At 45.6% G+C, this 68,699-nt stretch overlaps 7 protein-coding genes, 1 long non-coding RNA gene and 1 pseudogene across 12 annotated transcripts in view; 4 read left to right on the plus strand and 5 right to left on the minus strand.

The window, feature by feature from the left end:
• LOC136474919 (universal stress protein PHOS34-like) overlaps positions 1–268 on the plus strand; it is a 2,290-nt gene extending 2,022 nt beyond the window's left edge. The window contains exon 4 of the mRNA XM_066472486.1: positions 1–268. This exon is cut by the window's left edge and continues 169 nt beyond it. The gene's annotated coding sequence lies outside the window, so the exon portion shown is untranslated.
• A 3,947-nt stretch (positions 269–4,215) lies between these two features.
• Positions 4,216–4,972, plus strand: LOC136470620 (uncharacterized mitochondrial protein AtMg00810-like). The gene is made up of 2 exons (XM_066468400.1): positions 4,216–4,353; positions 4,709–4,972. The coding sequence occupies exons 1-2, from the start codon at positions 4,216–4,218 to the stop codon at positions 4,970–4,972; spliced, it is 402 nt and encodes a 133-aa protein (XP_066324497.1).
• A 13,801-nt stretch (positions 4,973–18,773) lies between these two features.
• On the minus strand, positions 18,774–20,064 carry LOC136474920 (uncharacterized; annotated as a pseudogene).
• A 1,697-nt stretch (positions 20,065–21,761) lies between these two features.
• Positions 21,762–26,337, plus strand: LOC136478133 (peptidyl-prolyl cis-trans isomerase FKBP12-like). The gene is made up of 5 exons (XM_066476462.1): positions 21,762–21,957; positions 22,272–22,305; positions 22,433–22,494; positions 22,931–22,983; positions 26,051–26,337. The coding sequence occupies exons 1-5, from the start codon at positions 21,870–21,872 to the stop codon at positions 26,150–26,152; spliced, it is 339 nt and encodes a 112-aa protein (XP_066332559.1). The 5' UTR covers positions 21,762–21,869; the 3' UTR covers positions 26,153–26,337.
• Positions 23,049–26,041, minus strand: LOC136478134 (uncharacterized). 3 transcript variants are annotated; one of them, XR_010764183.1, is made up of 4 exons: positions 24,771–26,041; positions 24,306–24,690; positions 23,861–23,931; positions 23,049–23,589 (listed from the first exon to the last, which is right to left on the minus strand). It is a non-coding gene; the product is annotated as an uncharacterized lncRNA (long non-coding RNA). The 3 variants fall into 3 exon arrangements; XR_010764182.1 differs by having other exon boundaries at positions 24,243–24,690; positions 24,873–26,040; XR_010764181.1 differs by having other exon boundaries at positions 23,050–23,589; positions 24,873–26,039.
• A 766-nt stretch (positions 26,338–27,103) lies between the features above and the next one.
• On the minus strand, positions 27,104–44,158 carry LOC136478132 (uncharacterized). Its single transcript, XM_066476461.1, has 23 exons — positions 43,969–44,158; positions 43,722–43,791; positions 42,900–43,598; positions 41,567–41,742; positions 41,391–41,465; positions 41,170–41,304; positions 40,061–40,179; positions 38,537–38,833; positions 38,378–38,465; positions 38,103–38,208; positions 37,236–37,346; positions 36,441–36,604; positions 36,003–36,123; positions 35,529–35,753; positions 35,252–35,442; positions 34,867–35,034; positions 34,674–34,779; positions 34,450–34,587; positions 34,173–34,337; positions 33,896–34,099; positions 27,959–28,153; positions 27,813–27,884; positions 27,104–27,701 (listed from the first exon to the last, which is right to left on the minus strand). The coding sequence occupies exons 2-23, from the start codon at positions 43,767–43,769 to the stop codon at positions 27,549–27,551; spliced, it is 3,756 nt and encodes a 1,251-aa protein (XP_066332558.1). The 5' UTR covers positions 43,770–43,791; positions 43,969–44,158; the 3' UTR covers positions 27,104–27,548.
• A 1,853-nt stretch (positions 44,159–46,011) lies between these two features.
• Positions 46,012–49,285, minus strand: LOC136474921 (protein ALP1-like). Of its 2 annotated transcripts, XM_066472487.1 has the most exons (4): positions 49,153–49,285; positions 48,289–48,798; positions 47,975–48,200; positions 47,312–47,884 (listed from the first exon to the last, which is right to left on the minus strand). In XM_066472487.1, the coding sequence occupies exons 2-4, from the start codon at positions 48,796–48,798 to the stop codon at positions 47,445–47,447; spliced, it is 1,176 nt and encodes a 391-aa protein (XP_066328584.1). In that variant the 5' UTR covers positions 49,153–49,285; the 3' UTR covers positions 47,312–47,444. The 2 variants fall into 2 exon arrangements, with proteins under 2 accessions (XP_066328585.1, XP_066328584.1); XM_066472488.1 differs by lacking the exons at positions 47,312–47,884; positions 47,975–48,200; positions 48,289–48,798 and adding exons at positions 46,012–46,822; positions 46,927–47,260.
• A 3,128-nt stretch (positions 49,286–52,413) lies between these two features.
• On the plus strand, positions 52,414–54,950 carry LOC136474923 (uncharacterized). Its single transcript, XM_066472489.1, has 5 exons — positions 52,414–52,680; positions 52,880–52,957; positions 53,186–53,261; positions 54,464–54,537; positions 54,620–54,950. Exons 1-5 carry the CDS (start codon positions 52,588–52,590, stop codon positions 54,689–54,691), a joined length of 393 nt encoding a protein of 130 aa, XP_066328586.1. The 5' UTR covers positions 52,414–52,587; the 3' UTR covers positions 54,692–54,950.
• A 485-nt stretch (positions 54,951–55,435) lies between these two features.
• LOC136474924 (protein CURVATURE THYLAKOID 1D, chloroplastic-like) lies at positions 55,436–58,130 on the minus strand. Of its 2 annotated transcripts, none has more exons than XM_066472490.1 (5): positions 57,875–58,130; positions 57,562–57,791; positions 56,062–56,166; positions 55,873–55,974; positions 55,436–55,752 (listed from the first exon to the last, which is right to left on the minus strand). In XM_066472490.1, the coding sequence occupies exons 1-5, from the start codon at positions 57,999–58,001 to the stop codon at positions 55,696–55,698; spliced, it is 621 nt and encodes a 206-aa protein (XP_066328587.1). In that variant the 5' UTR covers positions 58,002–58,130; the 3' UTR covers positions 55,436–55,695. The 2 variants fall into 2 exon arrangements, with proteins under 2 accessions (XP_066328587.1, XP_066328588.1); XM_066472491.1 differs by having other exon boundaries at positions 55,903–55,974; positions 57,875–58,127.
• Between the last annotated feature and the right edge of the window lie 10,569 nt (positions 58,131–68,699).

The raw sequence follows: 68,699 nt of genomic DNA on the forward strand, positions 1-68,699 counted from the left end.
CACAATGTGCATTTGTTGGTGCTGCTGAGGAATGAGGGTTGCTATGTGGTCTCTTTCATTGTAAAGGAAGAAGTTTTGTTGGTCGTGTAATCGTGGAAATAAGTCGGCCTTGTGGCAGATTCTTCTGTATATTCTTGTAATTGTTGGAGACACATGGTTCTGTCTGAATTCTGAAGCCTGAAGTCTGAACAGCGCAAAATTACCAGAGTCTCGGTTTCTTTGTCGGAGTTTTTTTTTTAGCTAATATATGGCTGAACTTTGCCGATTACCATGCGTACTGCCTACTGCGTATGCAATCGCTTAGCTCATTACTCGTGTGCTGCTGCTGCTGCTGCTGTCCCGGAAAGATGGAACAGCTTATCTAGCAGGCCGAAGCACCGCCCGCCGCTGTTGGTTGCAGCTTGTTCAGTGTTCACAATCAACTCTGATCCTGACGGAGCATCTGCTCCAACCTTCGACGTTCGTGGGCCGTTGGGTCCCAGAGATGTCTGAAAGTAAGAGCTTCCTCCCCATCCCATGTTCTTGAATTCTCAGTAGCCATCGCAGGTGGCTGACTGCGTAGCACTCCTTCCTTCAGTGCAGCTGGTGATGACTGATGACCGATGATAGCTCAATTCTGGCATCACATATACATCGGCCTACGACAACATACCAATGAAGGGAGGGAGACGCAAACGGTAAACCGCAACTTTAGAAAACATGGGCGACCTAAAGCCCGACACAGAAGGACGCTCACTCATTGAAGAAACAAAAGCGATGTCAACTGCCTAGCCTCGTCCACAATCTGCCTGGACAGAGTTCATGGCGATGCGCTAGAGTCCGTGAACGTCCTGGCGTTCCTTTGCTTCCAGATCATCCAGCCGGCAAGAAAGCCGCACGGAACGGGCTTTGACACGTTCTTCCTCGAACGAACGTAGCCACCACAGCATGACATCCTTCTCCTAGTCTGATAAAAAAGCATCGAGTCATCGAGACCGAGACTACTCGGAAAAAAAAAATCCAGACTTCTCGGCTAAAGACACAAACCCAGCAGGAAGTGATCCATTGTCGTTGTCTCTGGCGCCTGCCTGCACAGGAGGACACAATCATCCGAGTTCTGCAGCCCATGGCGACCGACCAACTAGAAGAACTTAAACTTGTGGTGGGTAGGCCCTTTGGCACAATGTTATGTACTGTATGTTCTTGTGATTGTTGGAGAATGGTGGCATTGGTGCTGTCAGAAGTCTGAACATCACAAAATTACTCTAAATATCATTTTCTTTGCCTGTAAAATTTACTATGGTTCCTCTAATGGAGGGTTGTTGGCGGAGAAAGGGGTGTAAGACATAATCTGCTGCTCCCGTTTCTCCATTGTTGGAGAATGGTCGGCTCGGCCGACCACTCCCTGTTGGAAGTTGAAGACTGATCGGCTCTGCCGACCAGCTCCTGTAGCTGTAGCAGTAAGACAGTAGGCCATAGTAGTAGTGGTTTACTTCAGTCATGTAGAGTGAAAATAGTTGAGCTAAGCTTTGTACTTTAGTAGTAGCTAGTTGGTAGGAGTAGATAGTTGGTGTACCCTTGTACCTTAGGAGTATGTAGTTGGTGTACTCTTTTACTCCGGTAGTAAGTAGTTGGTATACTCACAAACAACTATGTACCTAGTAGAGGTACAGTTAGAGTTGTATATATTCTATTCAAAGGCAATATAGCAAATCAGTTCAGTTGCCACAAATAAAAGAGCAGGGCTTCAGCCAACGCTAGTGCTTGTGCTGTGTGTGCGCTGTTCTCAATCTCTTCTTCTACCTCTAGCCATAGTGAGTGAGTATATATGTTGGTAAGCTAGTTGCTTACCTGTGCAGGGCAGCCAGGGACCAACAAGTGGTATCGGAACCGTACAAGCGTCATCGTCGGAATAACCGCTGGCGATGACGGACGGTTCGGAGATGGACGACAGCAGTGGCGTTGCTGTGGCTGTCCAGCCACGACAGGAGGTCGTCATGCGCACGGTGCGGTAGGTCAGCGGCACCAGTTGGCCGACGCTGACTCGCACCAACTATGATGAGTGGGTGGTGACCATAAAGGTCAAGCTCAGAGCCCGACGGCTCTGGAATACAATTGACAAGGGCACCGACAACGAAGAAGACGACATGTCAGCGTTGGAATCCATCCTCGCTGTTGTGCCAGCGGAGTACAGGGAGCCATTGGGGGCGAAGAGCTCTGCTAAGGAGGCGTGGGAGTCCATTGCAGCGATGCGCGTCGGTTCCGACCGCGCAAAGAAGGCGATGGCCCAGCTGCTGAAGCAGGAGTACACCAACCTCAAGTTCAAGGATGGTGAGTCAGTGGAGGACTTCTCCCTTCGTCTACAAACGCTCATCAGCAAGCTAAGGAGCCACAGTGTCACCATCGACGAAGAAGAAGGCAGTCTTCAAGTACCTCCACTCCATACCAGCGAAGTACATCCAGATTGCTCTCTCCATAGAGACGATGCTGGACTTGTCCACCCTCACCATTGAGGATGTGACTAGACCATCTACGGGCGATGGATGAGCGTATGGAGCAGGCCACAGCAACGACGGACAGCAGCAAGCTGCTACTGACAGAGGAGGAGTGGGCTGCCTAGAGGAACTTCGGGGAAGCCTCCTCCAGTCGCGATGGCGATAACAAGCACCACGGCAAGGCTTCTTTGGAGAAGAAGAAGAAGAAGGTCGACCCCAACGCCTGTCGGCGCTGCGGGAAGTCGAGCCATTGGGCAAAGGAGTGCCCAAATCACAAGCAAGAGAAGAAGGCTGAGGCTCATCTGGCATAGGCTGATGATGATGAGGATCACTCTCCTGATAGCGACGTCGCACGTAGGCGAGCTATGTGACAGCTGCCTGACCAAGAAGCAGAGGAGGCTGTCGTTCCCAAAGGCGACCAAGTATCAAGCAGCGGACGCTCTTGAGCTCGTCCACGATGATCTTTACGCGGCAATCATGCCAGCCACAAAGGTGGTCGGTGGTACTTTCTCCTACTCGTAGATGATTGCAGTCGCTACATGTGGTTGTAACTCCTGACGAGCAAGGACGAGGCGATAGAGGTGATCAAGAAGTTCAAGGCACGCGTGGAGGCGCAGAGCGGCAAGAAGTTGTGCGTGTTGTGGACTGATCGTGGCGACAAATTCACTTCGGTGGACTTCGCTGCGTACTATGTGAATCAGGGTGTATTGCGACACCACACCGCACCATACTCGCTACAGTAGAATAGCGTGGTGGAGTGGTGGAACCATATGGTGGTCGGCATGGCTCGATCCATGATGAAGGCCAAGAGCATGCCGATAAGGTTCTGGGGTGAGGCGGTGACCATGGCGGTGTTCATCCTCAACCGCGCGCCCACCAAGGACCTAAAGGGCAAGATGTCGTTCGAAGCTTGGTATGGGCGCAAGCCCACTGTGTCCTTCCTCTGGACATTCGGCTGCATCGGCCACGTCAGGAAGATGAAGCCGGTCCTCACCAAGCTGGAGGACAGGAGCACACCGATGGTGCTCCTAGGCTATGCGGAAGGTACCAAGACGTACGAGATCTACGACCCATGTGGAGGCAAGGTGGTTGTCTCGCACGACGTCATGTTTGACGAGAAGGTGGCCTGGGACTGGGATAGTCCGGGCACAGGGGAAGCTGGCAGCTTCACCAACACCTTCTTCGTCGAACACTTGTCATCCATGGTGGTGGAGACACTGGAGAGGAGATGTCGACCACTCCATCAACAGAGTCGAGCACTCCTAGGGCGGTGCTGAGCACTCCAAGAGGAGTGACGAGCACTCCAGGAGTGGTGTTGACCACTCCAGGATGGGTGCCGAATGCTCGTGTAGCGGAGCCAAGAGGTCTTGCAGTGGTGCCAACCACTCCAAGACTGGTGCCGAGCACTCCTACAGTGGTGCCGACCACTCTAGGAGTGGTGACGAGTGATCCAGGAGTAGTGCCGAGCACTCTAGGTGCTGTGCCGACCACTCCGACAGAATAGGGAACTCCATCGACGCCGATCGAGTTCGCCTCACCTCCAAGCGATATCACTGAGTTTGTGGATGCCTTCCACGATGGTGAGGAGGTGCGGTTCCGCAGGCTGGACGACATCATCGGCGGCATAGGGTCCTCAGGCCTAGCGGGTCGGCTACTCAATGACCCAAAGCTGCTTCTCGTTAGTGCAGAGGAATCACCCATGTTCGCGCTGGCCGAGCGCAATGCAAATTGGTGACGGGTGATGCTGGAGGAGATGAAGGCGATCGAGAAAAACGAGACCTGGGAGCTCGTCGATCCACCACCAGGATGTCGTCCGATCGGCCTGAAGTGGGTGTACAAGGTCAAGCGGGACGAGCGCGGCACCATTGTTAAGCACAAGGTATGCCTCGTCGCCCGAGGCTTTGTCCAGCGCGAGGGCATCGACTTTGAGGAAGTCTTTGCGTCAATAGCACGTATGGAGTCTATTCGACTGTTACTAGATTTGGCAGCAGCGAAGGACTGGTGCGTCCATCACCTGGACGTAAAAATCATCCTTCCTCAATGATAAGCTAGCGGAGATGGTCTTTGTTAGACAACCTCCGAGTTTTGCCATCAAGGAAGCGGAGCACCGGGTGCTCCGATTGCGCAAGGCGCTCTATGGGCTACGGCAGGCCCCGCGAGCGTAGAACGCCACACTGGGTGAGCTTGGGTTCACACGGTACACAACCGAGCATGCTCTCTACACGTGGCGATAGGGGAAGGAGGAGCTCGTCGTCGGCGTGTATGTGGATGACTTGATCATCACCGGTGCGCATGCGAAGGACATCGACAGTTTCAAGCGTGAGATGGCAGCTCGTTTCAAGATGAGCGATCTCGGTGCGCTCTCCTACTACCTCGGCATCGAGGTGAGGCAGGGGAAGCAGAGCATCTCCCTAGGTCAGCGCGCCTACGTGGAGAACCTGCTGGAGCGCGGCGGCATGGCGGAGTACAAGCCGTGCGTGACTCCGATGGAGGTGTAACACCCTCGGTGTTACGCCCTAAACCAACTACTAAATCGTGTCACAAACATCATGTTTGTGTAATAATGCATGTGATAGAAGGTATTGATAAATTTCTTGTAGCCTAAAATAATCAATAAAAATGTTAAATCAATGTTGATGCAATAGCTCATGTATATCAAGTCGGGTTTAAAACCAATTTTTATTAAGCAAAAATACTATAGAACATGTGTGTGATACTTAAATAAAGTTGAAAGTGCAAACTTTGTAGATGACAATAAAATACTTGCTGTTGAAAATAATATTGCTTAGTAATATTTTCAATAGCTTAGAAATACAATTTGAAATAGAGTTCAACTCAAAAAAACTTAGAAATTTTTAAGCTTGTGTACAGCTAGGCATTGCCAAGTTTAGCAATTTATTTAGAGAGATTGGGTTAGAGGGTGATATGGTGTTTTAGCTCGGCTGAGCAGCCTCATGTATCAGTTTGATCGTGGTGAAGTCGGTTTCAGTTTAGAGGCAATGGTTTAGTGGTAGTCGCTGCTTTAAGATCCATGCATAGCACGTTCTCGGGCTAGCCCTCTAGGCTGGGCGCGGTCATCAGGACATGGGGGCGCGCCATCGTGGTGTTGACGTGCTCTGCATGCGCACATGCATTGCCGCGCTTGACCGCCGCTGCTGCTGCCATGCTACAGCGCTCTGTGCCGCTACCGCTATCGCCACTATAGCGCTGCTCGCTGCTCTCTCTCTCTCTTCGCACTTCACCGTAGCCTACGTTGTTCATTGCGTGGATCGTTGTGCTGCCGTGCCATGGCCTCGGGGCCATGCTGCTGCCTCCACGCCCGAGCCACGTCGACATCGCTGTCGCTATCGTCGCAATGCCATGCTGCGCCCCTGCCGCTACACCGCGCTGCGTCATTGGCCTGCTTTGATGCCGCACGCACGAGGCTATGTTGCCGTCGCCTTGCCATTTATGGCACTGCGGCACGCGGGTCATGTCGACAACGAGCGCGTGACTGCCGGCTGTGCGCTAGGCTAGGCTTGGTCGCCACTGCTCCACGTCGTGTGCACATACTACCAAGTCACGCATAGGACTGCACTCTGCCTTCTCTATCACCGTGCATCGCCCTATAGCGCACGTTTATAGCCGCTCACCTCACCTACCTTGCTCCAGCAAGTACCGCCCCCTACCACATTGCGACGTCGCGCTATCGCGTACACATGACCGCACGGGCACTCCTAAAGGCTCCACCCAAGCATTAAACACACAACCCCTGCCCTCGCTCATGAGGTTGTGTCCTCGTCCTGCCATGCCTTATCGTGTCTTGGCCAGTCCACGTTAAGTCGAGGCCACTGTCCACAACATAGCGACAGCAGCACACCATTCCTTCCTTTCAAATTCACCAGCTTGGGCTTCGCAGCGCAATTCCCCACACCAGTGGGTGGCATGGCTAGTCAGCTACGCGCCCTGTTCTCCTTAAGCCCAGCCGATCACTACCGATAGGCAATTTGGCATTTTGTTCGCCGCCGGCCATGGGCGCCGCCTGAATCAGTAGGTTGGGAGGTAAGGCATGTAGAAGTGGTAGCAGTTCGATTGCTCGTAACCCTGCACTCGCCTTGACTCCCTCTATTCGGTGCTCGCACTGTTTTGGCCAGGGAACTCGTCGATGATGTGGTGACACGCTGGTGTCCATCGCAGAGCGCCGCCGCCCCAATCGGTCGCACAGTGGCTAGACCGCCACAGCGCTTCCTAGCTTCAACCGTCAGTAGGGCGTACACCACGATGAGCTACGGATGCTTCTCCGCCATCTCTACCTTGTCGTGAGGACGTAGGCTCATCGGAACAGTTGCACCGCCACCGTGGATAGCCGCTCAGCCGCTGCAGCCTGTGACAGTGCGCCTCCGAGTCCATAACCGCCACCCATCCTTGCACGTTTAGCTGTAGATGGTGGTCGACCCCTTAATGCCGTCGTAGCAAGCCTAGGTTGCCCGACGTAACTACCGTTGCCATCGGTGTGCCGCGCTGCCACGCATGGGTACGCCGACGAGCGCCCCGTTGCAAAGGCAACACATCCCAGGGTCTTTAATGCAAAGCGTGAGTCTGTAGTAATAGTGTTCTGTTGCTTCGCGTGATTATCCAAAAGCCCGAGCCCTCTTTTGCAAAACACGAGCGCACGCGGGCGCCCCCGGCCTTGGGCCGTTGCTAGGCCGCCACGATGCGCGCGCAGCTGCGCCGCGCTCGGCTGCCGGGCCGTAATGGTCGCCACCAGCCCTTTTCCTTTTCTAAGCATTTTCTAATTTAGCTTCTAAGGTAAATTTATAAATTCAATATAAAATTATGTGGTTAACCAAAAATTATGAAACCAATTTTGTTAAGTTGCTAAAATCATGATCTATCTGCTGGTATATTTTGTTCACATAGTTTTATAATATTTTTAGAAGTGATCTAATTAAATTTAGATGCTTAATATTGTTAAAATATAAACTTATAAGAATTGTTGTGATAAATTGGTGATAGTGTTGGATCTGAAACTTTCATAGTAAATTTCTAACATTATTAGGTGCTCACTGTAATTTTTGTAGCTCTATAATAATTAGTTTTCTAGGTAGCTAAATGAGCCCTAGTTCGAAAATATAGGTTTAATCAATAGAATGTCGAAACACCTTGGGATTTTAAAACTAAAATATTTTTCGGAGACAAAGCCCTTACTTGACGACAGTGGATACATAGACTAGTACGTTAGTCATTAAAGCTAGCTCAGTTAGCTTGCAGAGCGTAATCATAATTGAGAGTTGTAGTTGTCGTTGATTAATTACATTTCTATGTTGCATCCACGTATATCATAATAGGAACAACGATGGATCATGGAGTCAACCGGGGTAGCGGAAAAGATGATGCCTTGATGATCGTGACACTATAATGGAATGCTAACTTTTAGTTATATCTTACCCAGGCAATCCCCGGTGCATAACCTCTATTATTCTACACTTTTCTCCTACCTCAACCCAATTTAGTGGCGTCCTACACTTCTGTCCATATAAAGCTTCAAATGGTGCCATACGGATACTCTCCTGATAGCTGTTATTATAAGAAAATTCGGCCAGCTTCAAACACTGATCCCACTTCTCAGGAAAAGAGATGGTACAAGCCCGCAGCATATCCTCGAGCACCTGGTTCACCCTTTCAGTTTGACCATCAGTCTGGGGATGGTATGCCGAGCTTCTGAGAAGACGAGTACCCAAACACTCCTGGAGTTTCTCCCAGAAACGAGAGACAAAAACTGACCCTCTATCAGAGATGATGGTGCGAGGAACTCCATGTAGGGTCACAATCCGATCAAAGTATAACTCCGCATACTTCTTGGCATTGTATCTAGTGTCCACCGGAAGGAAGTGGGCAGACTTGGTGAGACGGTCTACAATGACCCAAATAGAATCAAAGCCCGAGGAGGTGCGGGGTAAACCCACAATGAAATCCAGGGAAATATCCTCCCATTTCCAAACAGGAATGGGCAAGGGCTGCAGATATCCAGGAGTACGCATATGATCTGCCTTGACTCTACCACAAGTGTCACACTCCGCAACGAACTGGGTGATATCTTGCTTCATGTAAGGCCACCAGTACAGTTGGCGTAGATCATGGTACATCTTGTTGCTACCAGGGTGGATAGACAGCTTGGAATGATGGGCTTCTTTTAAAATCTTTCTTTTTAGCTCTTCATTGGATGGAACCACCAGCCTATCCTTGTACCTCACGACTCCCAGCTCATCAATGCTAAAATGAGGTCCACGTCCTTCAGCTAGCAACTTCTTGATGTGAGGAATCTCTTCGAGGTCTTCCTTTTGTTCCCGAATAATTTGCTCCAACAGCTCTGAGGTCAAAGCAATCTGAGCTAGCACCTCTGTGTGGTGAAGTGACAAGGGTATACCCTCAACCTGATGCGACTTACGACTTAAGGCATCAGCTACCACATTGGCTTTTCCTGGATGATAGTGGACTTCCAAATTATAATCCTTGATCAATTCTAACCATCTCCTTTGCCTCATGTTCAACTCAGACTGAGTGAAAATATACTTAAGGCTCTTGTGGTCAGTGAAGATATGCACTTTGTTGCCCAACAAATAATGCCTCCAAATCTTCAGAGAGTGAACTACAGCAGCTAGCTCTAAATCATGGGTAGGGTAGTTCACCTCGTGCTTCTTCAGTTGGCGTGAAGCATAAGCTATCACACGCCCCTCTTGCATAAGCACACACCCCAATCCCGTCTTCGAGGCATCACAGTAAACATCAAAGGGCCTCTCAATATTAGGTTGAGCCAATACAGGAGCAGTGGTCAGAAAAGTTTTCAGGGACTGAAAAGCTTCTTCACAAGCTGGACCCCAAACAAACTTAGCTTCTTTCTGGAGCAGCTTAGTCATGGGCTGGGCTATCTTGGAGAAATCGGGGATGAAACGTCGATAGTATCCAGCTAGCCCAAGGAACTGACGGATCTGGTGCACAGACCTAGGAGACTTCCAATCTAACACATCTTGCACCTTGCTGGGATCTACAGAAACGCCCTCAGGTGTCAACACATGTCCCAAAAACTGCACTCGATCTAGCCAAAACTCGCACTTGCTGAATTTAGCATACAGCTGGTGCTCTCTGAGTCGAGTCAGGACTATCCGGAGGTGACAGGTATGCTCTTCATCATTCTTGGAATAGATCAAAATGTCATCAATGAACACTACCACAAACTTATCCAACTCTGGCATGAAGACTGAGTTCATTAGGTACATGAAGAAAGCTGGGGCATTGGTGAGACCGAAAGACATCACTAGGTACTCATACAACCCATACCTAGTAGAGAAAGCTGTCCTTGGTATATCCTGTGGCCTGATCTTGATCTGATGGTAGCCTGATCGGAGATCTATCTTCGAGAACACCTTGGCACCAGCTAACTGATCAAACAAAGTATCTATGCGGGGCAAGGGATACTTGTTCTTAACTGTTACCCGCATTGAGGGGGCGGTAATCCACACACATCCGCAGAGTACCATCCTTCTTCTTCACGAAAATCGCTGGACAACCCCATGGTGAAGAACTTGGGCGGATGAAACCCTTGTCCATCAACTCCTCCAGTTGCTTCTTCATTTCTGCCAGTTCTCTCGGAGCCATGCGGTACGGACGCCTGGAGATAGGAGCAGTACCAGGCTCAAGCTCAATGGAGAATTCTACCTCACGGTCCGGTGGCAATCCAGGAAGATCTTTAGGGAAAACATCTGGAAACTCACATACTACTGGAATGGAGGTAAGATCAGGAACGGCTTCAGCATGGGCAGCAACAGGTAAGACCGGTTCTGAGGGTATGATGAGAGACATCCTATCCTCAGAAAATGGAAGCCGTAACTCTACACTTCTTCTCTTCATATCCAATACTACCCCATACAACCGCAACCAGTTCATTCCAAGAATAGCATCAATGCCTTGCTCAGGCATTATCATGAACTGTAGACGGTAAGTGTGGGTGGCTAATACCAAACTTACTGTATCCGTGCGGGTATTGATGAACATCTGAGAACCCGCAGTACGGATCTTATAGGCATACGGTATAGCCAATAGTGATAAGTTGTGCCGCTCTACAAACCCCATGCTCATAAAGGAATGCGATGCACCAGAATCGAACAACACCAAAGCTGGATGGGATTCGATGGTAAACATACCAGCCATAACTGTCTCCTGATGCACAACCTGCTGAGCATCCGTGAAGTGCACCTGACCAGATCTGCTGGGCACCTTCCTCTTGATGAAAGTCCTCTTAATCAGCCTGGAATTTGCAGATGGCTGAGACGGCTGAGCTGTCTGCTGCTGAGGACACTCCCTGGCATAGTGGCCATCCTTGCCACACTTGAAACAAGCACCAGGCTTATTCCCGAATCCCTGATGAGGTGGAACCAGCTGTCCCTGAGTCTGCTGGGGCTGCACCTGCTGCTGAGGTGCCTTGTACTGAGTAGCAGAAGTTTGTGATGTCTGCTGGGGTGACCGGTACAGAGGCCCGCCGGATGGTTGATAGGGCCCCCCGCCTAACAATCTGCACCTTCTGAGTATGGGGATGGCTGGAGGATCCAGCTGCCACCCGCTTCCGCTTCCAATCCGCCTGAGATGCCCGCTGGAAACCCTCAAGAGCAATGGCGGCGTTCATCAGAGCCCCAAAGGTCTGATAGTTCCCCAGGTACAGTTTCTCCTGAAGAGCAGGAGTGAGACCGCGAAAGAAGCGATCCCTCTTCTTGTCATCCGTGTCCACCTGACTACCAGCATACTGAGCCAAGTGGTTAAACTGGGTCACATACTCCATTACTGTCCTACTCCCCTGACGTAGCTCCATGAACTCGGTCACCTTCTGGTGGATAACACCAGCAGGTATGAAGAACTCGCGGAAAGCGGTGGAGAACTCCTGCCACGTCGCCGGGTGATCCGGCAGCTCCGCGGCCTGGAAAGTCTCCCACCAGGCACCTGCGGACCCCAAAAGCAGTTGGGATGCAAAGTGCATCTTCTGCTCGTTGGCCACTCCGAGCAGCCGAAACTTCTGCTCCAACGTGCGAAGCCAGTGCTCCGCCTCCAACGGATCATCCGACGGTGTGAATGTGGGTGGGTGGGTTTTGAGGAAGTCCTGGTAAGAGGACTGTCCCTCAGGACGACGAGCACCACCCCCATTCCCACCATTGCCTCCGGGGCCTCCACGGGCGAGACCCGCGAGGGCCTGTGCCATAATCTCCATGGCACGAGCTGTCTCCTGACGAGCAGCGGCTGACTCCTGGCGAGCAGCCAACAACTCCACCATGACCTCCGCGGCGGACAGCGGCGGAGGCGGTGGCGGAAAAGGCTGAGGAACCAAGGGTGGAACCTCCCGAGCTCCCTCGTTGCCACGCTCAAAGGCCTGAGCACTGTCACCATGGCCCTCGTTGGCCGCTCCCGAACTGGTGCTCCCACGTCCGGACCTCAGATTCATCTATAAGAGAGACGAACCATCCATTAGGACACCTTCTCGATCAGGATCCAGGGGTTAAAGAAATGGCAGCACATTTTTTTTAAGGCATTCATTAAGTTAGTCCTACCAATTTACTACTTTCATTATACGTGAAGGGGGATTCCTAGTTCAAGTAAGATGCTATTATATGATGCATGCTTCGACCTATACGTTCACTCAAGCCGGAATATAGCGGCGTTCGTAAAATTTTCGGCACATCGCACTCACTTTCCGTATACTAAGCGATTTCATACGCAACGTAAGTCAGTGTACCTGCAGAAAACTAATTAGATAAAACCAGTGCCGCTATCCTAGATAGACCATATTGCTAGGGCTTATACTTATTTACATAATATAATCGCATCCTACTTTTCGCAAAGCTTTTGTTGGTCAAATTTTTAAGTTTTGAAAAAGAGTGATGAAACTCGTAACCATTATTGGCTCTGGTACCAACTGTGGCAGAACCACCCGAAATAGCGTACTTACGAAGGCACTCGTCTTCCATCAGACACTAAGCACCCCGAAAGTAACTACAGCGAGCGGTGTCCGTCGGGCACACCCTAAGGGAGAACCCGAAAGATCCACATTTTTCCCAAGGATCCAATAATGAAAACGAGTTACAACACAAGTCTATCTCATACATTAGAGTTTCTTGAAAAGTACATTATTACAATACCAAATACAGAGTGCGAAATAATAAACAGCGGAATATTAAAAGATCACATCTAGCGATAAGATAACGAGGATTCCGTCTGAGCCCACCAGATGGATCCTCCACACAAGGAACTCCTCAAGCGTCACCTGCAACAGGGGTAAATAAACCCTGAGTACACAATGTACTCGCAAGACTTATCCGATAGTGGGAATACTTTCCCGACTCCAAGGAATATGCTAGGCTTTATGGTTTGCTGGTTCTCTTTTAGCAAAAAGCAATACTAATAGTGAGTCCTTATTGATACATTATTATCATCAGCCATATTAAGTTTTCATCTAGTCAATCTATATAAGCCTGTTCTACTTTCAAGCAAGAGTTGAGCAATCAGTTCCATTTCTTCTCCTTTCAACTTTCAGTTCTTACTACGGTGCTAAACCGCAGACAAGCCGTACCGGATAACCCGGCGATTCGCGAATCAATGTGCCCAGCTGGGTGCCCCGAAGACACACGCCCCGCTTGTACCCCAGGCACAAGCAGGACTAACCCACCACTCTCCTGTCCCGGGTGTCCAGGTCCCCGTCCAAACTTGAACTCCAAGCCCCCACATCCTGAGTCCCGGACTCAGTGCGGTGCAAGGACCTCCACCACCTCCTCTTCCCATCAGTCGGTCCGGAAAGAGCCGGATCCGCGACAAGAGAGCAGCAAGCCTTCCCTGCGCCCATACCCAAGTATGTGCTCGGGACAATAATCTGTGACTTGCCTAGAGTCATATGCAACGACCGGTCCTTAATCGACACAGACAGGGAAAAAGTGTAACCGGGCTATGCCCTGTTGGCCGCAGGACACAACCCCTCACACCCACCAGTACCAAATCCACATCCCTGTCCGGTCACCATTTTCCTTTCCATTATTTCATCATGATATCATAGTTTAATCACCTATTTGCGAGTAACGACAGGTTACTCACGCTACCGATATCCTGAGCATAGCAGCTACTCGACCTGTACTAGTAGGACTCATGGTGGATATATTTATGCATGTAGCTTCCATAAAATGCCTGTAACGTAAATGCATATCATATAAATATATTCAGTGATCATTTAAAAATAGGGGTTATGCACCGGGGCTTGCCTTGGGCAGGCGCGGTGTCAGCAAAGTCAGTGACGTGCGGCTCCGGAACGTCCTCCTGCACGAGGATCTCCTCGTACTCTTCGATGACTTCGTCGTACTCCTGCTCGCCGAATGTCACGATCTCCAGTGGCTCGTCCTCTATATGCATGCAGTGATGATGATGCAATAATTAATATATAGGCAACCGCAACTCTTAAAATAAGAATACATCTACCAAGCTACTAAGCTAACTCTAATGACTAATACGCAAAGTTACCTATTATACCCACTAAACAAGTATGAAACATTTCATGTATTATCTTAGCAACTAAAGGCATCCTTATTGTTAATATCAATTTACTATATATATAATAAAACAAGGTGCACTAGCTACCATGCATCATAAAAATTCATTCTCTAAATAACCATAATAAGCATTTCAAAATAATAAAGTAACCCTAAAGGTATCACTGAACTATACGAACTAATTACACTAACAGATAGATCATGAATTTAGGAATCTAACAAAATTTATTTCACAATCAATAAATAAATTCAAATGAGCTCTAGAGATGAAGAAAATGATATTATTGGAGGAGGCTAATCACGCAATTGAACTAGTTGACTTGCACATGACTGTGGGTCTAGAATTACTAGATGAGACCGCGAGTCAAGAAAATAATAAAGAAGAAGAATGAAGGAATTCTTACAGGCTAGCTACCTCAGAATTGAATGAAGTGCCACCTACGGTGATCGATGTGCGGAGGCAATGCAAGAGGAGAGACACCAGGGAGCTTAGCAAATGCTTGCCCTGCGTGGAGTGGAGCAGAGCCATATATAGCACTGATCGTGGGTGGTCATGAGTAGTCAGGGAGCATGAAACGAGTTGGCAGGGTTGTCCTCTGGCTCCGTGCCGTGTGCGGTGGTGAGGTCTTGGTCATGAGAGAATTAATTCAATGATGGACTTTGAGTGATCTTGGATTTACGAGCACATCAGGACTGGAGTGAGCTTTGGGCTGAACGTGCTCAGCGGTGGCTGGCAACTTTCAGAAGCAAAACAGCGGCAGCTTGTGTGCGAATTACTACATGATAGCAATTCCGAAGGACAGTGCTTACAAGTTCATTCGTGGATAAACAGTGAACCCACATCGAATCATTTTTATACTGTGCTCTCTAATAATTTATTTATATCCTAACAATACTCATAGATATTTATGTTTATCGTGTTCATCGTAATAAAGTTCATCTCCTTGGATCATCAAAGATTATCTGACATGCATACTAAAAAAAAAAAGACGACGTTCGTTGGGGGCATGCAGAGGCAACGAGCGGTCAAGAAATCGAGGAGACCACATGTCAAAAGCAGCTGCTGTGGCTGGTGTATTTTCTCGGATGAACAGTATTTTCTTCGGAGCTACAGTACCCGACGTGCATAGCTTAGCGACCGGTGTTTACTAACGTGAACAGTACTTTCGTTGCTGCTACAGTGCGCGTGTGGAAATGACGGAACAGCATGAACCGTGTTCCTGCTGTGAACAGTGTTCCGCCTTTGCAACAGTGTTCCGTGTAGAAAAAGGGTGGCCATTGATTTCTACGAGTGGACAGTAATTTCTGCGTGACCAGTTGAGGCCATGCAAGACTGAAGACCAGGGTCCAGGAGACGGCTGGAAGAGTTGAGTCCGCAACCCTGCCTGCCCGACTGAAAGACACCAGCAGCCAGCGAGTGGCGTGCTCAGCGGGTCGAGCTTGTGAGTGATTAAAGCGTAGCGTGTGTGATGCTGTTGCTACGGTCGGTCGTCGTTGTGCGCGTACTGCGTGGGCTAAGCAGAGCATGTGCCTTATGCATGCTACGGGGATTATGAATAAGATGAATAACGAGAGATGGAGTTGGATCAGGATGACAATAGTGAGTTGAGCTGGGCTGGAGAGTATTTGGACAAGGAATAAATTAGAGCTCAATTTGAGAATCAGTACAATAAAATTTAATTTCTCATTTACCACATGCAATAATACATAAACATGATGCTCATGACATGGTTTAGTATTTTGATTAAGGCGTAACACCGAGGGTGTTACAATCTTATGCTTGTGCATTAAGTTTTAAGGAGTTGAATGAAAACTACTTGCATATATATATCCTTATCCTATGAGTACTACTAGTATGTCAGGATCGTGTAGATTGATATGCTATAGGATCCGATAGAAGTCGAGTGATTACCTATCACTCATGAGAGATATGAAAGATATTATTGTTGTTATTATATTACTATCACATGGAATATATATGAATGATAATTGGAGACCGGACGGAATGGTACTTTGGATCTGGACTTGGTTGGCCATTCGAGCGAGGCTCGGATTGCACTTGTTCCGCCTATGTCGATTGAGGACCGTCCGTTGCTGTGGATGATAGTTAGGTCATAGACTTATTATCCTGAGCACATACTTGCTTATGGGAGCGGGAAGGCTCGTTCCTCTCTTGTCGTGGGTTCCGGCTCTTTCCGGACCGACTGATTAGAGGCGGAGATGGTGGAGGTCTAAGAACCACACTGAGTCCGGGACTCAGGAGTGGAGGCTTAGAGTCCAAGTATGGACGGGGACCTGGACCTCTTGACAGGAGAGTGGTGGGTTGGTCTTGCTTGTGCCTAAGGTACAAGCAGGGCGTGTGTTTCAGGGTATCTATCTGGGATACATTGGTTCACAAATCACCGTGTGATACGGTACAACTTGGCTATGATCTAGCATCGTAGTAAGAACTAAAATATGAAAGATGGTAAAATGGTTCTAATTGCTTACCACTGCTTGAAAGAAGCACATGTGCTTACATAGAATGGTTAGTTAATGAATTAATGATGACTGCTAATGAAATTGAATATAAGGACACACGTTTAGTAATGTCCCCGCAGATGCAATAACCCACAAGTCAGATAGCCTTGCATATCCTTGTTTATTTCCCCTGTTGCGGGTGATCGAAAGATACTTAGAGCTGACTCTTGTATGGGGAAACCTCCTGGTGAGCTCAGCGGGGATTCCTTTCGCGCTACGACCGTTGTGTTTATTTATAACCCTCACGAAAGGTTTTTCTAAGAAAAGATGTAAAATCTGTTAGCATCTCTTGTATATAAATGTCCGCTATGTTAATACTCCACCATGTCATTAAATTAATCATGCTTCCTCTATAACTCTGATAACATTGTTATATTCCGTTGTTATAATAAATTGAGGTAATATTCTGGTACTGTAATAAAGTAATATAAGAAATGACTTAAGAATGTTATAAGCTTTATTCTCTCATTTATGATCATAATGGAAAAATGTGGATTTTTGAGTTCTCCCTTGGGGTGTGCTCGACAGAACTACGTAGTTTAGTGTCCTCTCTTGAGTACTTAGTGTCTAATAGAAAACAAGTACTCCTATGAGGCATTGGATAGGCGGTTCTACCATAGGAGGAGCGGCTGAAGCTGAGCAAGCACAGCACTGCTGCGAAGGTGGACGTAACGCGCTACCGGAGCATCGTCGGTGGGCTGCGCTACCTCACTCATACCCGACCGGACATTGCGTTCGCGGTTGGGTACGTCAGCCATTTCATGGAGGACTCGCGCGAAGATCACTGGTCAGCAGTGAAAATATTGCTGCGCTACGTCAAGGGTACGCTCGATCAAGCGATCATCTTCCCCAAAAGTAGCGGCAAGGGTGGGTTGCGACTCACGGTCTTTAGTGAGGCACCCCCAAGGCAAAGGAAGGTGAGCCGGAGCTCACTGTCTTCAGCGATGCGGACATGGCGGGCGACATTGATGGGCGATGGAGCACCTCCGGCGTGCTCGTCTTCTTTGGAGCGGCCCCCATTGTTTGGCAGTCGCTGAAGCAAAAGATCGTGGCGCTGTCGACGTGTGAGGCGGAGTACGTCGCCGCGGCCACGGCGGCATGCCAGGCTGTCTGGCTACGCCGGCTGCTGGGCGAGCTAAACGGCAAGGAAGCTCACCTGCCAGCTCTGATGATGGACAACCATCCCGCCATCGCCCTCGCCAAGAACCCTATCCTCCACGACCGGAGCAAGCACATTGATATCAAGTTCTACTTCCTCCAGGATTGCATCGATGGAGGACAGATCGTCATCGAGTTCGTCAAGACCGGCAGACAGTTCGCTGACATCCTCACCAAGTCACTTGGGCGCCTATGGTTCATGGAGCTGAGAAAGATGATTGGCATGGATGAGGTCAAGGCATCGAGTTAGCAGCAGGATTTGGAAAAGAATTGTAAGACATAATCTATTGCTCCTGTTTCTCCATTGTTGGAGAATGGTCGGCTCGGTCGACCACTCCCTGTTGGGAGTTGGAGACTGATCGGTTCTGTCGACCAGCTACTGTAGCTGTAGCAGTAAGGCAGTAGGCCGTAGTAGTGGTGGTTTACTTCAGTCATGTAGAGCGGAAGTGGCTAAGCTAAGCTTTGTACGTTAGTAGTAGGTAGTTGGTAGGAGTATGTAGTTGGTGTACCCTTGTATCTTAGGAGTAGGTAGTTAATGTACTCTTATACTCCGTAGTAAGTAGTTGGTGTACTCACCAACAACTATGTACCTGGTAGAGGTACAGATAGAGTTGTATATATTATATCAAAGGCAATACAGCAAATCAGTTCAGTTGCCATAAACCAAAGGGCAGGGCTTCGGCCAACGCTGGTGCTTATGCTGTGTGTGCGCGGTTCTTAATCTCTTCTTTTATCTCTAGCCATGGTAAATGAGTGTGTGTGGTAGTTAGCTAGTAGGCACCCAGGGTCCATCAAGGGGCTCCAAGCATTCTCGGGCATTCTCCACAAACATGCCCAAAGTAAAGGATCCAGCAGCAAGAACACGAAGACAGCTTTGAACGTCACAGATCAGCACAGATACATCATACATGAGATGAGAAACTTATTACCCAGCGAAGTCACGCAAACAACTCAAAAGAGAAGAAAACCCAGCAAGAGCAAACCAGACGCTAAGAGGTACTACAAATCATAGCTGACTAGTCTGCAACTGATAAGAATATTCATGCTGGTTCACTGACTTTGTCAATGAGTACCGTGCATTCTCTGTGTATGCAGTCGGTTCAGCCCATAACTGATGTGTTGTTGCTGCTCTTGAGGGAAGCTGGAGCAGCTTTACTCCATAAAAGCGCCGCCGCAGGTTGCAGCCTTTTTCACATTCCATAGAAGATGCAGAATCAACTCTTCTGATCCCGATGGAGCATCTGCACAACATTTTACGTTTGTACGCCGTTGAAATCACTGTGATGTCTGAAAGTAACAAGAGCTTCCTCGCCATGTTCTTGAATTCACCATTGGTAGTCTCAGCCGGCTGACTGTAAAGCACCCCTTCCTTCAGGGCAGGAGGTGATAACAGCTCCGTTCTGGTGCCAGCATGGCTGTTGTCGTCGGCGGGGGCAATCTTCTTGACCCCAACAAAAGCCTCAGAGAACCGATGAATGTATATGACGCGGTAGTTCTGCGGCAAGCTGAACGCGCTCAGCGAGTCAATTGGGGCGGCAAGAATGCCTCCATGCTTGAGCGCCCGATCGGCGAAGGCAAACCTGTCAGCGTCTTCGCTGAAGTAGCCGAAATCCAGCAGAAAGTCCACTGACGAGTCCCCTATCATCAGCATCCGCCGCAGCGAGACGGGTCGAAGGACGCTGTCCTCATCCTGCTTCGGGGTGGGCGGATCGCAGTGGCCGTCGGCGCCGAGGACGACGGCGCGGGCGCCGTGGACGAGCAGGCCCTCCTGGCGAAGGTCGCGGAGCAGGAGCTCCGCCTGGGCCGCGGCTGCGCCGCACGTGTCGACGGCGCGGCCTCGGGCGGGCGCCTCGGCAGTGCGGAGCCAGGGCAGGCAGAGCAGCGCGACGGCGAAGAGCACGGAGCGCGCGAGCACGCGGAGGGCGCGCGGGCCGGGGAGACGGATCACGACGCTGTCGGCCGGCATCGCGGACGCGTGGGTTGAGCTGAGCAAGAGCGCTGAGTCTTGTGCCGTCTGAGACGGCGGTGAAGAGAAAGCCGGCGCGGAAGGGGGTGAGGAGGCGAGCTTAGCGGGTGCAGAAGCGGGCGGCGGTGTGGTTGCCACCCACGAGGGCGAGGCGGGAGTGCGGCGCGCGGAGCGTGAGGAGGATGAGCTCCCGGATCCGCTCGGTCTCCATGGAGGTGGATCTGCCCGGTTGGGTTGGGGGTAGGAGCGGCTCCACTGTTAGGCCTCCATCGGCGGTGGCCGCCGGTGGGACGGTGGGTGCGGAATTGGGAGGTTCCGCGTGGGAATTGGGGACTGAGGACGGCGGCGAGCGGCTCTGCGCCGGGAGTTTATGCGGGCTGGACCGCTGGACTGAATCGTTTTGGAACGGTTTCGTGGGGTACGGACGGTGGTGATGGATGCCTCGGACGGTGGATTCTAGGCTTCTGGCAACGGGGCCGGATTTCTGGTTTGGTTGTTCGTCTCCTCCTGTTTTCGGTGGGTTTTTGGCCAAACTCCATATATTGGATATTTTGATATGATCCCAATCTTCAAATAGAAGGACAAGTGGGCATGTAAATATCTTGCAATATTAAATAGTTTTATTATCTTAATAACTCTTATATTTTGTTTAGTCCAAGTCAAGTGGCGTAGATTTTATTCGCAAACAATCCATAGTCACTATATGTAAGGAAACTTGTGCCTCACACTTCCCGTATGTATATTAACTTTGAGTTGTTGGTCTCATCGTGATAGGTGATTATTGATTTAGATGTCTATTGATCTAATTTTGGTGCGTTTGATCGTGTAGAATGTCAAACTTTTTAGTGCTGGTGAATTGCACTATTTTTTTCATGTTTGATGGGCTCGATTTATCTAGAGCATAGGCCGTAGAAAACTATTGGGAAAGAGCATGATAGAAGGACATGAATAAAAATATTCTTTCTTCGTTTATCTTAGGTTTTATGTATAGTCTTGGGACGTAATATGTTGAGTTTTAATATAATAGTTGATCTCTTGAAAAAATATTTTTTTATTAAAAGTGATAATTTTTTGTTATTTCTATTTTTTATATATCTATTAGTTTTGACCAAAATATCTTTGAGCATTAATTTTGAATATTTTATATATATTAAGAACATAACATTTATGTTGCTAGATTCATTATGAGAAATATTTTTGGTATAAATAGTTCAATTACGGTTAATGGTTAAAGTTTAAAATATTGAGAATAAACTTATGATATAGGCCCTGTTCGCTTCTCTTATAATCCGTCTTTTTCAGCTTGTTTTTTTCAGGCGAAATAGTGTTTTTCTCTCACAACAAATCATCCGGAACAATGTTTTGGCTTGTTTTTTCAGCGAAGCGAACGGGCCATATTTGGATCCACTAGCACTAAAAATTAGCAGCTAAAGTTATTACCAGCTAAAATAGACCTACTAATTATTAGGTAAAAGGCTGGTAACTATTAGGGCTTGTTTGGCGCTTGTCTTTTTAGCCGTTGGTGCTGCTACTGTAGCTGTCGCCTCTCATAGATTGCTATGTTGACACCTAGCAGTAGTTTCTTTTACAGTAGTCGAACATGCCCTTAGTTTCATTAACTGGCTTGGAGTTGCTAATAGTTTATACGGACATTCAACTTACTATCTAACCACCTAGGATGGTGTTTGTGTGCTACTGGACCAAATAGCTCTTTGACATTTACTCCGTCCGTCCCAGAATAAGTGTTGTTCTTGTTTTCTGAGGAGTCAAACGTTTTTAGCTTTGACTAAATTTAGACAAGTGAATATTAATATTTATACTACAGAGTTAGTAGCATTAGATAAATCTTTGAATCTATTTTCATAATAAACTTTATTTAGAGATAAGATGCTAAAATTTTCTATAAATCAGTTAAATCTTAAAAACTTTGTCCGGTACGGATACGATAGCAACATTTTTTTTAAGGAGAGTAATAAAAAAGAAAGAAAATAGAGAGTATTCCTTAAAAAAAATGTCCATCGGACGGCAGAGGAAAAAAGACATTGTGCACCTTGCAGCAGAAAGGGATAAAAGATATCGCGGAAGCGGGACAAATATCGCCACGCTACCATTAGGCCACACTCCGGTCGCAATTCGCAACACAAACGCCGCCGCCCAAAGTGAGGAGACAGAAGACCGTCGGAGGAGAAGCGAACGATGGGCTTCGAGAAGCAGATCCTGAGAGCAGGGACCGGCCCCAAGCCGGTAAAGGGCCAGAAGGTCACCGTCCACTGCACCGGCTACGGTTCGCTCCTTCCCTTCATCCCATAGACCTCTTATTCACTACGATGTTCTTGGATCCGCATCACTTTTGGGTTTAGAGTTAGATGCTTTCAGATCCATTCCATCTAGTAGCCTCGGTGAATAAGCAGCGACTCCTTTTTTTTCCTCGGCTTTGATGCTTAGGATGCGATGTTCAGTCGTAGGATTGAGATCGATCTGATCCAAAGTTGCATGCGAACCCTGCGCACTGCATAATTCGTTTCTCTTTCTTTTGTATTATGACTAACACTATCTGATCTGCAGTAATTGTTCACTAACTTTTGGGTTTGTTTTCAGGGAAGGATCGTGATCTATCCAAGAAATTTTGGAGGTAAACTATCAATCTATTTTCTTGATTTACATCGAAGTGTAGCAAATCAATCAGTGGAATAAGCACGTGTACACTGAAAGTAGTTCTTTTCCTGTCAGTCACTGCGTTCTGTTGTTGTTTCTTTCAGCACCAAGGATCCTGGGCAGCAGCCATTCAGTTTCAACATTGGTCTGGGTTCAGTGATCAAAGGTAATCATGCCACATATCATCAGTTCATGTAGAACCTAATAACTTCGCCTGTTATCTTCATGTGCATTACTTCGCGATTTAGCAAGGGTTCCATTTGTCTATCTAACCTGCACTTTTGATGTTATTTATAAATGGAGCATGAGCTTTACTTATCATGATGTTTTATTTCTGGTAGAGCTCCAAATTTGGATTGTTTGCTTTATATTCTCTTTTAGCCATGGTTGTAAATTGTCAGCCATATTTTCCTTGACGAATTAACTCAGATGAAGCCTAGAGCGTTTTAGTTTTTTTTCCAAAAGTGAGCAGTCATTGTTCAGGGTCAGTCCGGTTTCATGTTGCATGCCAGAATTTCACAGGCCTGCAAAATCATGGTCTATTAGCCAAATAAACCATCCCAATTAAATTACTGTTGTGCTAATTGCTCTGTTTCCTATAGGATGGGATGAGGGAGTTATGACCATGCAAGTGGGTGAAGTTGCTCGTATCCAGGTATGCCTCCAGCCTCCAGCCTCCTCGACATAAGACTAGTCTGACTGTTTGTTTTGTTGATCAGCTAAATTAGTCTGAACTAGAATATTAGGCGCCCTTCGGGCGCCCTGCCTGCCTGTTTAACAAAATTTATAAGTACCAAAGTATTTAGCCAAATTTATAACAATAATTTTCTCATCTTATAAAGAACAAAACTAAGAAAATACCTTTATATGTAAACACTAAGATTCTTGCACAATCAAAAATAAATTAAAGCAAAAATGTCATCAGATATCTTTGAAGAATTTTACATCAGGCATCGCTTGAAAGGGTCATTGTATACAGTCTCAAAGGTCAGTATAGGGGGTGAGATTTAAAGAAAAAACATGTCTACATATCTACAGAGGAAGTATACATGGAGACAATGAACTTCGAAGGAGTCAGTCCTGAACTTGCTCCAAAACAGAAAAAAAAAACTCAAAATCTTAGATCGAGGTGCACTTAACATCAATTTATACTCCTATAAACCCCTCAACGCCGGCTGGGTCGAGAAGTCATTGACAGCTACGATAGTGCGACTGATGAAATAAGGATCCACACATTTTCCGTGAACTAATCTTTGTGTACCTGCACTCCTGCAGAGAACGCACCAAATCAGTAGCAATCTTAATCTACTGTGAATGAAAGCAGATGCAGCAACCACACCAATCTTGCATAGGATCACAAATTCCCAACTCAAGAGCAAGACTGTTATAGAAAATTTAATCTTATAACTAACCTTGAAAAGAGACATCATACAAGCTGTCTACAAATTAGCTTTTCTGCAAGCTACTCCAACAAGGCCCATGCATTAAGCAAACGATGCAAAAAAAAAGAGAGGAAAATATCAAAGAATTACCCAAGTGATGCCACTTTGTCGCAAAACAGGAAAGGCCCGCTATCATCATGTTGATCCTTCTTCTGAAATATCTAGGGAAAAAATGGAAAACTATTGGATTATTCGTTCACATGGCCACAAGGAACAAAAAATGTAAAACAAAAACCTAGAACCTAATATCAGTGCAGCAGATACAAAATATGAGAACACAAACAATTTTTTAAATTAGAAGGGCACAAGTTCAAGCATAATGCACCAAATTGTATGGTTAACAGCATGTGCTGCTCCTCAATGATTTATCTCAACTCAGCATGTGCAGCCTGAGTTCAGAAACCAGACTGGAGCACTACACCTGAGTCTTAACTGACCGGGAGTACCACAACATGGTTCCAAATTAGCTTACCTATGTGTTTGCTATGTGGTGCCAGAATAAAATTCAATATGTAGATTGAATTGTCATATATACCTCAAGCCTAGTCCAAATTAATCCCTTTCTTTTGGATAGGTCATAGGCCCTTGATAGAAATCAGAAGTTACCTGGTTAACAAAATAATAACATTATCTGAGAAGTGGATCTGAATCTCCATGATGAAAATAGTAATATGACATACTAATACGGCCCACATATCATGAAAATTAATCTCATAAGTGTAACTTAAACCTTAGCCCCCTTATTATCAAACTGAGTCCAAATTTGTATGTATAGCAGATTTCTTTAGAAACGCAGCAATAACCAAAAGACGATCCCAGCAGCGGCAGACATGCCTTCTGAAATCCTGGACAGGAAGCTCAGAGCAGTGGGCAAAGACACCAATCCGTCCTTGCAGTGTCCTTCACTAATGAGAAATGACCTAAGAGAGCAGGAAATCAAAACAAAAACTAATCAGTAGGTACATATAGGTAAAAATCATAGATCCACTCACAAACTCACTATGTAGTGACCCGTTTGCAGCCTCAGTCATGTGGAGTACGATCATTCAGAGTAGGCATACTCTTGAATGGAGATGGATTGATGGAGGCACAGATCACGCACCAGATAGGAGATGGCTTTGGTGGAGAGGTTGTGGAGCCGGACAATGGAGGCAGCGGGAGGTGTAGAGGAGCGGAAGTAGAAGTGGTCCAGTGCGGTGCAGTCAGGCTTCTACCGTGTGCTACTCGCCAGCACAGGCGCGCCTCGCTCCTGACCTCACCGTAGCTCTCCGCCGCCATGGCACCGCTCCTCATCCTCAGGCATGGATCTGGTGGTGCTCGTCGTGGATCTAACAGCCGTCGCCGAGATCCACGCGGAGGACCTCCCTCTACATCGAAGCTTCCCGGTCGTACCCTCGGTTCATATCGGCGCCTCCGGTTTGCTGCTCCGAGCACGCGAGCACCGCCGCGTCAACCGCCATGTCTCCATGGCCACACGCCCTCGCCGTCGCTTCCGCAGATCTGGGCGCACTCCTCCGTGTACGGGACCTGCGCTCCTCCGCGCTTCTCTTTCCCTGCGCTCCAGCAACGGCGTCGAGATGGTAGGGACCTCGCGCTCCAGCGACGGCGGCGAGCAGGGAGGCGCGCGCAGCGAGCACTGCGGTGCGGCGGCAGCCGGGAAAGAGAAAGAGGAGAGAGATGAGACGGGGAATTGCGCTAGGCTCGGAGACTTGGGGTACACCTCTGCGGGAGGGGTTCTCCGCAAAATTTTAAGGGTGTTTCTGCAAAACGGTTATGCTATCAAATTTTGCCTTCTTCGCGTTGAAATAAAAGGCCTGGATTGCGGTTGATTTCGGTAAAGTTAGAGGTCTTTTTTGCAAAAAAAAACTGAGAGGAGGCCTGGACTGCGGGTTGATTCGACTAAAGTTCGAGGGTTTTTATGCAAAAAAACCACGCATCGCACGTTCCGGGCCGTTCACGCGCCCGATCCGATGGCCGGGAACGGCTGGCGACGTGGCCACGCTCGCCGGCCAGCTTTTGGGTGCAGGTTTCATATAGAAAGATGTGTTTGGTTTACTGATTCTTCGAGCATTTTATTACTACTGCAATTTTGAAGGCACTCTTATCTCTAGATGGAAGTAACTTGTTCAAAAAAGCTTTGTTATGACTATGGATTTTTCCCCTTTTCTGCAGTGCATTATCTTTGCTTTGATAATCTGTTCTCACTTGATATTCTTTAAAGTTCATAATTTTTCATCTTAGCTTTCCCTGGCATCTGATATTAGAGTGTTCTTGCTTCAGTGCACGCCTGATTATGCTTATGGAGCCAGCGGGTTCCAAGCCTGGGGAATTCAACCAAACTCAGTGCTGGCGTTCGAGATTGAAGTCCTCAGTGCCCAGTAATTGGCGATGTAATAGCTGATGGAGCCATTGATCAAACATTGGCCGTGCCTCTGAAGTAGTGAAATAATTCCGTTGTCACCTCATGCTACATGCAGCAGATTGGTGTTCTGAGTGAAATCCTATGAAACTTTAGCACTCTGTAACCGTGATGTCAAGTTTATGAAGTTCCTTGTGTGGCGACTCAAGTCAAGTTCTCGCCAATGATTATAATCCGATGGCTTCCCATGTGACACTCGTAGCCGGCCGTAATAAACTTGATGCAATATTTGCAGTCGAATGCTGTGAATCTGTGATGGGACGCGTGTTGCCAGTGTAAACGAAACGGTAGATGGCTCGGAGGCTGTGTGTCAGTGTGTGGCCTGTGGCGCTGAGTATATGTGGACGCGCGAACCTGGCCGCCGGTCGTACCAAGAAACCAGTTTCGCCGTGTCCGGTGAGGCGGTGAGACAGACGCATACCGGCATACCGGTCCTCGCGCAGTGGTGTTTGGCGGGCAGGGGTGCCCCGTGCCCGTGATGGAAATTTGGCAGAGCCTATTCTAGTGATCGCGGAGGGGCGGAGTCGTGGTTGTACCGCCGGCTGCCGCGGCCGGAAAGATGATCATGTGGGCGTGCTCTGAACTGCCGGCTGCCGCAGCCGGAACCAGAAGAGATGATCATGTGGGCGTGCCGGCGTGGTGAATGGAGAGTTGGAGACGATACCAAAGGGGCATGCGTGAACTGTATTGGCGTTTGTAATTAGGCTGAAGAATGAGGCATCCTATGCTTGCACCTTGATATGGGAGCGGATTTTGCATGCTCTAGCCATGTCGGAGCCAAAATGTCTAAGTGACATTGAGCTCGCAGCAAAAGCAGGAAAGATGAGCTACTCTATTTCAGTCGTTGGCCACATGAAGCATCCATTGTTTTCATACTTGAAAATGGAATAAGACTTGAAATTTAACGACTTATATGCACTTCTTTCCTCACTATAGCTATACAATACAGGGGCATAAAAAACCATCAATTTTTTTGTGTCCTTGTCCATACCTTTCAAAGAATTCCTAAGAACAGTAAACATGTTCAAAAATAGAGCAACTGCTTAACCACAGCTAGGTGCTATCAATGAAGCTAACCTACAATGTTAATTGGATTACACTCTAAAGCACAATCCAGTTTCTAAATGTAGACCCCATCCCACAGGCAATGGGAACATAACCAGGTTACCAGCAAAAAGCAACTTTTATGGTGTAACACAAGGCTAGCTTCTCAGATATCATTGAGCCTCCTCTAGACCTCATTGGTCTATTGCTTTCTTTTTCAAGATCCGGCTATCCGAGCACTTTGACCTTTTCTCTCCAAGATAAAAGCTGCATGCACTGATGCGCATGACTACTATGTACAGCTAAGCCTGATCATCAATAATAGAAACTAGAATTCTTCTGGCGGGGTGCATCTTTGCAGAGAATAGAGCGAACTTCCACGATAGATCTGGGTGGCTCTAGTTCCTTCGGTGGGACTGTATTACCTAGCAGCTGTTGCAGCTGGGTTGCAAAAGTATCATCCAAGACCTGCCGGATTAACAGGATTTATTAAACTAGAGTAAGAGATGGGAAGCATCAAAAGAAAAGGCGAATATTTGGTCAATATGTTCAAGGGGGACCGTGGGAACATGAACTTACTGAGATTGCGACTCGTGCACCTTTATACCAGGCTTTATTTTCTTTGCGATTTTCCAGGAAACTCAGCACATCCTAAATATTGATCAAATTAGTAACAGTAGTACGAAAAAAGGACCATCCCTACTCACTACTGATACTTCATATACCTGTCCCATCCGGTCCCAGAAACCTCGGCATATGGCTACAAAAACATGTACTTCAGAGACTTTGTGCACATGATTTATTGCCTCAATTAGCTGACCCTTCAAGGCCTGCATCCTGCTGCGGATATCAGATTCCATCACCAACTCTTTTGAATCCTGAATGATCTTTTTGAGCTTTGTGGTATTTTGCATACGGGTCTGCATAAAAACTTTGGTAAGAAAATTGTTCTTCACAACAAATGTACTTGTCTCTGTAAAGTGCTAGTAAGGCCTCTTCCATTCTATCCATAACTACATAGCTAGGGGTGCAACATAAAGTTGAATATGGAATGAGGATTTGGTTCGATACAATAGAATTATAAAACCTGAAACACCACAGAATGATCATATAGATGAAATCGCCCCTACATAGAACATCAAAATTATAACACCGCCAGGATCAAATGAACATGAAGGCATTCATAATTCTGGTCTAACACTGGTAGATCCGAGGTGAAATGTAGCATATACATAGAAATTTATTAGGTAGAAGACCATTCTCTAAGGGGCCGTTTGGGTCCTTTCATTTGGAGGAATTGAAATCTACTTAATAAATTAGGCTACTTGGCTTAAAATTTGACATTCCACCAATTTCCAAAGTTCACGTATAAGCCTATCTCAAATTCATAGGGTGAGAGATGGAAATTAATTCTATAGATCACCATTCTATGTTTCTACTTTGCAACTTATAACACGCTCTTCAACTCGCCCCCCCCCCCCCCCCCCCCCCCCCCCCGACGTACGATAGAAATGCAACACATAAGTATCTCTCTCGTAAAGCAAACAATCAACAACAACAACAAAGCCTTTAAGTCCCAAACAAGTTGGGGTAAGCTAGAGTTTAAACCCAGCAGAAGCAATCAAGGTTCAGGCACGTGAATAGCAGTCTTCCAAGCACTCCTATCTATGGCTAAGTCTTTGGGTATATTCCATCATTTCAAGTCTCCTTTTATTGCCTCTACCCAAGTCAACTTCGGTCTTCCTCTGCCTCTCGTCACGTTATTATCCTGGCTTAGGATTCCACCACGCATCGGTGCCTCTGAAGATCTCCGTTGAACATGTCCAAACCATCTCAACCGGTGTTGGACAAGCTTTTCTTCAATTGGTGCTACCCCTAATCTATCACATATATCATCGTTCCAAATTCGATCTCTTCATGTATGACCGCAAATCCAACGCAACATACGCATTTCCGCGACACTTATCTGTTGAACATGTCGTCTTTTCGTAGGCCAACATTATGCACCATACAACATAGCAGGTCTAATCACCGTCCTATAAAACTTGCCTTTTAGCTTCTGTGGTACCCTTTTATCACATAGGACACCAGATGTTTGCTGCCACTTCATCCACCATGCTTTGATTCTATGGCTAATATCTTCATCAATATCCCCGTCTCTCTGTAGCATTGATCCTAAATATCGAAAGATATCCTTCCTAGGCACTACTTGACCTTCCAAACTAATATCTTCCTCCTCCCGAGTAGTAGTGCCGAAGTCACATCTCATATACTCAGTTTTAGTGCTACTGAGTCTAAAACCTTTGGACTCCAAAGTCTCACGCCATAACTCCAGTTTCTGATTCACTCCTGTCCGGCTTTCATCAACTAGCACTACATCGTCCGCGAAAAGCATACACCAAGGGATGTCCCCCTGTATGTCCCTTGTGACCTCGTCCATCACTAAGGCAAACAAATAAGGGCTCAAAGTTGACCTTTGATGTAGTCCTATCCTAATCAGGAAGTCGTCCGTGTCTCCATCACTTGTTCGAACTCTAGTCACAACATTGTTGTACATGTCCTTAATGAGCCCGACGTAATTCGTTGAGACTTTATGTTTGTCCAAAGCCCACCACATAACATTCCTTGGTATTTTATCATAAGCCTTCTCTAAGTCAATAAAAACCATGTGTAGGTCCTTCTTCTCCCTATACCGCTCCATAACTTGTCTTATTAAGAAAATGGCTTCCATGGTTGACCTCGTTATTGCTCTCAAGCGATGCTCGATAACTCTCTCACAGCTTCATAGTATGGCTCATCAACTTAATTCCCTGGTAATTAGTACAACTTTGAATATCCCCTTTATTCTTGTATATCGGTACCAATATACTTCTCCTCCACTCATCAGGCATCTTGTTCGATCGAAAAATATGGTTGAACAGTTTGGTTAGCCATACTATAGCTATGTCCCCAAAGCATCTCCACACCTCGATTGGGATACCATCTGATCCCATCGCCTTACCTCATTTCATCCTTTTCAATGCCTCTCTAACCTCAGATTCTTGGATTCTCCGCACAAAGCGCCTATTGGTGTCATCAAAAGAGTCATCCAACTGAAAGGTTGTGTACGTATTCTCACCATTGAACAATTTGTCAAAATACTCTTGCCATCGATGTCGGATCTTATCCTCCTTCACCAAGAGATGCATGCTCCCTTTCATCCTTAATGCACTTAACTTAGTTGAAGTCCCTTGTCTTTCTCTCACGAACCCTAGCCATCCTATAAATATCCTTCTCTCCTTCCTTCGTACTCAAACGTTGGTAAAGATCCTCGTACGCTCTACCATTTGCCACACTTACAGCTCGCTTTGCAGTCTTCTTTGCCACCTTGTACTTCTCTATGTTGTCCACACTCCTGTCATGGTACAAGCGTCTATAGCACCTTTTCTTCTCCTTAATAGCCCTTTGGACTTCCTCGTTCCACCACAAGTATCTTTAGCCTCGCCTCCACTTCCTTTGGTTACTCCACACCTCTGAGGCCACTTTTCGAATGTTGGTTGCCATCTTCTCCCACATGTTGTTTATGTCCCCTTCTTCCTTCCAAGAGCTCTCTTTGATAACCCTTTCCCTGAATACCTCTGACATCTCCCCTTTCCGTTTCCACCACTTTGTTCCTTCAATCTTAGTTTGTTTATCCCTACGGGCATGTACCTGAAAACGAAAGTCGGCCACCAAAAGCTTATGTTGAGAAACAACACACTCCCCTGGTATCACCTTGCACCCCAAGCATGATCGTTTGTCCTTTCTTCTTGTGAGGTGGCTAGAGTGTTGTCCGCTACTGAAGGTCACTAGATGAGATTCTCTCTTTCTAAAGAAAGTGTTGGCTATCATCAGGTCAAAAGCTACCGCGAAATCCAGAACTTCCTCCCCCTCCTGATTCCTACTACCATACCCAAAACCTCCATGAACTGCCTTGAAACCTGCGCTTGTAGTACCTACATGCCCATTAAAATCTCTTCCTATAAAAAGCTTCTCACTACTAGGTACAGCTCTAATCAGGCCATCTAAGTCTTCTCAGAACTGTCTCTTAGCCACTGTTCGCCTAAACGACCGTTTAGCCCGTTTAAACACCGTGTAAACGCTACACGGTGGTGCGCCGTTTCCGTTTAATCACCCGTTTACCCTGTTTAATTGGCCGTTTAGCCCGTTTAATGGGACGTTTTGCCCGAATAATGGCTAAACGGTAGGTGACCGATTGTTTACCGTTTAGCGTTTAGGAAAACACTGCTCTTAGCACTCTCGTCGAGGCCTACTTGGGGGGGCATACGCACTAATTACATTCAAGACCATATCACCAATGACGAGCTTGACTAAGATAATCCTATCTCCTTGCCTTCTCACTCCCACCACATTATTCTTGAGGCTCTTATCAATCAAAACTCCTACTCCATTTCTATTCGCAACTGTCCCTGTGTACCAAAGCTTGAAACATGTATTGTCCACCTCCTTCGCCTTCTGACCTTTCCATTTAGTCTCTTGTACGCATAATATATTTACACGCCTCCTAGTCGCGGTATCAACTAATTCTCTTAACTTACCTATAAGCGACCCTACATTCCAACTACCTAAACGGATCCTAGTTGGTTCGACTAGCTTCCTTACCCTTCGCACCCGTCGACTCAGATGTGAAGACCCTTGCTCATTTTTCACTACACCTGGGCGCCGATGTAGCGCGCCACTAAGGATGCGACGACCCGATCCTTGCTCACTTGACACCGTGCACAGATCGCGACACGGCGCGTCACGGGGGTGACGACCCGGCCCTTGCTCATTTAACACCATACCCGGGTTCCGATATGGCGCGTCGCTAATAGGGTTACGCCCCAACGGTCTTCTTTTGGGTTTCATCTCCATTAAAATGGCTAGATTTAACGTTGGCTCGCCACGCCTATCACAACCCTACTCCTTTACCAAGGCTTAGGACCTGCTATGTTGAGAAAACATAGGCGGAGTTTCGTAAAGCAAACAATAATATACAAATATAATCCGTATCCAACCATATTAGCTTAATTAATATGTGTCTAAATTATGATTATTAAAATAAATTCAATTCCAAGGATCCAAACGGGGCCTAAAAGGAAAGTACCCATAATGATAAATTTACATTAGATGCTAAATCCTGGTCTCATGAAAGCAGATCCATGCCAGAACTTGCTGCATGGATAAAGATAAATCATTAAGCAAATCTCATTTTCAAGTAAAGCTATGCATGAAAAGTGACTTGGTTTTATGACATGGTAAGTTTGTGCCTAGTTTCAGCAAGATATCAGATATCAGTGTTCTGTGGCTACCTAGGCGCAAGGCTAAGGGGTCACACGGGGCCTAGCGGGTAGGCGGAGCAGGGAGAAGGCGAGTGAGGCAACACGGAAGCGAATGAGCGCGCGCGGGCCACTTTTTTTGGGCGAAGCAGAAGCTCGCGCGGACGCGGGAAACCGAAGCAAAGGTTATCATGTCATGGTTTATCTTTTATGATGCATTCATGTGTTTCTTAAACTTATGAACTCTTGCTGTGTGACTGTTTTTCTTATGTTGTGAGAACTATCTGTCTCTGAACTAGAGCTTTATTTATGAATTATAATAACTTGCCACGTGTTGTGCTGTACTGCTGACCTGCTGTCCAGTTGTTTGTGATTTAAAATACATATTTCCTTGCTGCTGATATGGTCTGATGGATGGGAGATGGCTGAGATCATTCAGATAAGTATCTATAACTTGCACTATTGTAAAGCTGTTAATCCTGTCATTAAATTTTTCCCTCTGGTACTGTATTGCTGTAGGAACTAGGAACATAATTTTTGCATCAACGAGTCAAAGCCACTAAGGTATGTCTATTGGTGTCTCTTTTTATATAATTTTTTCAGCTACTCTATTTATATAATTTATTCAGCTATACATGTTGTGCCATAGGATCAAAGCCGGGTGGATGAAGTGGCGCCAAGCATATGGCATTCTCTGTGACAAGAGGGTACCACAAAAGCTTAAAGGCAAGTTTTATAGAACGGCGATTAGACCCGCTATGTTGTATGGAGCAGAATGCTGGCCTACAAAAGGACATGTCCAACAACTGAGTGTCACGGAAATACGTATGTTGCGATGGATTTGTGGTCACACAAGGATGGACCGAGTTCGGAACGATGATATACGTGACCGTCTAGGGGTAGCACCAATTGAAGAAAAGCTTGTTCAACATAGGTTGAGGTGGTTTGGCCATGTCCAAAGGAGACCTTCAGAGGCACCAGTGCATTGTGGAATCCTAAGTCAAGATACCAATGTGAGGAGAGGTAGAGAAAGACCAAAGTTGACATGGGGGAGGCAATAAAAAGATATTTAAAGGGTTGGGATATACCTAGAGATCTTTGTTTAGATAGGAGTGCTTGGAAAGCAGCTATCGACGTGCCTGAACCGTGACTAGGGGCTCATGTTGGGTTTCAACTCTAGCCTACCCCAACTTGCTTGGGACTAAAAGGCTTTGTTGTTGTTGTATTCAGCTATACATGCTGTGTGCAAATTTGGCAAAATGCCTAGATACTGCCTAGCACCTTTCCTAACCTTATCAGAGATTCACAAGAATTTGTAACCAGCTGAGATCAGGAACAAATAACAGGATGTAAAAGGACACTCACATTCTCCGAAAGCTTCTCGACAACTGCTTGCATGTAATTTCGGAATTTAGCTCTCAATGTCACTGTAACTTCACTAAGTTTTTCTCCAATGGCCGCAGAATTTCCTCCATTTGGTATACAAGAACTCCATGACTTCAAGTGACTCTCAATTCGAGGTCGCAAAACCTCTAGTAGTCTTTTCAATGTATTCAAGAGAATGCCAAGCTAAAAGCAGATAGGGGGTCAGATATTAATAATTGAAGTCCCAATAAACGTAAAAATTAATACCAAAACTTACATCTTCAGGTACAGTATAGGGCACAGTTGAATTGCGCTTTGTGAGTTTCTGGACAACTTTGAGGCCGAATTTCTTTGGTGCAATACAATCCTTCAGTGGAGCCAAAACATCTGCATACTGTTTTTCCAGAGACTCTATAACCGCTTTCTCAACATCTGCAATGGCCTTTTGTTTCAAAGAATCAAAACGATACATGATACGTCAGACTTTGGGACTTCATTCTGATACAACTTAATGAATTAGAGAATCTCTAAAAGAAATAGAGTTTCTGACATACATTCTCAAGAACGAATATGTATTCTGGCCATCGGCAAATGATAACTTCATACTCTGTCAATGTCTTCTTTAGCAAATCATACATCTCATCCACAAAAGGTGTTGTCATATGCTGGGTCCTAACTCCTGACCATTTGACCTGAAAATTGGCAAATGTACCAAGGAATGAAATTGGAAAGAGTAACATAATAAAAATTTGCAGCAAATAAAAAATTGCCACCTCACCTTGTCCACTCTGCAATTTTCCAGTAACATCCTGCGTTTGTCTTCAATCCACAATACAATGTACAAATGGAACAGCTCTTTTGCATCAACGCCTGCTTTTATAGTGCTGTGCGAAATTCAAACGTAAGGCATGACAAGACATGAATATAACAAGAGACTTGATTTAGATTTATTTACCAGTAAACAAAATTACCAGATATTCCAGCTAGACAGATCCTTCTGAAAATCAGCTGTAGCAACCACCAAATCAGCAACAGGTGATGCTGGACCAGCAGGAGGGCAAGCAACAAGAAAAGCACGTAGTCGATTTGAAAGCTCTACACTATATATGGAGGCAGCTAAATTTGGCAGGTCAACAAAGCTGTGGAAGCAAAAGGAAACAAAGAGAAGTGGAAATATGTCAAAACCAAAGATCAGAAAGAAAGAACAAACAGATATATAACACATAATGGATATTTCTCATAGACTGTAAAATGTTCTGTGCTTAGAAGATGTACAACAGGTTATGACATTAAAGCATATTGGCAGGTTATGACATTAAAGCATATTGGTAACGAAGCTTGCATAAGATCATGTACCTGGGAAGTATGTGCTGATTATGAATTTCAATATCAGTAAAAATTTCATTGCGCAGATTGTTGCATAACGACTTCATCTTCTGGTAAGCCGTGGTAACAGTTACCAAGTCCACCCTGATACCTTCTGAATTTCCCGATACATACTCATCAGTTTCAAGCATGTAGCGCCTCGAGCGCTTCCTGGCAGCTGCCTGGACATGAATAAAAAACATAAAAACATTAGTTATAACTAAAGAACATAAGATACCATTTGTTTACAGAATAGTTGAATAATGACCTGGAAGTAACCACACAATCTTAGTTGAGCTTCCGGAGATAGGACGTCATGTAGAAGACTGTACAGCTTAATAGCTGGTTCCAGAGCAGCAGCAGCCAATCCAGTTGGAGGCCTAAAATCTTCCGCCAAACCCAACGGTATAGAGTCATCTAGCGACTTGTAATTCTCAAAAACCATAGCTAGAGTTTGCTCAATTTGCTCCTCAACTTCCCCCAGTATTCGGTTCTGTGTGAAGAAATTTCAGTCAAGCAATAGTAGTGACATGTTTGTCACAGCAGCATTTTGGACAGATAAAAATACAGAATCAAAAAAGAAGAATTAATTTGTTTAACTATTGAATTAATTTGTTTAACTAGTTATAGTTTAATTTGGACAAACAATGTAGCATTGACATAAACCTAGGAAACATGTTGCGATGCCCGAAAACACTGTGTTCAGAAAACAATACATGTCTAATGGGAGAGAGAAATGTACCTCTTGGTGGCTCAAAGTAGCAGTACCATGGTTTTTCATCAGTATAGGTAACAAAAGTTCATGAACCAGATTGAGCCAATCAGCAGTAGGAGTTGCAACATCCATGATATAAGAGAGGTACCTATAAAAGAATAGAAGTCAGCAATCCCACAGCACGAAAAAGAAGACAACGAGAAATGAAGAGGGGGGTTATAGCAATTCAATACATTATTAAATCTAAACAACTAGCGCCGAACGGGGCATGCCCTCATGTTGCTATATATCAAGTACAAGAGAACATATAATAAAATAATTGGCATGCATTGCAGAAGGACATTAGATTAAATAAATGATGCCACAATCCGTAAGTTCAATTATAAATCACAATTCACAATAATAATGCAGTAAAAGGCTAGAAGAAGGTAGAAAAGTCGGCAGCCCAGTGTGATAGGGAAGTACCTCAACCTCGTGTAGGCATCTGAAACCCCATAATACAATGCAAATTCTGTTAATAACCACTTCCAGGAGCCATGCACCACAAGGTTCCGTTGTTGAATGTGTTGCGCTTTCATTGCAACTTCCAAAACAATATCATACGCTACAGTTTCTGCAACAGAACCATACTACAGAGTACAGAGCAAAGAATGCCTATTAATATAGAGACAACCATTACTGTCCAACAAGTTAAAACAAATCATGCCTGTTAATATTGAGACAACCATTACTGTCCAACAAGTTAAAACAAATCAGTATTCCTTCAATCGATATATAGCGACATTTTGAAAAAGGCTACCTTATTTTCTTGTATTCAAGCCAACAAACTTTGTGTATTATCTAGGTCCACTATTCCTTGCTAAGAGGATACTTAAGAGTAATATGATTTCACATGGCAGATGCTCTTAGTATGTCAAATCAAAACTACAGACATTAGATAATTCACTAATATCATAACATGTTTGGCAAGTAACAAGCCCTTTTCTATAAATCAAAGATGAACTTGATATAGCCATGGTGATAAGAAAACTATCAGAAGCCAGAGATGAGCAGATACAGATAGTGCTATTCCCTGGTCAACAAGAATCAAAACAGCTTGTTTTCAACTACTGTGACATTTACATTTGTAGTAAATTAACCACCAATTAAATGAACATAGTAGAAGAATGTGGGCTGCAGATAGAGTTAACCGTGAACTAAGGACAAAGAAGTTACATAAGATCAATGTGTAACACATTCGTAGAGCAGAAGCATCTCTACCTTCATATTGTTCTCATCCACAGCAGTTGTATAGTGGATATATAGATGTATACGACCCACAAGTTCATGCTCAGGTTCCCGGAATATTGACCACCAGCGTAGCTTGTCAGCCTGCACAAAGAAATTTAGATGTTTTTGGAGGAGCATTAGTTTTATTTAGGCATAAATGTTATAGGATACATCGAGAAAAATGGTGTATGGCGAAAGGGTCTCTAGCCTAGTGGTTAGAGCACCTCAGTAGCATCCAGCAGGCCTGGGTTCAACTCCCGGTGGGAGCGAATTAAAAAGGTTTGGAATAAAAGAAAATTAAAAAAATAGGTTGGGGTTTCCCCTGCTGACTTCGGTCAAAAAAGAAAAATGGTGTATGAACACCAAGAGCCCTTTTTTACACCTCTAATGGGTATAGTAGTATCTGAAAATGTTTGCGTACTCACACCAATCCCCCCACACACTAATTCAAGCTCCATGTACACACCCAGACCAACAAACTACACACGTAGTAGTATATGCACATGTTTGTGTACTCGCACCAATCCTACACATACTCACACCACATGTACAAGCCCAGACCAACAAACTACACAGTATGAAGATCATGTCCCTCGTACAATCGACAGGAGCATCCAAGGCCCCATAGGTGATTGAGTACGGCACATTTCCATTGTGGCTTCACACCGCGAGGCAACAATTTTTACTTAGGGAGCTAGACCTGGTAGGAATTCCTTTGTCGATCCAGGATTGAACCAGGGACTAACAGATTCATAATAACTGAATCGATCAACTGGGCAATAGCTCAGGTACTAACAAGAATCCTTTTTGTTAAATAACTTTGACAAACAAGTAGCAAAATGGTTCATAAAATCTTACAGGATCCTCAGCCATCGTAGCAACTTGGGCAACAACACGACCACAGGACTTTCCCTTTGAATCAGACACATCGATGATCAAATCATCTCCCAGGCTATCAGGAAAGCTGAAATATGACACAAATAGTCAGGTTTGCTAAGATTAACCTTTTTTTCTTACAAAAGTAAGTTTGAACAAATGTATAACAAACTGAGTGTAGTATTTAGAGCAAATGAATGAATGGTAATATAGCTATTATAAAATAAGATGTTATTTTAGGAATCTCTTGGACATACAAGACATGTGTTTCACCAGATCCTGGCTGCATAGGTACCACATCATCTTCAGGTGAACTTTTAAGACTCAACTGGCAGGAGTATGTTTCTGAGGAAAGAAAAAATATATGAGACCAAGTCAAGAGGCTGAAGTCTATGGGAGAAATAAAGCATATTAACCTTGTGGTGCTTCATATGCTGAACTGCTCCGCAGAGTAGTTACACCGACCTTTAACAGGCCGGATACCTGCTTGATATACTGAGCACTTGCTTGCATGTATGCTAAGCTGTGCTTTGAGAATGAACTGTTAGCAGGAAGCTGTGGTAGAACTCGAACTCTCCGCACAGACTCCCATCCTGATGAAAGTGTGGATTGTACATTGGATAAACGGTACCGGACAGAATCCAATTTCACCATTGGCAGAGATGAAAAGTTGCAACCAGAAGGCATATCTACAGACATCCGGACTTTGCGAACTGCAAACAGAATAATATTAAGTTAGGTTAATCCCTAAAGGCATTTTTTGTATTAGTCCAAACTGAGCACATGCAACAGTCCCAACAACCAATAGGATGCACTAATTTCCTAGAGATCTTCATCATCAACAACAACAACAGAGCCTTTAAGTCCCAAACAAGTTGGGGTAGGCTAGAGTTGAAACCCAGCAGAAGCAATCAAGGTTCAGGCACGTGAATAGCTATCTTCCAAGCACTCCTATCTAAGGCTAAGTCTTTGGATATATTCCATCCTTTCAAGTCTCCTTTTATTGCCTCTACCCAAGTCAATTTCGGTCTTCCTCTGCCTCTCTTCACGTTACTATCCTGGCTTAGGATTCCACTATGCACCGGTGCCTCTGGAGGTCTCCATTGGACATGTCCAAACCATCTCAACCGGTGTTGGACAAGCTTTTCTTCAATTGGTGCTACCCCTAATCTATCACGTATATCATCGTTCCGAACTCGATCCCTTCTTGTATGACCGCAAATCCAACGCACCATACGTATTTCCGCGACACTTATCTGTTGAACATGTCGTCTTTTCGTAGGCTAACATTCTGCACCATACAACATAGCATGTCTAATCGCCGTCCTATAAAACTTGCCTTTTAGCTTCTGTGGTACCCTTTTGTCACATAGGACACCAGATGTTTGGCGCCACTTCATCCACCCTGCTTTGATTCTATGGCTAACATCTTCATCAATATCCCCGTCTCTCTGTAGCACTGATCCTAAATATCGAAAGGTATCCTTCCTAGGCACTACTTGACCTTCCAAACTAATATCTTCCTCCTCCTGAGTAGTAGTGCCGAAGTCACATCTCATATACTCAGTTTTAGTTCTACTGAGTTTAAAACCTTTGGACTCCAAAGTCTCCCGCCATAACTCCAGTTTCTGATTCACTCTTGTCCGGCTTTCATCAACTAGCACTACATCGTCCGCGAAAAGCATACACCAAGGGATGTCCCCTTGTATGTCCCTTGTAACCTCATCCATCACTAAGGCAAACAAATAAGGGCTCAAAGCTGACCCTTGATGTAGTCCTATCCTAATCGGGAAGTCATCCGTGTCTCCATCACTTGATCGAACTCTAGTCACAACATTGTTGTACATGTCCTTAATGAGCCCGACGTACTTCGTTGGGACTTAAACAGAAAATAGCAGCAGATACGGTATTCAAATGGAAAAGATGTATGTGCTTTGTACCTTGAACCTTCATTTTGCCTATTGTTTTCTTGGGCTTTGATGCAGCCCCTTCGCTAACTAGCTCTGATGCGCGCTTCGACATAAGCTCCTCTTCCGATTGTAACAAGACATTTTGCAAGCTAAATGAAACATTCAAGAATGTCAGGCTTACTCAAGTCACATTAAATAAAAGTGTGACAAAAGAAGATATGTAGAACAACCAGCATGAGAGATGAATAACTAATAAGCTTGTGAATGAAGTACACAAAAAGGTTTATAGCATGTTGAATGTGGAAGCCAAAGTTAGAATTTTTAAGTAATAATATTTGGGGCCTTGCTGAAATTTGCAATTAGCCTACCCCAACTTGTTTGGGACTTAAAGGCTTTGTTGTTGTTGTTGTTGTTGTTGTTGTTGCTGAAATTTGCAATTCTTAAGATTATTGCACTATGTTGGTTCAAAATGCATATGTAGATTTATGTAGATATTCAAAGAAACTATTTTGAATGATTTAATATCTTCAGTTCTTTACAATATCCAATAGTAACTGTCGGTTACATTTTTCAAATTTAACCAACTAACTTAATTTTAGAGATGTATTTTCCTTACAGAATAGATTTAAACTAATGCATTGTTATCAAAAGAATTAGTGAAGGAAGTCAGAAGACATCCCCATGCACACTGAGAAAAAAGTCACCAGGGGACTACCAAGACGGCCAGTGTATGGAGGATCATGCAAGCCGAATGATTTTGATAGGATTTACACTCCTACCGATGTTTGGTATAGTTGACCTTGAACAAAAACACACGATGTGCCTCAACAGTCAATATCATTTCATCATGGTGAATTAATGAAAAGAAAATCCCATATCATAGTGGACAGCAGCAGCTATAACCAAGAAGAATAATAGAATAGACATGTTCCTACATTGCACAATTGCGGGTTTTTTAGGTGCTAACACCTGACCCTAGAAATGCAAAACACAAAGTAATGGCTATCCTCAATTCCTCATCAAAGACAGAACTGACAGTTGCTAGAGGCAGCAAGCATGGTGCAGATACAATATCTAATGGCGTCCTCATAGTTTGGTTTTAGTTACCTATCTTCAATTATGTGCAAGAGTTAACTTACCTGAATGTATTTCTCAAGAGCGTGCACTCGTTTTCCAGAAAAACAGGAGCTTCCATACAGCCTCTAGCCCATGCATGAAGGCAAAGGCGGACGCAAGCATCATAAGCAAGTACAGAATACCAGGGCCCTTGCAGACTGTAAAAATGTTTCAAGAAATGTGTTTAGAAGTGATTATAGACCACTGCTGTCACTTAAACACTTGTTTAATAATAAAAAAATACCTGGCATGAAAGGTTGGGACTCGAACAGGAATCGAGCTAGATGGCTTGCTTGTGGGTCCTGCATTCGAAGTGCTCCTACATAGCAGGAAAAAATAACCAGAAGGATGGATAAGCAAAATGAAACATTTCATTTCATTAAATAAAAATGTTATGTCAAGACATCTTATAGAGGCTACCTGTCATTTTTGTCAGCTAAGTTAGCTCCTCCATTGACTTCTTGGTGATCTTTTTTGGCAGATAAGCCATTGGTGAAATTTGAATTGTCACAAGGAGTATCATCATGAGTAACCGGATGATGGTCCTGGTCATAATCATTTATTGGCGGTGCGCTGGGAACATCAGACAACCCATTCTGTACATAAAACAAATCATCAAACTTGAACATCTTTAAGAAAGTCACACCAAGAAACTAGTGCAATCAACACATAGGACCATGTAAGAACTAAGAACCATTCAGTGCTATAACTGCAAGTTCATTTTCTAGGATGATGAATAATATCATTGGTGAAAGAGAAAGCAAGAAACATGACAATATAACCTGCTATTTTAATTTAGCTGTTTTCTTTAGAGGACATCAGAACCCAGTAAGAAATGTCAAGAATCAAGGTATGTTCCATAGGCATCCAAAATTTTAATAGCAACTTTGGGTTCCATAGTACACATTGACTAGAACCAGAGAAATAGCCATTTCAGTCAGTTGAGACTTAGTGCTTATGCTACTTAAACATTCCATATCAATAAATGAAAAAAATGAAGAACTCAATTCCTTCAGGATCATTCAGAGGCAAATTTCCTCCATGAATCATCGAGACCATTATCCTAGTAAACTAAATGCATAAGTGTGTTATCCTTCAGCAGAATCAGGAGCGACTTACATAGACATGGGAATGGGAATGGGATTACTCCAATATAGACATTTAGCCATGGAACCCAAGATAACTCACTGAACCAGTCATGTTTGCAGAAAATTGTGTCTGAAGAATCGATTGATCAATTATAACTAGAAATATTTGTCAAACCATTTCAAAGTTAAAACACATACTGTCTCATCAGATCCATGTAAATAACTATACTTTGAATATTTGGGCTTCAAAAATATTTCTGGGTAAATATGAAAAAATTATCGACAACTATGTGATGCTTTCACAATTATCATATTTAAAGGGCGTACCCAGTGCAGAGAGCTCCCGCTCTGTGCGGGGTCTGGGGAAGGGTGTCAGTGGCAAGCCTTACCCTCGCATGTGCAATGCGAGGAGACCGCGACTCAAACCCGGGACCTTCCGGTCACAGGCGGTAAGACTCTATCGCTTGCACCAGGCCCGCCCTTCAATTATCATATTTAAACAGAAATATTATTCGTTGAGCATCATTTTATACTTACCATATTCCCACACATTTAAATGCAACCCCAACTTGAAACAAAATGGAACTTACAGATGGTGCTATCACATAGAAAAAGAGCGGGGTAGATGAATGGAAATTCTTTGTAAATAAACAAAGAAAACTAACCAATTTACGTGTTGATTTCACATCCTCTCGAGCGGGGACATGAGCAGAATGGCTGTCATGTTGGTATCGCATCCTCTCTGCAGCTGCTGCCCGATTCTTAGAAACCAAATTGTTCACTTCTCTTCGGGCTGGACCAGTATGGGAGTACTCTGATGCATACCCACCCTTGGAGGTCACACCATTGCTCTGCCCTTCCACCTGGCTAGAAAATTCGGAGGTGCCTGGAGAGTCCGAGTACTCCTCATCAGCATACTCAACAACCCGTGCCTGTGGCCGCCCCATCGGCTGTGCCTTAGATCTTGGCAGTGCTGTGTCTCGAGAAGAGCTCAAGTCCGAGTAACCATCATCAGTAGAGTAGTAGTTCTGCTGCCCAGGCATGGGGGCGTAGCGGTAGAGGGGCACTGCCGTGCGTCGGGACACGTCGTCACGGCGGGGTGACGAGTCGACCGAGTACCTGCCGCTGCAGACCTCAATCTCATCGTTGTCCGACGACTCGTCCATGTCGGATCCCGAGGCGGCGCTGCCGTCGTCGCTGCGCAGCGAGGAGCGTGACAGCGGCACCGTCGCGCCGCGCGGCATGTGGCCGCTCCGGAACTTCTCCGGCTTCGGCATGCCAAGCCCGCCGCGGCCGGCCGCACCGCGCACGGCACGAAGCGCGTCCATCCGGTCGTGGCTATGCAGCGCCGCCGCTCCCTGGCACTGCAGACGCATTCCACCAACAAACACCACCAGGAACAGAAAAAACACGCATCAGAGAACGGGAACCCGAGGCCGCAGCAGCTAAAACCAGCTAGGGTTCGGCGGCGCCGCGAGCTCGCTCACCTCTCGCACCCACTTGAGGGCGTCGCGATCTAGCCCCTCCGTGAACATGGCGAGCGCATGCGGGTTCCGACTGAAACGGACGAACAAATCCAGCAAAAATCAGAAAAAAAAAATCCGAACCAGCCGCATCAAATGCGGGTGATCTCCACACCAGAAAAATCCTCGGAAAATTTCCCACAGCCGCAGATTTGAACGCAGGAGGAATTCAGGGGAATGGGAGCCGAATCGTGCAGGGGAAAATGCTTACCTTGAGCCGAGTGGACGCGCGGATTCGTCGCTGGGAGTGACGCGAGCGCCCGGATTTGAATTTCTTCGGACGAACGTCGGGACGAACTCCGCGAGCAGCGCGGTGGGCGACAGCGACGGGAGCGTGGAGCGCAATGGAGTGTACGGGGAGTGGGGGTGAGGGGGAAGGGCCGAAGGGGGAGACGGGGAGGAGGAAAGAGACAAGTGTTTATTAGCTCGTGGCCGTACTAGAAAAATTAGTAAACCCCACTGGCGACTGCCTTCGAATAAACTGGAAAGGGACGACCGAATTTGCAGTTAAACCCTCTGTTAGCGCGGTATTACCTTATTAGAAGCATAGAAATATATCGTTCCTTCCCTTGGAAGAAAACGATTAAACGAGAGTCCTTCACCAGGGACAAAAATAATAGAAGCATATCATCGGCGTAAAAGGAAACAATTGATTCGAGAATAACGTTGCCAATTTACCACGCAGCATTTTTACTATCTTTTCCTATTTTTACACGGTGCACGGGTGCAGTAACCGTCCTTAAGCTATGCAAGCAATAGCTTTATCTTGACCAGGAGGGGCTATGCGAAAAAACGCCCCAACGATAGCTGGCCCATTCTCTTTTGGCCGTCCGTTTCCTTTCTTTCCGTTACATAAGCCTCCGCCCGTAAGCCACAACGGGAGAGTGGCTTGGACTCAGCTGCGTTCACCGACCGACCGGAGCAGCGTTGACGACGTCAGGGCGCGCGCGGCAACGTCGCGGGACGGGGCCCTCCCGTAACGGTCGGAACGTTACCGTCTGTTTGGTTGTGGGATCAGTGGATTGGAGTGGCTCCAACCCATGTTTTGGGGACGGCTCCAACCCTTGTTTTGTTTGGTTGCGAGAATGGGTTCGATCCGTCTTCTGTTTGGTTGGAGGATTGAGATGGGGTCGGATCCATCCCATTTTCTGTTTGGTTGGATGGATTCAAACAGAACCTGCATATGGTCACCTTTGCACTGAAATGGTGAGGTTTTTCCTAGTCATCTAAGAGTTACATGTAGAGTACAGAGTACTTTCTCCTCTAATACTACTAGTTTTTTTTACTAGGGCCAACTTTCAGAGTACTTATCCATCTTATCCCACTAGTTTATTTACTTTTAAGAGACCTCATAGGAGTTGGTCAAGCCCAAACCTATGAAAAGATAGCAACAACCAACTCGCACCCACTCAGACATGTCCCACCAGGCCACCATAACCCATCATGTGTAGTTTTTCCTAGTCATATAAGAGTTACATGTAGAGTACATAGTACTTTCTCCTCTAATACTACTAGTTTTTTTTACTAGGGCCAACTTTCAGAGTACTTATCCATCTTATCCCACTAGTTTATTTACTTTTAAGAGACCTCATAGGAGTTGGTCAAGCCCAAACCTATGAAAAGATAGCAACAACCAACTCGCACCCACTCAGACATGTCCCACCAGGCCACCATAACCCATCATGTGTAGTTTTTCCTAGTCATCTAAGAGTTACATGTAGAGTACAGAGTACTTTCTCCTCTAATACTACTAGTTTTTTTTACTAGGGCCAACTTTCAGAGTACTTATCCATCTTATCCCACTAGTTTATTTACTTTTAAGAGACCTCATAGGAGTTGGTCAAGCCCAAACCTATGAAAAGATAGCAACAACCAACTCGCACCCACTCAGACATGTCCCACCAGGCCACCATAACCCATCATGTGTAGTTTTTCCTAGTCATATAAGAGTTACATGTAGAGTACAGAGTACTTTCTCCTCTAATACTACTAGTTTTTTTTACTAGGACCAACTTTCCCCATCATGTGTAGTTTTTCCTAGTCATATAAGAGTTACATGTAGAGTACAGAGTACTTTCTCCTCTAATACTACTAGTTTTTTTACTAGGGCCAACTTTCAGAGTACTTTCTCCTCTAAGAGTTACAGAGTACTTTCTCCTCTAAGAGCAAAAGAAATTTCAAAGAGGGTATTGGAGAACTTTTTCAAATTTCAATGGTACACAGGTCATTTCAATATTTTATAATGGCACACAGGTAAAAAACTCAAATAATATAACAGGCACATATAAAAGTCTTGGCCATATTACAAATAAAAGTCTTAGGCCATATCCATAGGCACATTACACACTAATATCAAGTCTGATGCTTGCACGATGCATCAAGTTCAAGCCTTACACAATATATAGCAAGTTCAAGGCTTCCACATAGCAAGACACAAGCTTACTTAGACCACAAATATAAAGTTCTATATGGTACTAACAAAAGAACCATCCCATGACTACAACTTACCCTTACTGCCCAGGGTAGTTGTCAGCAATGTGCTTTGCAACCCAATTGAATTTATGTTCAAAAGGCAAGGAGTTGAAAGCTCTAGCTATGTGAGGATGTTGGACCAAGTAGGAATGGTAGAAGGATAAGTGAGTCGAATTGAAACTACCACTCATAGCCATCAAGTTGTCATACAAATCATCCGGCACATCATTGTCAGGTTTCCCCGCTTCCTTTATCGCCTTGGCTAACTTGGTACTTCCCCATTTAATTGCAGCAACCAATGGATCTTGGTCAGTCATGGCCCTCTTCTTGCCCTTGTCCCTCTTCTTAGGATTGGTGGCCTTGGTAGCCGATGAAGTTGCCGCATTGTTGTCTTCATTTGCATTCCTATCACTCTGTACCTCCATCCTCTGTACCTCATTGTCCCAGTCATCTGTACTGTCTTCCTGTGTACCTAGAGGCACACCCGAGTCCTTTGCAAACTTGCCTGTAGCCATGGTACTTCCAAATATTGTGTGCATCTCCTCAAAGTGTTGAATAGGCTTGTTTAGAAAATCAGCATCAGACTTGTGATCCTGCAATATATGTACATTTTTAGCAACTACTATTATGTGACAACTAATAATTCAGCAACTATTATTAGATTATTATATGTGAGAACTAATAATTCAGCAAATACCTTAATATGATTGTTGTAGTGCTCATCATCAAGAGTTATAGTGAAGGTATCTTCATCCCAACCAGCAGCACTCAAACCACGAAGGTCACATATTTTACGAAACTTCTTTTGCCATGTCTTAAGGTGATTCTTAACCTGCTCACCACTGCGCACAATGCCAAATTTCTCTTGAAGAGCCTTTGCACACCCATTGTAGTGAACCATCTTGAAGGTGGATGAAGTCTTGGTGCCATTAACCACTAAATTGGCAAGGTATTCGAGCATGCAGGCTGACCAAGTTGAAGTCCAAGTAGCATGTCCACCAGTCCCTGCACTACCCTCTGCTTCCATTCCCCTACAAAATAAACAATGCAATATATGTCCTCAAATAATAATGCCAACAAAGTAGCAAACAAAGTAGCAAACAACGTGGCAATCAAATATCTGTAGAAATATGTCCTCAAATACAATTTCAGCCCTCAAATACAATTATTATATTGTCCAAGAAAAAAATACAACACAAATTACATTGACTGATACTAGTTTCCATGGCTTTGACGATCTGCCCACATTTGGGCAGCCAGGCCTTCCCTAAAAGCTAGCATAATGGCATTCTCACTTGCTGTCCCAGCATATGTGGTGTGCTGGGTGTCCTCATCGTTGTCACTTGGTATATTGAATTCATCACTCCCATCTTCAATCACCCAATTATGAATGATGCAGCAAGCAACAACAATATCAACTTGAGTTTCATAAGGAAAAAAAGGAGAGGCATCATCAAGTACTTTGAATCTCCTTTTTAGTGCTCCAAATGCTTGCTCTACTATGATTCTCAATGAGCAGTGCCTACGGTTGAACAATTCCTTCTCATTTTGCACCGGATTCCTCCCCCATTCATTCAAGTGGTATCGTACACCCCGAAAAGGGGGTAAAAATCCTGGTTTGGCTCCATATCCAGCATCAACTAGGTAATATTTACCTAACATATGATGCATAGTTAGGTTACATCTCAATGATCTATTAATTTTGATGAACAAATTTATGGACAAGACATAGGTTCTTGTATTACCTTGTGGCACACGAAGGCCACCCTCACGTGTTAAAGCATCACGTAAAACTAGTGCGTCATGTGCTGTCCCCTCCCATCCGGCCAACACATAGGTGAACTTTTGGTCAAAATCTACGGCTGCCAGTACATTTTGAGTACAATGCTTGTATCTACCACGAAAAGCATGCTGCATTTCCTTTGGAATAGTGGCTCTTATATGTGTACCATCAAGTGCTCCTATACAATCCTACGTGATGTTCAAAGAAGTCAAGATTAGGTCAATTAGGTTTGGCAAAAAATAAACTTAGAATATGACATAAGGTTGAGCTTCACACCTTAAAGTATGGATACCACCTTGGGTCTCCTTCAATTTTAGCTGGAGTGTCCAATGAAGGGGGCCTAATATAATCATCTCGTAGCTCACCAATAGCATGAAGTACTTTGTTAAAATAACGACTAACCGTTTCTCCGGATCTACCAAAATTGGTTGCAATTACTCTATTCCTAACATTGTGCCCCACAGTATGCAAAAACATTGCCACTTGCTCCTCAACACACATATGAACGGTATCTTCAAGTAAACCACGATCTCTAAACAACTTACAAAACCTAAAGAAACGTGCTTTGTTCATTCTCAGCATGTTTACACAAGTTGTGTCATCCTTCCAGATTTTGTCATTGAGGTATTCCATTCTCTTCCTATCCCTTTCATATATTGGTGCATAAGTAATCCCTTCCCTTCTTGCAACTCGTTTTCTTTTCCTAGAGCGAACAACAATTGCCATGACACACAACAACCAATGTGCAGCAGCAGCAAAAACAAATGCCTTGAGCCTGTTATTCATCTACATACAGCAGCACAATCAAGCACAGCAGCACAATCAATATAGATCAGGTAGGTAAAAAGCAAATATTCAGAAGCAGACCCCATCCAATTCCATATAAGAGGTAACATGGTCTTAAAATTCATGTAGTTTGATTCAAAGTTACTTACAATTTAAGTCTGAGCACAATATACTACTGAAAGACCATCCATAGTTTGTTTCTATTCATAGGAAAAGGGTGCTCCTAACCATCTAGGCGTTGTACGCAAACGGCGGCCCCGCTGACCTCTCGGCATTTCATCAATCGCATCAATGAAATCGCTATGAAATCGCTATGAAAAAGTAACAACAGAACAAGACTAAACTAGTACTCACCTGCAGGGATCCGGGGCAGAGGGCGGCGCCGGTCCAGGGCAGAGGCCGGCGGGCGGGCGGCTCCTCGGGCGGACCTGGAGGCGGGCGGGGCGGCACCTCGGGCGCGGCGGGGCGGCTCCTCGGGCGCGGCGGACCAGGTAGGGTCGGCGCGGCGGACCAGGCGGGGCCGGCGCTGGGCGAGGCCGGCGCTGCGCAACCCTGGCGGAGATGCGGGGCTCGGCGCTGGGCGGCGGTGGTCTGATGGAGCGGTCGAGTGGAGGGGAGGTGAAGGGATAAGGTTTGGGGTTCTCAACCCGAGCGGAGCGGCTCCGTCCGCCAGATTTCGACGGAGCAATCGAACCCGCATATTGGAGGAATATTCTCCTGGGGTCAAACCCAACCCATCCCAAACCTCCATCCAAACAACCAGAAAATGGGACGTCGTGGGCTCGTGGCGGTGGTGCGCAAGCGCTGCTCCGTGGAGTGGCCGAGAGGAGTGGGTGGGGGTGGACTGTGGAGTGTGGACCGGCCGGTGGGAACGCTCGCCTCCCCGGCCCCGCTTCCTCTCCCTCAGCGCACGCTGCTCCGTTCGATTCGGCAGGGCTACGTACGCGTGGCGGGCATCGAGGACGGTACAGCGCGTGGGCCTCCGGTGTTCGGTGTCTGGGGCGGCGCATGGGGAGCCGTGGGGAGGGGTCACATGGCTGCGGGGCCCGCGTGTCGGTATCTTTTTCAAACGGCGTGGTCGAAGGAGTCATGACCCTATGTTTATTACGTGGTCTAAAGACGGTTTTGTCCCTGGTGCTTCGCAGGAATAGCAGCGGGCGGGGAGCGGTCCTGCCACTGACAGTGCGTCGCTTCCATTCCAGGCTCCAGCTCGCTTTTCTTGCTCACTGTGCTGGAATGGCGCACATGTGGGCCCGGGATGATGGTGGGGGAGGGGTTGTGCAAAAGTGTTTTGCCCTCATATAATCCCAGAATCATTACTGTCATCGCCCGTACGGTGCAAGGTAACTTCTATAAACATCAGACCTATCCATAGATAGCAAAACACACAGGTAAATTAACTACAGAGGATTTCATTTCACACCACCCATCTCATTTGTGTCTATCACCCCGTTCGCTTGTTGGTTTCAGTCAGGCTTATTTAACCAGTCAACAGTGTTTTTCTCTCATAATAAACCAGCACCAGTCAGCTCAAACTAACCCAGAAGCACCAGTCAGCTCAAACCAGCCCAGAAACTAACCAGCGAACACGGCGTATACCTGCTCTGGTTATAGGTCACGTTCGCTTCGCTGAAAAAACAAGTTGAAATATTGTTCCGGCTGATTTGTTGTGAGAGAAAAATACTATCCCGACTGAAAAAACAAGTTAAAAAAGACGGATTATAAGATAAGCGAACAGTGCCATAGAGTATATTATTACAATCCCGGTTATCGTCTGAAACTCTGGATCAGTGAATTAGGGGTGTTTGGTTCTTTAGTCGCTCCTAAAATTCATGTCACATCGAATGTTTAGATACTAATAAAGAGCAATAAATATAGATTAATTGCAAAACCAATTACATAGATGGAGGCTAATTTTCGAGACGAAATTTTTAAGCCTAATTAATCTGTCATTAGCATATGTTACTGTAGCAACATGTTGTCAAATCATGGACTAATTAAGCTTAAAAGATTCGTCTCGCAAATTAGTCGCAAGTTAGTCGCAAGTTATGTAATTAGTTTCGTAATTAGTCTATATTTAATACTCCATACATATATCAAAATATTTGATGTAACATGAATTTTAGAAGTTCCTAGAGGAACCAAACATCCCTTTACTCTACCTACTAATATCGATAGAAAGATTTTTCGTGACCGTGCACGTAGTAACTGTAGAAAATTGTCAAGCTGTTAGCATAGCATATCCCTATCTCCATGAGCCATTCTTCTTTTCGACGGCGATGGCAAATAAAGACGCAGAGTTGTCCACAGTGTCATCTTTTGTTGAATATTCCAAGTTTCAGCAAACGTTTTTTTTCCCCTCTTTTTTGTGTCATTGTGTGAGAGGGAGACACGGAGCGGGCTAGCTTTTTTTTGCTTGAGTGCGACGCGGAAAAGGGCGCCGGTTTGGTCGGATTAGACGAGAAACGGTGCGGTCATCCGGTGGGTGGTGCTGGCACGGCGCATGCCATGCGTGTCGCGTCTCTCACGTACTCGACGCTCACATGGAACGCATTTGCGAGCGCGACCTGCACCCCACGTAAAGGATGCGCCCCGTTGAGCTCTCCTCCCGCTCCGGCTCCGAGGGGAAAAGCTGGCAGTAGAACGCCTGTACCTCTGACCTGCTGCTGAGTACGTACTGTACAGTGTTTTCCCTTGACCGACCTCGGTCACTGCGCGGTGTGAAAACTGCACTAGCATGTGAAGCAATTTCGCCGCGAGATCTTGCTTCCTTCAGCACTACGGAATGTCACGCTGGGGACAGACGGACGGACCTGGACTCCTCCCTTTGTCGATGCCTCTGACGGAACCGCGGTCGTCTCGGCACTGTTGTTGGCAAGTGGGGGGTGCAAAGCAGAGCTGGCGTCCAGATTACACGGCAGGTTCCGAATGCGGGGCAGCGCTTGCTTATCATCCCGGTGGGCGTGGCCACTTTACACGCGAGGGAAAGCTGGTGTTCAGGAACTGATTTCTAGTTTAGAGCCTTTTTTTGCCGTGTTATTATAGTAAGTACTACTAGTCCTAGTATACGTAATATTTTAGTTGAGTTCACGGTGGTGCGCAGCGAGCGTAGCGCTAACACAACTTTAATTCGAAGTTTCAAACTGGGTTGATCGAGCGCGATCCAGTTTTGACATACTGCAGTAGACTAATCATGCCGAACAAGCCACGTTCATGCATGTTTTTTTTCTCTCTGTCGACTCCACTGCCACTGAAGGGATTAGCTAAGCAAAGTATTGCGTTTTTATTAGGATCTCCAAGCAAGTTCTGCTGCCTGCAACACTAAAACCTGTGGAAAGGGTTGAGTAATGGTCCGGGACTCAGAGGTATGTCAACCTACCAAGCCCAAAACTCTTCAAATAAAGAAGGCCCAGCCAGGCCAGGCCAAGGAATTGTTTCTGGGCTCAGCCTGAGGAAAGTAGTGCCTGGCTTTCAAATACAGAAGGCCCGGCCATTCAGGCCAGGCCTAGGAGGTGTTGGTTATTGCTGGGCTCGGCCTAAGAAAAGTCTCTGGCGAGGAGGCCGCGTCGGTCGTGTCAAGTTTTGCTCCAGTCCCTGAAACGAAGAGTTGAGGGGGGGGGGGGGATCTAGAAACTTCTCTCGTCCAGCCCACAGAATCCACCGAGCCACGGCGTCACCGCCAGCGCCACTGACATCTCCGAACCGAACCGACCCCTGAAAAGAATCGGTGCGTCGGAAGGAAGAGCAATCCCGCGGTGGCGGAGCGAGGACCCAGTCCCACGGTGAGGGATGTGGTGGGAGTGGGAGGGCGGCGGTGGGGAGGCGCCGCGGGAGGAGACCCCCGTCGATTTCGACTTCATCTCCCTCCTTGCCAAGCCCAAGGTGAGGCGCGAGCGCGACGGGGACGCTACCCCGCACCAGTTGTCCCCTCGATTCTGCCACGGTGCCACCCAGACCGCTCGGAATTTGGAGACCATGTCATGGAGAATCGAGTTCCATTTCCCCCCTTTCTCGCGCCTTGCCGCCTAGGGTTCTTAGGTACCGTGTTCTATGCTAATTGCGCGATTGTACCTGTGTGCAGGATTACTACAAGATACTGGAAGTAGATTGCAATGCGTCGGAGGAGACGATCAGGTCCAGCTATATCCGCCTTGCACTGGTTAGTGTCTGACCCGCCAACAAAATGACTATACTATTCTTTAATTCTGTAGTTCAGATTCAGTGTTCCTATGCAAACTAGTTCGCTGAAGTGGTATCCTCCTTCACGGTTTACTTCATTGACGATACTATATTCTGCTGATGGAAATCTTTTGTATTGTTCTCGTCTCCTAAAGAGTTCAGTTATAACAACTATTTATCTTTTTCTTTGTTTTATTTTGTTGTATAGAAATGGCACCCTGATAAGAAGCAGGGCGAAGAAAATTCAACCTCCAAATTTCAGGAAATTAACGAGGCATACCAAGGTGAGCTTGATTAGTTGGCCAGGAAGTAAATTGTTAGCAGGAGAAAAAGCTGTAGTCCTATTCATGTATTGCATAAGCCATTGTTAGTGTCCTCGAATTGCATTCAAGCAGCATCTTTTCACCTTTGTGTTTCCTGTAGTATAACCTTAAGAGTTAAGAAGTAACAAAGTGCCATACAAGGCTGGATGTTAGTGTACGCTAATGTGCCTACACATAACTGTGAGATATATGGCCATGGTTCCTCAGCCATCACTGTCACAGATTATGCTAAACTATTCTCAATTTTATGGTACTTTTAGGAGTTTTAGAGGAGTTGTTACCACAGCTCCACGAGGCTAGGAATATTTCCTAAGACTCACTAAAGCTTGAGAATTGTTAAGGAGTAGCAAACAATTTAGGTATCAGCACTCAGACTTTGGCACTTATAGTGATAGATGCTCTGATTCTTGTTCCTTAGTGATGGCGCGACATCTGAATGCCTTAAGATAGTTAAGAAGTACCAAATCAGGTCGTAATATAAAACCATGAATGCTAGTCAGTGCTTCTTTGGCTATGAAGCAAGCAAAGTCTCTTTTGTGGATGATGCTGCTGAACTGCTCCAAGACTAAGAATATGCCCTTGTACAAGAGAGAGGACGCAATGGCTACTATAAATCTAAACAAAAAATGCCTATTATATTTATTGTTTGCGAAGGGCGGGCCTGGTACAAGCGGTAGAGTCTTACCGTCTGTGACCGGAAGGTCCCGGGTTCGAGTCGTGGTCTCCTCGCATTGCACAGGCGAGGGTAAGGCTTGCCACTGAAACCCTTCCCCAGACCCCGCACAGAGCGGGAGCTCTCTGCACTAGGTACGTCCTTTTATATTTATTGTTTGCAACAGCTTCAGCCAGTTAAAAACAGCAGTGTACTGTCCTCGACTCCTAGCTCACTAGCTTGACAACACTTCTGTGCTCATTTTGGAGGAAATATTCATTGCTTGCTTCTTGCAATTATCTTGGATAGTTTATTAGAAGGCTGTGAAACCGTGCATTAGATTTGTAGGCAGATATGAGGTATAAACGTATCCATAGTTGATAGTTGGTCATCACACTTGAGCAGTTGAGCACATTACTTTCCATTCTATAAGGGAAGACATATCATGGTCTATTATGATACATCTTGATCTTGTGCTGTTGTTTCTGAAGCCCCAGCATTTCTTTAACAGTTCTGAGTAATCCTGCAAAAAGGCAAGAGTATGACAAGAAAGGCATTCTATATGTTCAAGATCAGAATGTAGTGGTAAGCATTAAGCAACTATTCTTTTCTGTTGTTATCTTGTCGTACAATGGTTCTCACACCTTTTTTTTTCCAACAATTTCAGGACTACCTGAACCGGCACAAGGGGCTAATACTTACCTGCAATGGTCTTGGCATAAGGTACTCAGTATGGTGAACACGCTCAGGGGTCCACAGTTTGCACCCATCTGCACTCTTGGAGAATCTCTAATTGTAAAATAGCATTGATCTGAAAATGATATAGTGCAGCAGTGCCACGTTTGAAAGCCAAAGACAACTTGAGTTCATCCTACAACAGAGTTGATTTTTATTTGTCGATCAGCTGTTGTTGAATGAAAGAGGCAGATATGTTCCGGCTGCTCCTTGTATGTAACGTACTGTTCCTAACCAATGCAATGTAAGCGTCTGTTTCTGTCTTTGGCGCTTTATGTTGACGTTAAGTGAATTTGAATGTCTACGGAAAACAGAGATGCTCCTACGGAAACTAGTATATCTACAACCTCATTAACATATTAAACTTTTTCTGGTTATAGTTCAAAGGGTATACTTGATACTGCACTCTGTACATGACAAAATGTACAAATGTTCTCTTTTTTAGGGATGTGTTTGCTACATTATAAGACCTTGTTTGGATGTGCATATATTTATCTCAATCCACATGTGTTGGAGTGGAATTAAACTAAATTCTACTCCAATCCACTCCAACACATGTGAATTGAAGTGAATACGCATGCATCCAAACAAGGCCTAAAAGAGGATTTCAAAAAAGAAAGGAATAGCATCGTTGAAAGTCAGCTAAGTTGAGCTGCAGCTCCGTCAGTCTCACAGAAGGCTCGAGCTTAACATACGGTATCTGAAATGTTTACTTGACAGTAGCAAATAGGACTTCAAAACTTGCATAGGAGTGAGAACATACTGATCGTATTCATCTTTTTAAAGCATTACTTGACAGTATACACATAGGATTGAGTAAAAAACATCCATAGTGACCTGAAGAAGCACACTAGCCAAACTTGAGAAGTCTGATAACAGACCCCATGAGGAGAAAATTTAGATACACGACCTTCTTTACACCTTCAGTAATATTTGAAAACAAAGGGAGAAAACCTAATAATAAGCTGGCTGTAAAGCCTAAACACGTGGCAAAAGATCGACGATAGATCAAATAATCCTCTGTATGAGATCTTCGAACTTTGCAAACAGGTCATCTCTGCTTTCCTGCATATATAGAAAATTTGAAAAAAGGAAACCGGTCTTCAGGTCACTGAGAACACAAAAGAAACATATACAATCGGGGCAGTTTTATAGGGTGATTCAGATTTGAGGATTCAGATGTACCTTGAAAAGTTCCATCAAAAAAAGATGTACCTTGAAAAGGAGATATCGTGTGATGAACCAAATTGAGTAACCAGTTCCTACTAATTCCAGCAATTTTGGGAGCTGTTACGAGTCAGCCAAGCAGGTTAGTGAACATTTGGTATTAAAACTAAGTGCAGATTTCATGAAGGCATACTGTAACTTCTGTACCAGGGGGACTGAATCAATTGCAGCGGCAACAGAAGATAGGACCCATAAAGCAACAAAGGCAGCAGATCCAGTGAGGATTAAAGTCGGAGTCACTTCAATGTTCAACTGGAAAATATAGGCACGGTATATAAGTAAGCAACAAGATGGCAATGAATAACTCATCCAAGACAAAGTTTGTATCTGAAAAATAAATTATCTTCACATATGAAAGCTGCTATAGAATCATGACATTAAGACAATACATGTAGTATCTTTTTTATTTTAAAAATAATCAATGCGTTACCAAAATAAAATATGCCATAGCATGATAAGTCTGGCATAATCTGGAGCAACAAACCTAAGATATTCGTAATTTCATAACATGTTGTGCCTTTGGAGTTCTAGAGTTCTGCAAATGTTAAGGGTTAAACTAGAGCTTAATCACTCAGCTTATTGATTCACAAGCTCTACAGGTAAGATAGTGATATAAAACAATAAATTATAGTTAGATGTACTATATACATCACGAACAGGCCCATACGGCAAGCATGTGCACGGTGTGCATTTACTCAGGGCCTCCAAAATCTTTGGGCCCCTATTTTTTTTAACTACTATACTTTGTATTAGAACTAATCAACAAAATAGATGGATAACAAATAAATTAACAATAAAAAAGTCTTTTTCATCCCACGGCCAATCAACTCCTAAGGCTTACGCATTATCCCTACCTCCAATTAATACCCACCATAGAGTCGCAAGAAGGCATATCTCTCACTCTCACTTTAACCTTTCAGTCAACAATCGCCGCAACAATAGCTGTTTTTGTACTACAACCTTTTTTTGTCTTTTCCCCGTCTAATAAAAATTGCGGCAAAGCTTTTGCCGTCCTTTAAAAAAAATCCCCAAGAAATTAACTCCCATCTCATTGCAGAAGGATAGCACAGTTTAAGTAAAAACTAACGTATCATGCTAGTCAATATTGCAAAAGTTCAAATATTTGTTTTTGGCAAGACATAATGCCAAGAGAATAATATCTATTTTTCCTCAACTTGTAACGGGGCCCAATTTTTTGTTCCGCACCGGGCCTCAAAATTCCCCATTATGACCATGATCACGAAGTAGGCAATAACGTGATTAATTGGCCCAATCAAAACAGCATTTGTGGATGTTATATTTTCCTAGGTGATTCTCTTTATTTTGTATAGACTGCCTTACAGCAAAGTCTGGAAAGGTTAATGCACTCTTACTATTACAGCAAGGAGCCAAGGACAACAGTTGCTATTTTGCTCAGCTGTAGTTATATTGTCAAATTGAGCCCATTGTCTTTCTGCAGGACTCATTTAATAAGATTAAAAAACATTTCAGTTTGGTTTAATTCCACATAAGAGTTAATCACTGTAGCAGTCTAAGGTGGCACGCAGCGGAATGGAAAGGCAAACAAAGCTTTGCTGGGAGGCTGGGACCCTGAACAGCAAAGCGCCAAAGCAGGTAACGTGTCAGCACTCAGCAGCACGGCGATACCTTGCTTAGTATCTCATCCAGACCGCCGTCATCCGGGGACGGGGACGCCTCTGACGACACCAGTTCTGCTACAGGAGCCTCCGCGGAGCCACTAGGCGCGGCGCTAACCTCCTCGACCTTGTCGTCGGCAGGCGTGTCGGGCTTGTCCGTGACGACGACGGTGTAGGAGGCGGAGGCAGGCTCTTCGGAGGACACCGGGTCAGGCACGGCCGCACTGGCGCAACGCCAGCCTGAAGCGAAAACATCAGACTATAGCAAGCAAGACAAAGACAGCGTGTCGGATACAGAGCGAGAGGGATGGGCCAGGGCGTACCTCGAGTTGGGATGCGGCGGTGTAGCGGAAGGGCGGTGGAAGCAGACGCGCCACGGCGGGGCGGGGCGAAGGATATGGGCGCGGCGGTGGCGCGGACGGAGGCGGTGGTAGAGACGCACAGCTCCATGATCTCCCACTCTCTCTACTCTCCTCTTTTCTGTGGACGCCGGCCTGGTTGGGTTTTGAGGTTTCTGTGAGCCGCAAGGAGGAATGGTCGAATGGAGGATGAGGGTGATGCTGGGCTGGTGGCTCCCTGGCGCTGTATTGCATGACGTGTGCACCCCCAACTTGAGGACCGACGAGGAGTACTGGCGCTCCTGCAGTCCTGTGTCCTGCTCGCTCGACGACCGCTCGGCAGTTTCTGTGACATCCGACGGCTCCCCGCCTGGCTTGCTGCTTGGGCCTGTGCTTCCTGGGGCCGAGCCGATTCTTCGTATGCTTTGGTGGTTGGACGACAGGTGGTGCTTTCGCTTTTGCTTCTCTCCTGTTCCGGGGGCCGTCGTCATGTCGTGTGTGGTTTTGCATTTTTGTGGTTTCCTCCAAAGGGAAAGAGGGAAAGAAGAACGAATCACCGCTTCTTTATTCTTTTTCTTTCGTCGGTGCTTGTTCACTGTAGCATCCGTAATTCCATATAGATAGAAAAGGATAATATGATAGAACGAAATCTTTGGCCATGTGTTCATTGGACGCCATGAATTTGCTTTCCTTTACCCGTATTCTAGCGTTTTCAGCGAGTCGCGAACCACTGTCCATTTATCGACGAAATACGTCCGTCAGTCTATCGAGGGATATGTCATGAATCGATAAAGGTGCGCGTGAGGAAACCAGATGGTGACACAGAACACGAGAGACAGCAATTAGATAGGTTCGGGCCGTCAGCTTGACGTAATACCCTACGTTCTGTGTCTTTGTGGATTGTATTGCGTATGATCAGATGCCTTAGGCTAAGCCTAGGATCTATATCGGGATGTCAACTAGAGGATCCCTATCCCTCCTTATATACTCTGGAAGGGTAGGGTTACAATAAAAAATATCCTATTTGGTATTATAATATTTTATTGTAGCTTTGCGGTACGCGCCGACCAGTGTCGTGCGTCGCACACCTTGATCTTGTGGAATGGGCCACCTCTGATGGTGCGGCCCATGTCTTGTCCTGTGGGTACCGGGGGTCATACCCCTACAGCTAGTCCCCGAGCGTCTTGTATCCGCTGAGCAACACCACCTTGAGCTTGTTCGAGCTGTCCAACTTGCTGCCGATCATCAGGAACATGTGTCCGACCAGTTTAACTAGGAGCCAAGCTGTTGAAGCGAGTATCCGAGCAGTTGAACTGACGTCCGAGCAGTTGAACTGTCATCCGAGCTGTTGTCCAAGTAGTGAGAACGGCGTCTGAGCAGTTCAACTGTGAGCAAGCCCAGACTTACTCAAAGCTCAGGTTTGCCAGAAGAATGTAAGGGGCTCATGATAAATTTTTTTGAAGTTTCCATCTTGGATGAAGTGTGCCCACTTAGGTTTCGGGCATCGAAGTTAGATGCTTAGCGTCCTTGACTTAGTCAGCGCGGAGGAACTTAGTCACTTTGTAGAAGATTAAGTTAAAAAATAAGCACATTTACCGCGAGGTGAAGTGTGCCCACTTAGTCTCCGAGCCTGGCAGTAGGTGAAGTAGTCATGTGGTGCCAAGGTCCAAAGTAGTAGTCTTCAGGTGCTAGCCCAGTCCCCAATGTCGCTAGAAACCAGTGTAGAAATAAATACAGTCATCGTTAGATGACGTGTACACACGTAGTCCCCGAGCCTGCTGAAAGATTTTGAAGATATCATATAGCAGGATTAAAGAATTTTTAATGAAAGCTTATCAACGTCATCTGCCATGTACTTCACAAGACCCCAGACGTGCTGCCCAAGATCAGTACCCTGGTCCAAAAAAGCATGAAGCAACTTGATAGCACACCGATGAGACGTAGCAAGATCCGACTACCAAGGGAGTCCCCAGCTTAGCTGGCGACGCTTGCACGAAGAATCCGAACACCGATGAGTCCTCAGCGTAGCTGGCGAGCCCCCAGCATAGCTGACGATGAAGTTCATACGATGAACAGTCCAACCAACTAGGCGACGGTGAAGTGAACGCCGAGCATGAGTGAGTGTCGTGCAGTCTGACCAGTTGGTTGGCGGTGAAGTCCGTTCGATAGGTGGTCCGACCACCCGGACGATGATCATCTTGTCTAGTCCCTGAGCGTAAGCTCGTTGACCGAACTGTGCCCCTACAAAACAAATGTGTAGAATGGATAGTACATGATGTAAAAATAAAATATATGAACTCCGGAGAAGAATCAGCAATGGTGATGAAATAGCGTATGCAGCTCGACGATCAGTTGGTGTGAACACTTAGTGTTATTCTGAAGATGTGTTTATATTTAATATAAACTGTCCGACCAGTTAGTGTGTGGCTGAGTCTCCAGCCCTAACTAGCATGTTAACCATAACGCGGAGCGCATAGCCCGTGTGCGTATAGGAAAAGCAGGGCGTCGCTAAGGAGGCGCTGCCGACCACCCCTAACGCAGAGGGCAGGCGCTCGTGCATGTGTAGGGAGAAGCCGAAGACATGGCCGTCTCTGAAAACATCCGAGCGTCAACATGACTGTTCAGGGATTTATTGAGTCGAAAGCATGTGTCATCTTTAAGATGGTATACGTGAAGAAAAAAGTTGTTTGGAGAATAATTATGGAGAAAACAACATGGAGAGACATCAGCGACGTATGAAAATTAGAGAATATTTAGAACAATATTAAAGTGTGACTTAGCTTGATTGACGTTGAGTGGAGTAGAGGAGTCGGCGAGTCATGATGTCTGAGTAGATGGATGTGATTTGGATGGCTCGCTTGACAGCTCGAACGAGTATGCGGAGTCGTAGGTGAATGGGCGTAGTCGAAGCCTAACGGAGTCAATCCGTGTGGGGAGGCGAAGCCCTTAGGCGTGTCCGACCGAGGCGAGGCGTAGTCCGAGATCTTCCTTGCATGTCTGACACACGTGAGGTTGCTTGCATGGTGGTGTAGATCCAGAAACATATGTGCTTGTATATCTCTTCAATTACTCCATTTATCTTGTATAGCCGATCAACATCTTTGGTGGAAACACCACTCCACATCACTTTATTGTCGGCCGCTTTTCTTGATTGCTGGTCATCATGATCCGCGGCAACGATCTTGCATATCCGATCGGGTTGCTGCCAACAGAAATCATGTAGACATACGGATATATCTAGGAGTATAACAATATTTAATTAGGAAGCGACTTGACTTAGCTTTCTTAGATTGCTTGACTCCGCTTTGCACGTATTTCTGATCTTGTCATCTCGTGTTGCGTCTGTTGGAGGTGCATGGTAAGGTGTCGGACTCCAACACGCGCAGCCGTTCGCCGAGGAAAAGCAATCTGCTACGAGCCAGCGTCGAGTTGTAGCCGAATGCCGAGGTGTCGGCGATGTCGGTTGAAGAAGAAATTCCCATCTGGTTCGCCATGGAATCAACACGCACACCCCCTACCTGGCATGCCAATGTCAATGAAATACGTTTGGCAGTCTACAGAGGGGTATGCCCACGGTAGTAAATGAATCGGTGGAGGTGTACGTGAGGAAGCCGGATGGTGACACAGAACGCGAGAGACAATGATTAGATAGGTTCGGGCCATCAGCTTGATGTAATACCATACATCATATGTCTTTGTGGATTGTATTCCGTATGATCAGATGTCTTAGACTAAGTCTAGGATCTATATCGAGATGTCGACTAGGGGATCCCTGCCCCTTCTTATATACTCTGGGGGAAGGGTTAAAAGAAAAATATCTTATTTGATATTATAATATCTTATTGTAGCTTTGCGGTACGTGTCGGCCATTGCCGTGTGCGGCACGCCTTGATATTATGGGCTGGGCCACCTCTGATGGCGCGGTCCATGTCTTGTCCTGTGGGTACCGGGGTTATACCCCTACACCATTTCCCCTGTTTAAACTGTTGGGTAGTCTGATTTTTTTATTAAACTTTAAAGCAGACCATCTTACCTCTGAACTCTTAAAATCACTAAGTTACCTCCCTGTCCTAGGTTCAAGTGGTTTTAAAGACAGTTTTGTCTTTTTGATAGTTAAGAAAAAGGCAAATACTTGACAAGATGTTTAAATCAGGTAAAATATCTCTAACAACTAAAAAAAGCTACCAAAAATCATAGAGATTGATTGGTATATGAAGAATCCAAGTACAATATTTAGAGCTCGTGAAAATATCTAAAGCCTCAAAAACATATTTATCTCTAAGAAAATAAGAAACAAGTTCTAAAAAATCTAGAGAAAAATCCAAAGCATTCTAGTCAATGTCTACTTGTGCTTTAAAAACTTTGTGCTGCAAAAATATGAGATGTGACCAGCATAATGCAACATATATTAATGTTGAATGAGTTCACACTATGCATTCGTTCCAATTGTGTCTTATGTGTTTTTGTTGTGGACAGTTTTCAAACATGTTAGGCATCAATTAGAAATGTTTTAGAAATCCCTAGGTTTTTATGATATATTTTTCTATTTTCCTATAGCTAAATCTAATATTTGAAAGTTTCTAAAGATTTATTCATAGCGTCTAAATACCTTTTGTATTTGTTGTATCCCAAAATATCGCTAGGGTGTTTTTTCTCAAAAAAAAGAAGAAGACATTTTCTGTGGATTAATAGGCTTATCAAGTATTTTACTAAATTTTTCAACAAAAAAGTTAAAACCAATTAAAAATAGGCCATTGAATTATTTTGAGAGTTTAGGAAATAAGATGCTTGAGCGATACTCGGGAGGTGAAAATACTTTCCTAGTGAACTCAAGAGTGTCCCAATTGGATTCGGGCGCTAAGAGTACTGGTGGAAGTCTGGAGGAGACTCTGAAGAAACAAAGGAGGGGTAGTCTCACAAACAACGCACAATCGGCGGCGGCTACGATTGACAGCCCCACTGGGCATAATGAAAATCTTATGTTTGAACTACCGGGGACTTAGGCGGCCCGTGGCAGTTCGTGAGTTGCGTAGCTTGTGTGAGCTACATCGCCCGTGGTTGGTGTTTTTGTCAGAAACAAGGTATTTTAGTAATAATGTGGATGGCCTGGTGAAAGGTCCTAATGGCTAGAGGGGGGGTGAATAGCCTAATAAAAAATTCTACAACAACACTTAACCAAATGGTTAGACAATTATGAGGCGAAGCGAGTGTTGCGCTAGCCTACTCAATAATGCAAGCCTCCTACCACAATTCTAGTTTAGATAGTGTCAATTCACACAAGAGCAATGACTCTACCCTATGTTAGTGTGCTCTCAAAGGCTAACTAAAGAGCCACACCAACCAAGCATGCAAGCTCTCACAACTAGCTACACTAAAGAGCTTGTCAACTAGTTTGCGGTAAAGTAAAGAGAGTGATCAAGAAGGTTATACCGCCGTGTAGATGAATTAACCAATCAATCACGAAGATGAATAACAATGATGACCAATCACCTCGGAATCAAAAGATGAACACAATGATTTTTACCGAGGTTCACTTGCTTGCCGGCAAGCTAGTCCTCGTTGTGGCGATTCACTCACTTGGAGGTTCACGCGCTGATTGGCATCACTTGCCAAACCCTCAATAGGGTGCCGCACAACCAACACAAGATGAGGATCACACAAGCCACAAGCAATTTACTAGAGTACCTTTTGGCGCTCCGCCGGGGAAAGGTCAAGAACCCCTCACAATCACCACAATCGGAGTCGGAGACAATCACCTCCTCCACTCAACGATCCTTGCTGCTCCAAGCCGTCTAGGTGGCGGCAACCACCAAGAGTAACAAGAGAAATCCGCAGCGAAACACAATCACCAAGTGCCTCTAGATGCAATCACTCAAGCAATGCACTTGGATTCACTCCCAATCTCACTATGATGATGAATCAATGATGTAGATGAGTGGGAGGGCTTTGGCTAAGCTCACAAGTATGCTATGTCAATAGAAATGGCCAAGTGTCTGAGCTTGAGCCGGCCATGGGGCTATAAATAGAGCCTCAATCAAATAGAGCCGTTATACCCCTTCACTGGGCAAAACGCGTTCTGACCGGACGCTCCGGTCAGACTGACCGGACGCTGGCTCTCAGCGTCCGGTCGCTCAATGTCAGCCACGTGTCCAGACTCAACGGTCATCAGCCTCGACCGAACGCTGCTCCTTCGAACTGACCGGACGCTGAAGCCCCTGCGTCCGGTCGTTTACAGTAAGCTCCCGAGCATGACCGGACACGTCCGATAAAACTGACCGGACGCTGAAGCCCCAGCGTCCGGTCGTTTCCAGTTAGCTCCCCGAGGCATGTTTTTTCGACCGGACGCGTCCGGTCCACCTTGACCAGACGCAGCCAGCGTCCGGTGCTCAACCCTAGCCTACTGTGCCGTCTGACAGCTCGACCGGACGTAGCCTTTCAGCGTCCGGTCGCTGAGTGACCCAGCGTCCGGTCAGTAGACCGACGCCAGCATCATTTCGACCAACTCCATTTCAACTCTAACTTCTTCACCCTTGCTCAAATGTGCCAACCACCAAGAATTTTGCATCCGGCGCAATAGAAAATAGACATTTCATTTTCCCGAAAGCGCCGAATCCCGCCGAGCTTGCGAGGCGGGAGGGAGAGAGGGACCCAAACCCATCTCAACCCTACACACACCTTGTGCACATGTGTTAGCATATTTTCACAAATATTATCAAGGGTGTTAGCACTCCACTAGATCCTAAATGCATATGCAATGAGTTAGAGCATCTAGTGGCACTTTGATAACCGCATTCCGATACGAGTTTCACCCCTCTTAATAGTACGGCTATCAAACCTAAATGTGATCACACTCTCTAAGTGTCTTGATCACCAAAACAAAATAGCTCCTACAAGTTATACCTTTGCCTTGAGCTTTTTGTTTTTCTCTTTCTTCTCTTCAAGTGTAAGCCCTTGATCATCTCCATGCTATCACCATTGTCATGTTATGATCTTCATTTGCTTCTCTACTTGAAGTGTGCTACCTATCTCATGATCACTTGATGAACTAGGTTAGCACTTAGGGTTTCATCAATTCACCAAAACCAAACTAGAGCTTTCACCTGGTTAGGACCCTGAATATGTCAGGGGGATATGGCGTTGGCTGTTTCGGTAGGGGGGCGGCCTAGCACTCTTGTGGACCTAGGATGTCAAGGTGAAACTCGAGAGCTATGGCAAACTCCATATAGACGTCACGGTTCATCAGTCGTCTGCACCAGGAAAAGCTTGGCGCTTCACTGGCTTTTATGGTGAAGCTAGACGTGATCTGAGGTATAGAAGTTGGGATTTGCTCAAACTCCTTAACTCAAGCAACAATCTTCGATGGCTATGCGTAGGTGACTTCAATGAAGTACTGCATGCGAGTGAGAAAATTGGTGGTCAAGGGCGTTCGGAAAGCTAGATGGAAGGCTTTCGGGAGGCGGTGGAATACTGTGGTTTCTTGGACCTGGGTTATATCGGGCTTCCGTACACGTGGGACAATAGGCAACCGGACAACACTAATGTTAAATGTCACCTGGACTAGCAAACTCTGAGTTTTGGAACCTCTTTCAGTCAGCCAGGGTCTAGCACGTGTAGACAACGAAGTCGGATCACTGCTGCTTGGTTCTAGAATGCCTTCAGCATAGCGGGGTGAGAAGAAGACTCATGTTTTGCTATGAAAATATGTGGCATCGTGATTCTTCTTATACTCGAATGGTGGAAACGGCCTGGGGTAGACTGGACAATCCAACAAACTTGTCACAACTGTCATCGCAGCTTGAGGGGGTGACGGGTACGATGAAGGTTTGGGAGAAGTCTAGTTTTGGTTCAATGCGTCAGGAACTAAATAGGCTATGCTAGGAGTTCGAGTCGGTCAGGTGCTCATCCTTGCGCTCTGGGCCAACACGGCACGAAAGACAGTTGATGGCTTGGCTGTCAGAGCTATTAACAAGGGAAGAAGTGATGGAGAAGCAACGTTCTACGATTGAATGGCTACGAGAAGGGCATCATAACACCTCTTTCTTCCAAGCAAGATCCAAGGAGAGAGTACGCATCAATCGGATTTCTACGCTTAGGAGGGATGATGGCTCCATTGCAACTAACCAAGAGGCGCTGGAATCAACTTCCTTGGAATTCTATTCAAAATTATTCACTAGGCAGGAAGCACTCGATCTGGGACCAGTTCTAGCTTGCGTCCAAGAATAGGTTACTCCGGAGATGAATGATAACCTTCAAAAACCATATATGGCGGAGGAGGTTCGAAGAGTGTTGTTTATGATGGGAGCTAATAAGGCCCCTGGTCCAAATGGGCTGACAGCTGAAAGCTCTAGTTTGGTTTTGGTTAATTGATGAAACCCTAAGTGCTAACCTAGTTTATCAAAGTGATTATGAGATAGGTAGCACTACTCCAAGTGATGAAGCAATGGCGAAGATCATAACGATGGTGATGGCATGGTGATGATCAAATACTTGAACTTGGAAAAGAAGAAAGAGAAAAACAAAAGGCTCAAGACAAAGGTATAAATAGTAGGAGCCATTTTGTTTCGGTGATCAAGACACTTAGCGAGTGTGATCACATTTAGGTTAGATAGCTGTACTATTAAGAGGGGTGAAACTCGTATTGAAATGCGGTTATCAAAGTGCCACTAGAAGCTCTAACTCATTGCATATGCATTTAGGATCTAGTGGAGTGCTAACACCCTTGAAATGCTTTGTGAAAATATGCTAACACATGTGCACAAGGTGATACACTTGCTGGTTGGCACATTTGAGCAAGGGTTAGAAACCTCACCGGCGGAGTGTCCGCCCATAGAGTGCGGACAGTCCGACGGTGCCACCGGCGCCCTAGACAGAAAAGACAAGGGGTTCACAGAGTGACCGAACGCTGGTGGTGTAGTGACCGGACGTTGGGTTTAGAGTCCGGTTAGTAGCAGCAGTGAGCACACGTCTCGGTCTTATGACCGGACGCCGGTGCGAAGAGTGACCGGACGCTGGCAAGGTGTGTCCGGTCAATACTGACGTACGCTGACGTGTGGTGCACAGTGGAGACATTGAGTGACCGGACACTGGTTGAGTCCGATCGAGCATGACCGGACGCGTTCGGTCATGAAAATTCGCGTTTGGAACCTTACTGGAAACGACCGGACGCTGAGGTCCAGCATCCGGTCACTTTCTAACTGACGCGTCTGGTCATCACTTGACCGTTGAAATCAGGCGATCGGCATTTGAAGCTAATGACACACGGCGCACATCGCATGACCGGACGCTAAGGTCCAGCGTCCGGTCAATATGACCGGAGCATCCGGTCGGCCCGTGTTCAGTGCAGTGAGGAGCACAATGGCTCTATTTCATGGGGGCTTCTATTTAAGCCCCATGGCCGGCTCAAGCTCACCCTCTTGGCCATTTACATTGACATAGCAACCTTGTGAGCTTGGCCAAAGCCCTTCTACTCATCTCCATCATTATTTCATCATCATTGTGAGATTGAGAGAGAATCTAAGTGCATTGCTTGAGTGATTGCATTTAGTGGCACTTGGCATTCGTGTTTCGCTGCGGGATTCACTTGTTACTCTTGGTGGTTGCCGCCATCTAGATGGCTTAGAGCAGCGAGGATCGTTGAGCGGAGGTTGGTGATTATCTCCGGCTCCGATCGTGGTGATTGTGAGGGGTCTTGTGCCTTCCCCGGCGGAGAGCCGAAAGGTAACTCTAGTGGATTGCTTGTGTCATTGAGTTACCTCACTTGTGGGTAGGTTCTTGCGGTGTCCAATTGTGTGAATGAGGTTCGTGCAACACCTCTTAGCCACCGAACCACCAAGTGTTGGTCGACACAATGGGGATTAGCGTGTCGGCAAGCACGTGAACCTTAGGAGAAAAATTGGTTGTCTCTTGCCCTTTGGTATTCTCCCGGTGATTGATTTAGTATTCATCTTGTGATTGGTTCACTCCTCTACACGGTGGTATAATCACCCTACTCACTCATTTATATTCTTGCAAACTAGTTGTGGCAAGCTCTTTAGTGTAATTAGAATTGAGAGTTTGCTTTGTTATTTTAAGTTCATTTAGTAGAGCTCTTTAGAGTAGCAAGATTGAGAGCTCTTAGTGAGTAGTAACTTTGCAAGTTGTGTGCCTAGTAATCATTGCAACTAGAATTGTTGGATAGGTGGCTTGCAACCCTTATAGAGCTAGAGCAAGTTTGTATTTCGCTATTTGTCATACTAATCAAATTGCTCTAGTTGATTTGTAGATTTTTAAATAGGCTATTCACCCCCCTCTAGCCATATTAGGACCTTTCAACAGTGGGTTTCTATCAGTTCCACTAGAATTTTTTGGGACCGGGTGTAACAGCGGCAATGCTAGATTTCTTGAATGGGGGTGAAATATCGGACTCTATTAATAGCACAACTCTAGTGCTAATCTCAAAGGTTAAAACTCTATAGGAGATGAAGCAATTCTGCCCAATCTCCCTTTGCAACATAATATATAAAATATGCTCAAAGGTGGTGGCCAATCGCCTCCGGGTGCATCTCGATGATGTTATATTAGAGGAGCAAAGTGCCTTCGTCCCTAGCAGACTGATTACCGACAACGTGCTTGTGGCCTATGAGTGCACACATTATCTACAGAGGAAGAAAGGAAAGGTCGGGGCCTGTGCAGTTAAGCTCGACATGGAAAAGGCATATGATCGCATTGAGTGGGACTATCTCAAGGGAATTATGCTCAAACTGGGGTTCCATGAGAATTTTGTCTCACTTGTGATGAGGTGCATGACATCGGTTTCTTTTTCAATTAAAGT

Source organism: Miscanthus floridulus, chromosome 8 (assembly GCF_019320115.1).
Source record: "Miscanthus floridulus cultivar M001 chromosome 8, ASM1932011v1, whole genome shotgun sequence".
NCBI lineage: Eukaryota > Viridiplantae > Streptophyta > Magnoliopsida > Poales > Poaceae > Miscanthus > Miscanthus floridulus.

What these genes read in the sequence shown, in the direction of transcription:
- LOC136478133 (XM_066476462.1), top strand. Translation starts at nt 21,870, where the DNA reads ATGGGCTTCGAGAAGCAGATCCTGAGAGCAGGGACCGGCCCCAAGCCG. An exon ending in CGTCCACTGCACCGGCTACG is followed by an intron (nt 21,958 to 22,271) that starts GTTCGCTCCTTC and finishes GTTTGTTTTCAG; the next exon opens with GGAAGGATCGTGATCTATCC. An exon ending in GTGAAGTTGCTCGTATCCAG is followed by an intron (nt 22,984 to 26,050) that starts GTATGCCTCCAG and finishes TTCTTGCTTCAG; the next exon opens with TGCACGCCTGATTATGCTTA.
- LOC136474924 (XM_066472490.1), bottom strand. Translation starts at nt 58,001, where the DNA reads ATGGAGCTGTGCGTCTCTACCACCGCCTCCGTCCGCGCCACCGCCGCG. An exon ending in TGGATGAGATACTAAGCAAG is followed by an intron (nt 56,167 to 57,561) that starts GTATCGCCGTGC and finishes TATATTTTCCAG; the next exon opens with TTGAACATTGAAGTGACTCC. An exon ending in TTTTGATGGAACTTTTCAAG is followed by an intron (nt 55,753 to 55,872) that starts GTACATCTGAAT and finishes CTATATATGCAG; the next exon opens with GAAAGCAGAGATGACCTGTT.
- LOC136474921 (XM_066472487.1), bottom strand. Translation starts at nt 48,798, where the DNA reads ATGAATAACAGGCTCAAGGCATTTGTTTTTGCTGCTGCTGCACATTGG. An exon ending in GGTGGTATCCATACTTTAAG is followed by an intron (nt 48,201 to 48,288) that starts GTGTGAAGCTCA and finishes AACATCACGTAG; the next exon opens with GATTGTATAGGAGCACTTGA. An exon ending in TGGCCTTCGTGTGCCACAAG is followed by an intron (nt 47,885 to 47,974) that starts GTAATACAAGAA and finishes ATCATATGTTAG; the next exon opens with GTAAATATTACCTAGTTGAT.
- LOC136474923 (XM_066472489.1), top strand. Translation starts at nt 52,588, where the DNA reads ATGTGGTGGGAGTGGGAGGGCGGCGGTGGGGAGGCGCCGCGGGAGGAG. An exon ending in GCTATATCCGCCTTGCACTG is followed by an intron (nt 52,958 to 53,185) that starts GTTAGTGTCTGA and finishes TTTGTTGTATAG; the next exon opens with AAATGGCACCCTGATAAGAA. An exon ending in AATTAACGAGGCATACCAAG is followed by an intron (nt 53,262 to 54,463) that starts GTGAGCTTGATT and finishes TTTCTTTAACAG; the next exon opens with TTCTGAGTAATCCTGCAAAA.
- LOC136478132 (XM_066476461.1), bottom strand. Translation starts at nt 43,769, where the DNA reads ATGTTCACGGAGGGGCTAGATCGCGACGCCCTCAAGTGGGTGCGAGAG. An exon ending in AATCAGCACATACTTCCCAG is followed by an intron (nt 35,035 to 35,251) that starts GTACATGATCTT and finishes TTGCTTCCACAG; the next exon opens with CTTTGTTGACCTGCCAAATT. An exon ending in CCTATACTGTACCTGAAGAT is followed by an intron (nt 34,100 to 34,172) that starts GTAAGTTTTGGT and finishes ATCTGCTTTTAG; the next exon opens with CTTGGCATTCTCTTGAATAC.
- LOC136470620 (XM_066468400.1), top strand. Translation starts at nt 4,216, where the DNA reads ATGCTGGAGGAGATGAAGGCGATCGAGAAAAACGAGACCTGGGAGCTC. An exon ending in GCACCATTGTTAAGCACAAG is followed by an intron (nt 4,354 to 4,708) that starts GTATGCCTCGTC and finishes ACGTGGCGATAG; the next exon opens with GGGAAGGAGGAGCTCGTCGT.